Source organism: Euphorbia lathyris, chromosome 3 (assembly GCF_963576675.1).
Source record: "Euphorbia lathyris chromosome 3, ddEupLath1.1, whole genome shotgun sequence".
NCBI lineage: Eukaryota > Viridiplantae > Streptophyta > Magnoliopsida > Malpighiales > Euphorbiaceae > Euphorbia > Euphorbia lathyris.
In genome coordinates, this window is record NC_088912.1 from 49,690,336 (window position 1) to 49,762,424 (window position 72,089).

At 36.0% G+C, this 72,089-nt stretch overlaps 3 protein-coding genes and 1 non-coding gene across 17 annotated transcripts; 3 read left to right on the forward strand and 1 right to left on the reverse strand.

Moving 5' to 3' along the window:
- Positions 1–15,161: 15,161 nt before the first annotated feature.
- On the forward strand, positions 15,162–15,268 carry LOC136225209 (small nucleolar RNA R71). Its single transcript, XR_010686936.1, has one exon. It is a non-coding gene; the product is annotated as a small nucleolar RNA R71 (small nucleolar RNA).
- Positions 15,269–24,763: 9,495 nt separating this feature from the next.
- LOC136222111 (V-type proton ATPase subunit B 2) lies at positions 24,764–31,116 on the forward strand. 2 transcript variants are annotated; one of them, XM_066009601.1, is made up of 15 exons: positions 24,764–24,910; positions 25,280–25,344; positions 25,427–25,482; positions 25,621–25,719; positions 25,951–26,010; positions 27,949–28,060; positions 28,159–28,367; positions 28,746–28,874; positions 29,001–29,138; positions 29,406–29,556; positions 29,637–29,719; positions 30,004–30,051; positions 30,145–30,198; positions 30,281–30,364; positions 30,461–31,116. In XM_066009601.1, exons 2-15 carry the CDS (start codon positions 25,287–25,289, stop codon positions 30,644–30,646), a joined length of 1,467 nt encoding a protein of 488 aa, XP_065865673.1. In that variant the 5' UTR covers positions 24,764–24,910; positions 25,280–25,286; the 3' UTR covers positions 30,647–31,116. The 2 variants fall into 2 exon arrangements, with proteins under 2 accessions (XP_065865673.1, XP_065865672.1); XM_066009600.1 differs by having other exon boundaries at positions 24,825–25,051.
- A 3,913-nt stretch (positions 31,117–35,029) lies between these two features.
- On the reverse strand, positions 35,030–39,061 carry LOC136223635 (probable hexosyltransferase MUCI70). Of its 11 annotated transcripts, none has more exons than XM_066011749.1 (7): positions 38,928–39,060; positions 38,793–38,836; positions 38,379–38,487; positions 38,172–38,296; positions 37,904–38,083; positions 36,723–36,872; positions 35,986–36,421 (listed from the first exon to the last, which is right to left on the reverse strand). In XM_066011749.1, exons 4-7 carry the CDS (start codon positions 38,251–38,253, stop codon positions 36,153–36,155), a joined length of 681 nt encoding a protein of 226 aa, XP_065867821.1. In that variant the 5' UTR covers positions 38,254–38,296; positions 38,379–38,487; positions 38,793–38,836; positions 38,928–39,060; the 3' UTR covers positions 35,986–36,152. The 11 variants fall into 11 exon arrangements, 8 of the variants coding, with proteins under 8 accessions (XP_065867825.1, XP_065867821.1, XP_065867822.1 ...); XM_066011750.1 differs by having other exon boundaries at positions 38,769–38,836; XM_066011753.1 differs by adding an exon at positions 35,030–35,803 and having other exon boundaries at positions 36,345–36,421; positions 38,172–38,836; positions 38,928–39,059.
- A 5,923-nt stretch (positions 39,062–44,984) lies between these two features.
- Positions 44,985–49,733, forward strand: LOC136221643 (protein EIN6 ENHANCER). 3 transcript variants are annotated; one of them, XM_066009050.1, is made up of 5 exons: positions 44,985–45,239; positions 46,248–46,439; positions 46,643–46,710; positions 47,652–47,795; positions 49,523–49,733. In XM_066009050.1, the coding sequence occupies exons 2-4, from the start codon at positions 46,265–46,267 to the stop codon at positions 47,781–47,783; spliced, it is 375 nt and encodes a 124-aa protein (XP_065865122.1). In that variant the 5' UTR covers positions 44,985–45,239; positions 46,248–46,264; the 3' UTR covers positions 47,784–47,795; positions 49,523–49,733. The 3 variants fall into 3 exon arrangements, with proteins under 3 accessions (XP_065865122.1, XP_065865123.1, XP_065865121.1); XM_066009051.1 differs by lacking the exon at positions 49,523–49,733 and adding an exon at positions 47,898–48,064; XM_066009049.1 differs by lacking the exon at positions 49,523–49,733 and having other exon boundaries at positions 44,987–45,239; positions 47,652–48,064.
- The last annotated feature ends 22,356 nt before the right edge of the window (positions 49,734–72,089 follow it).

The following is a 72,089-nucleotide window of genomic DNA, read 5'->3' on the forward strand; positions in this document are numbered from 1 at the left end:
AACTAATATGTATAATTTAAAATGAATTAAAGAGAAAATCTATAAATCTACATATAACCTTATTAAGTCAAATTAATGAAAAACAATATATAAATATGTTGATTAAATAGATATTATATAATTGAAAATGATTTGAATGTATATATTACATAACTATAAACATATATGTATAAAGGACCAAAAGTCTAAAAGTTGAGAAAAAGGGACCAAAACAACATTTTTTACATTTCAGCAGCTTTACCGACGGAAAATCCGTCGTAAACAGCCTTTAGTGACAGAAAACGGAAAATTACAGAACTGCTCCAACAGTTTCCAGATTTGTTCAAATACTTTAAATTAGATCTATTCTATTGTTTTGGATTTCCGAACTACCCAAATAGGATCATAGTCTATGATGGAGAATCCTAAAACAATGTTTTATTTTAAAACGTTTATTTCGAAATATTTTCAAAACTTATAATTACAACGTTTTTTAATACCCGAACTACCTTTGGATCGGATCATGGTTCGTATTGGGATATTAAAACGAGGTTTTTATTTTAAAACAAAACCGAACGTTTATCTAATACGAGACGAAAATTAAATAAATACGAAAAATTAAATAAAACGTGATAAATAAATAAATAACTAAATAAATAAAATTATAACATAAAAATAAATAAATAAAGGAAATAAATTAAATAAAATAAAACGAGTCTAGTCCTCGGATAATACCTCAAGTTCGGTATTGACGGTTGAAGTCGGTTGATTCCACGAATCGTGCTTTTCCGGTGTTTTTTATATTTTTGGTAAAATTTTAACTTTTAGAAAATTCGGAATTTTTAGGAAAAAAAAATTTTTTTTCCCAAAAAAATAACTTTCTCTCTCTAAAAAATGTCTTAGAGTGAGAAGATCTCCAAAAAATCCTCTCCTTCTTGCATGGGGATCCGTGCCTTAAATAGGCAACGGGTCCCGGAAGTCTTTGGGCGTCGCCCAAAGCTGGTTGGGCGGATGCCCAACTTATGTTGGGCGCGCGCCCAACTGACGTTGGGCATTCGCCCAACGAGTGTTGGGCGTCCACCCAACGTTGCTGGGCGCTCGCCCAGCGGCTGCCGGGCGCACTCGCCCAGCGGCCGCCGGGCATGCGTCCCGCGCTGTCGGGCGCGCGCGCCCATCAGTCGTCGAGCGCGCGCTCCGCACTGCCGGGCGTGTGCGTCCAGCGGACGTCGAGCGTGCGCCCCGCGCTGCCAGGCGTTCGTGCCTAGCGGACGTCGAACGTGCGCCCCGCGCTGTCGGGCGTGCGTCCAACTGTCGTCGGACACGCGACGGCTGCCGCTAGGCGCTCGCACCACGTCGCTGAGCACTTGCGAGCCGTCCACTTGACAACCGCGACTCCCACTAATTTCTTCCCTTTTTATTATATATTTTTGCTTTAAAAACTTCCGGAACCAACCGCTTCAACCGTCTTGTTACAGGTTTTCGTCACAGGTCCTCCGACTCGGTGTCTACATCGCTTCCACGACATTTATCGGATCACAATCCTCTTCTATTTTCCTCTTTCTATGTGGGTTACTCATCCTCTTCTACATGGGGTAATTGCACAGCATTGGGCTAATGCATAAATCTTGTTACCTCCTGCGCAACTTCTATGCCATAAATTGCGTACTTTACGTCCCATTCTTAGAAATTGGAATCGTAATGTTTTCGGACTGCTTGATGAAAATATTCGTGTTGCAAGTGAGAAATTAGCTGCGGTTCAACATCAGCTTGAAGAAGTGGGATTCTAGACAGATCTTCATGAGCAAGAGCTTTTAGCTCACGCTAGCCTTGAATTAGAGCTTCAGAGGAAAGAATCTTTCTATAAAGAGCGGAGCAGGGTTAAATGGTTAAAATATGGGGATCGAAACACGTCTTTCTTCCACCATGTTGCTGCTATTAAAAAATTACGGGTTGGAATTAATGTTATGGAAATTAATGGAGAAATTACGAATTCAATGAAAGCCATTTCTTCATATGTGGTGAATTATTTCTCCCAACTTTTTACTAGTTGTAGCACTTCAGTGGATTTAGGAGTACTTGCGGATGTTATCCCCCAATCTGTCACAATAGAAGACAATATTGATTTGGCGAGATGTCCTTCAAATGAGGAAATTCGGATTTCAGTTTTTAGTATGGATAAAGACAGTGCACCTGGGCCTAATGGTTTCATAGGATTTTTTTTCCAAACTTTTTGGGACATTGTTGGTTTTGATGTCTGTAATATGGTTAAAAGTTTTTTTTAACAACGGTCATATTCTTCCTGGTATGAATTCTAATCTCATGGTTTTAATTCCTAAAGTCGAGGGTGCCAGCCGAGTAGATCGGTATCGACCAATTGTTATAAGTAATTTTAGTTTTAAAATTATTTCTAAAATTCTCGCAGACAGACTTGCAATTATTGCTTCTCGCATTATTTTTTGAAAACCAGTTCGGGTTCATAAAAAATCAAAGTATCCACCACTGTATTTCTGCAGCTTTAGAAGGGATTAATTCTTTGGACAAGCGTTGTTTTGGCGGTAATATGGCTTTGAAAATTGACATTCGAAAGGCGTTTGATACACTGGATTGGAGTTTTTTGCTTGCAGTCTTAGAGGCTTTCAGTTTTTCATTGCAGTTTAGAGACTGGATCCTTAATATCCTTTCTTCTTCTCGAGTCTTGATTCTTGTTGGGGGCTGTTCTCGGGGCTATTTTACTTGCTCACATGGGGTTCGTCAAAGAGCTCATTTATCTCCTATTTTATTTGGTCTTAATGAGGATTTCTTCAGTCGTTGGATCGCTAAATTAGAAGCAAGTTGAGAGTTTGATAATATGTTGTTTGCCTGTGGGGTTTGTTTTCCTTTACATGTGTTATATGCTGATGATATATTGCTTTTTGGCAAAGCTACCGTCCGGAATATGTGCACTATTAAAAAACTTTTTGAGTTTTACGGTCTTCTTTCAAGGTAGATTATTAATTGGGGAAAGTCAACTATGTATTTTGGGAAGCATACTTCAGCCTAACATGCTGCTTTTTTGGCGAATTTAATTGGCATTCAATTTCAGGGGTTGCCTTTCTCTTATCTTGGCATCCCACTTTTTATCGGAGTTCCTAGGCGTTGCCATTTACAGCCTCTTGCGGATAGGTTCCTGGCTAATTTTAGTAAATGGAAAGGAACTTCTCTTTCATTTGTGGGTCGGTTAACTTTGATCAAGTCAGTGTTGACAATGGCTTTTGTTCATTCCTTCATTATTTACAAGTGGCCAGTGGCGCTTTTGAAAAGGATGAATAATTGTATTAGAAATTTTCTATGGACTGGCTGTATTGACACAAGAAAACTTGTTACTGTTCCGTGGAAAGTCTGTTGTAGTCCAATTGAGAATGGCGGTCTAGGCATGAAAGATTTGCTTCGATTTAATAAGGCTCTTCTTGGCAAGATGGCGTGGAATTACTTATTGGGAGCTCTTTAGTTTCAATTCTTTTAAAATGGCGTTTTCTTATACGTTCTGAGCTCCCAAAAGCTGCAATTTCTAATTCTTCAATTTGGCCATCAATCCGAGAGGTCTACTATATTCTTAGGGATCAATCTCATTGGTGGATAGGTAATAATTCAAAGCTGAATTTCTAGAGTGAATTGTGGATTAAGTCCTCGGTGGGTGAACAATTAAATCTACCCCGTAATATCCAACGTACTCGATTTAATAGCGTTGAGGAATTTCTTGATGGAGATTCATGGATAAATCTGCATCAACTTCCACAGGTTTTGCAACAACATATTATGGAGATTAGGTGTGGCGGTGATGATGAGAATTTCTGCGTCTGGACATATTCTTCTTCAGGTATTTTTACTGTCAATGATTTCTATTTTTCATTAGGTAATAATGCAGCAAAGGTACAATGGTGCAAGTTTATCTGGCCTGAAGTCATTCCTCCTTCTCGTTCGATCGTTTGCTGGAGGGATTTATTGGGTTACATGCCCACGCATGACCAATTGCAGAAGCATGGCACGCCTACTGTTTCCCGTTGTATTTTATGCAAAGTGGCCTCGGAATCAATTGAACATATTCTGGTTCATTGTCCTTTTTTCTCATATTGCTTGGAGAGCGTTGAGCTCTCTTTTTGGGTAAAAATATTGTTGAGCGATTTCCGTAAGTGCACGGTATACGCTTGTAGTAATAAAAGATATCGAACCCACAGGGAACGCTTTTTAACTAAAACTTTATTTAATTCGGTTTAGTCACGTGTTTAGGTTTAACAAAAGAATATCGTTTAATTGATTGAATTGGTTTTGGTAAATTAGGATTAGATAGAAGGATTATATTGAGTTTAGAGAACAGTTCTGTCTTTGTGGTTTTGATTACAAGATAGATATTTCCGCAATTGGAATAAAATAGAACTTATTTTCATAAAGCAAAGAAAACAACTTTAACTTTGTAAGATTATGGACATGTAACAATATAGCGATTTATTCAATTAAATGGCTTCGAACCATAGAAATCCCCCTGATGTTGAGGTGATTACTACCTTAATCAAACTAGTATTTTATGTCTGATAAGCTGCGATCAGCGATCATGTCATCCATAAAAACTAAATCTGTCAAGTGTTCAACAAAGTTCTTATATGAATAAGATGGAATAGAACGTTTTAATAAAAACACCAATTTATCATTTTGAAAATCATTTCGTCAGAACAATATCAAAATAACAACAGTAAGAATGTATTGAATAAATAAGTATATCATTAATGAAATGTGAATTTTCACAAGTTAACAGAGAAGTAGAAACTTGGATAGCATTGTAACGAAAACTTTGAGATCCGGGTCGTCAATCTTTCTCTCAAACTCCGTAGGTTCGTCAAACCTCATGCGCTTCAGCCGTCAATTCTTCTCGCTGGATCTTCGGAATAGAGACCGATCTCGTCTACTACCAGAATGAAAACTAAACTAATACTGTTTATAACTAATCTAATAACAATTCGTGTACAGCACGATTGTTTACATAGAAATGAAATCTAAACTTTCTGATTCTTTTCTGAATTAGAAACTCAACATAATAACTTTCTTCTCTAATTTCTCTAACTTTTTCCAACCTTGATTTCTGAAATGGATCACTTATTTATAGTTGTTGAAGGGTTGTAAATGATGGGTCGTGTCCGCTGGTGAAGGGTTGCTTTTATCCGAACGAACAGACGCGTTTTTCCGATTTAAACATGTGTTTTGTGTGCAGAAGGGTTCGCTGTCGCGACTGAGATTCTGAAAATCTCAGTTGCGACAGGGGGTATAGGGACGAGTGAAAACTTCATTTTTCTCCCGAGCTGGCCTCCGCAAGTCGCGACTGAGATTCTCAAAATCTCAATCGCGACAGAGAGATGTTTCCCTGTCTCTCGACTGCTTTTCGTCCTCCTTGAGCATTCTTCTGACTGATATGCATTCTTGGTACGTTTTTTAGGTTTTTCCTCCATTTTAGCTTCGTTTTGGCTTCGTTTTCGCTCCTATTTGGATTTTACCAAATATTTAAGTACCTTGCATCAAAGAAGTAAATAAAGACGTAAAAGTATTCTAAATGAATATAATTAGCACGATTTCAATGTAAATTTAACGTATTTATATATGATATTTTAGGTATATTTTGGGCTTAACAAACTCCCACACTTAAGCTTTTGCTAAATAGAACATATATCCATATATTCCTCTTTAAATTAGTTAAACCGAAAGATAAACTTTTCATGGTATATTTATACGCAAAGTATCAAACTAGCTAGTGTAAAAGAGATATATTACTCGTCTTGTATTTCAATTTTTATATTGAAGTATTCGGGACGGTGTAAGCACGCATGTTTCCGAATCTTTCGTCTCAAGGCATTTCTAAGCACAAAATTTCCTTTCCCAAACCTAAACTATTACAAATATAGATTTATTAAGGACTTCAGGTTTAATATATTTGCTTAGTTACGCCCAAGATAAGGGTGGTCTCGATCGTAACTTTATACGCATTAATTTGCTTTCGTGTTCATTTAAGAGGTACCGACCATGCCATGGGTGGACGCAATCGTTACTTAAAACTTTAAACACGTTTAATTTTTGCTTTAATTTTGAACGTTCCTTTCATACCTCGACCGTGATAAGGGTGGTCGCAATCGTGGCCAAAAGTAAATGGTACTTAATGTTCTTCCCTTTCATACCTCGATTGTGATAAGGTTGGTCTCAATCGTGGCCAAAAGTTAAGAATACGACTACTTGATTTAATTAACATGAAAATAAAATTGGGAAAGAAAAAAATAGCACATTCATCCTATATTGACTTGAAATTCAACATGTATTATGGCTAAAGTTTCCTTTAAAACTTCAATTGGTTTTTAATGTAAGACGAAAAATAATATCGAGCTAAAAAGCTAAAGTTGTTAGTTTGATTTATGCCTATAAACCTAATTGAAAATTGAAAATAAGATTTATATTTATCATGATTTATGATATAAAATAGAGATTTGAAACTAAAGAAATTTTACTTATATACATTTACTCGAGACGTTTTGATAAAATCGTATCGGAGATTTGTAAAAAAATATTTGTAAAAATATAGCCCGTATAGAAATATTATTTCTATCAATAATGATAACCTTAAAATATGTTTAACATTATTTTGAAAGTTAACTTGTTTGAAAACATATGAAATCAAAAATATATGTTTATGAAAAATAGCTATTATTTTTGAAAAGTGTTGCACATTATATGAAAATGTTGCAATTGTTTTTGAAAAAAAAAATGTTGCATATTATACTTGAAAATTGAATAAAAATTGAATAACAATATGCATTTATACTTTAAATAAATAGAATTCATTCTCATTCATTGCATTCATTCGTACTTAAAAATAAAATGATATATGAAATATCTCCTCCCACACTTAATTTGGACCATGTCCTCATTGGTGCAAAAAGCGATAAAACACGAAAAATAGTACGAAATAAACCATATGAATTAGAATGGAAGATAATAGAGTACCATAACATTCAAACATAATAATAAAGATAATTGTACCAAACATAATTTTAAATAGTGTACCAAATTGAACAAGACATAATAATAATAACGAAAATGAGTTAAAGATGCAAAGGATAAAACCTATCAAGGTGAAGCTGGTGGAGAAGGCGTAGTCTCAACTCCTTGACGTCGGAAGAAAGATAGCAACCGGCGACGAGTAGATTTGTGCTCACGACTCAACGTAGTGATCCTTGAACTCATTTTGGCATTGTTGACAATGACTTCATCTAACCGCAAATTCATGTGACGGTTATGCTCGTTCATTTGTGTCAAAACACGTTGCCATCCAACTTGTTCTTCTTCATTTGGTTTCACATTCGCTTGCTCGTTGGTATTAACTTCAACATGCTCCTCCTCCTCCTCTTCTTCTTCATCAAATTCCTCTTCATCTTCCTCATCATCATCTTGGGCACCTAAACCTTGAGAACCCGAGGCTTCACTACTCATGGTAGCAAAAACACGTCTTGTGCGGTCCGCATAAGAGATAAAAGCGGGGGTCCCATTTTCTTCAATAAATTGGCTCTTTGAAGTGCCGTGAGATCCAATGAAGGTAAACCAACATGAGGCATATTTTGATAATCCGCTAATTCACCTCGAGCGCCCAAAATAATGCCGGTAATTAAATTACCCATAGGCACTTGCTTATTGCGGGACTTGGAAGCTCGAACTAAATTAGTAAATATCATCTCAATACTATCAATTGTCAAACCCTTAAAAATAGCCTCAAACACAACCAAATCACGAACTTGCACTTTTGAACTTTCAACCCGACCAAATAAGGAAAATGATAAAAACTTGTGAAAGAAGAAGATACAATCATCCTTAATTAGCTTACTAGATGTATTCTTTGGACTAAAAACATCTAAACCGGTTAAAGTATTCCAAACCGTGTGCGAATCAAAAGGCTTGGGCTTGGAATAAAAATTCCGAGTAGGAAAACCAAACCAACGGTTCATGGCCGCATACCCAACATCATAACGAACTCCATCACTATGAAAAGAGATAACTCCTTTCTTCTTGTCATAGGTTAGAGTAACCAAAAACTCAATAATATGCGATTTAAGACTAGGAAAACGCATACTAGCAAATCGTTTCCAACCAAGAACGGTAAGAAATTCATCAATACGCTCGGTAAAAGAAAGTGTGTTTACCGTGTCGGTGTCAAGAAAAAGCATGTCGACGAAATCTATTTGGACATTAGAAAATCGGCGATATTTGCGTCCTTCGGCTTCCGACGCAATATCAAACGGTGCTCCATATTGAACCCGTAATCTAGTGATCTCGGTTGCCTTAGCTTTGTTTGCAACGGTCTTTTGTCTAGGCATAGTGATTTGTTTGTGAAATTGGGTGAATGGAAAGAAGAAAATATGAAAGGATGAAAGTTATAATAAAAGATAATGGTGGTGAATTGAGGAAGAAGAAGATGAATAGGGTAAATATTTATGGGGAAGATGAGTGAATCTTGGTATTGGGAAGAGAAAAGATGATTGATTGGTGTAAAAAGAGGTGATTTAAATAGGTGTAAGTAATAGGTAGTGATTAGGATAGTTGAATAGGTAGTAAATAGAGTAGGAATAGGAAAAGAGAGTGAAATTTCGCCCAAATCCCGTCCCTGTAAGCTGCAAGTCGCGACTGAGATTTTGCTGAAAATTTTTTCCTCTGCTGTCTCAACTGAGAATTCGAAATCTCAACTGAGATTTTGAAAAATCTGGGTAAAACTGGGACTGTTTTTGATGATTTTAACACTTCAAAACCAATTCCTCCGTGAAGTAAGTGACATTAATGTGAATATTAATCCCTGAAACTGAGATAAACAAAACTGAAATATTAAATTAAAGGAAAACCAAAGGTTGTTCCTTAAATGAAAGAAATAAACTAAGGAATTAATGGACTTTTATTCACTATTATAAACAATACCATAATATATATTTACATAGAAACATTATAAAAACATAAATTACAATCAAACACTCATATATATATAAAAAAAACAACAGACAGAAACGCATAAAATATATCCCTAAGTAGATGACAGACGACGTGCATTGGCTCTGTTAATCTTCGCTTGAACGAAGACTTGCCTCTCTGGTGCAGAAAGGAATGTTGGACCAGAACGGAAAACTCGTTTGACAAGTCCCTCGTTCTCCAAGAACTCGTAGTCTAAAATAGGGAATGGTTCTGTATCAGTCCAATGAACAGAAATGGTTCCCTTGGCTCCCAATATGATTCCACAAATGATGTTGGCGAACCCAATCTTCCGTTTCTTCGAACGGAAAGCAGCAACTAACCCCTCCATTAGAATCTTCGAGGAGTTCACTGAGTTGCCTTGGAAAATGTCGCCCAACATATAAAGATCAGTATCTTTCACAACATTGCTACTGACTCGACCAAAAAGGCTATGACAGAGGAATTTGTGCAGATACAGCATGGAATTAGAATTAATGGATTTGTTGAAGGCAAAACGTGGATTGAATTGCTAAAAGCCTGTTAGCATCCTCCATATGTCTCTAGAAGTCATATCCCTTCCAGGATGGTGTTGAGTTGTGTCTCGGGGTGGAAATCCAAACCAATTATGTAGTTCTGGATATCCAAAAGTGAATACCTCCCCCTCACAATGAAAACTGAGACGAACACGTCTCTTGTTGACGAACCTAACGGTGGAGAAAAATTCCAGAACCCAATTTCCAATTATAGGAAATTTCATAGAAACAAATTTGGTCCAACCCAAATTAGTCAAATAGCGATCAATGTCTTCGCTTATCCCGAGTTCCTCGTTCAGAAACTCGTCCAGATACATCATGCCAAAGAACTGAGCATATCTGAATTGCATAAAGCGTTTCCCCTCGTCATGGTTATAAATGGGAAACCATGCACCATATCGATCGGAGATATCAACTTTCCCTTTTTGAGAAGAAGTGTGGTTTTGAACATGTTTCAGAGACTTAGTCATGTCTGTGAGAGAAAAGAAAATGAAGTCTGTAGGATTTGAGAATTTGAGAAAGAAATTCAGAAAGATGAAATAAAATGGAAGAAGTCTGATCCTACAGGAATATATAAATCCTATAAGTGAAAGGTTGTGTCTGTTAGAAAGAAAAAGGTGTCAAAGTGATACCTCTTTGATTCAACTGACAGAAATTTTAAAGAAGGAAGACTGTAATCCCTTACAGTTATTTCAATTGTAAAAAGACAGAAAATCTCAACTGAGATTTTCGGAATCTCAACTGAGATTTCCAAATCCTGGAATATGAAAAATCTCAACTGAGATTTCTGCATATGTAATTTCTCAAAAATACTTAATACTTAATGAAATCATTTTCAAAACATGACTAAATTAAAATTTTAATGTTAACAAAACTCATTTGTACACAAAAAATAAATATATAAAAATAAATAAAAATTAAAGTAACTAAAATTAAAAAAATAAATTAATTAAAATTACGAATAATAAAAAAAAACTATAAATTAAAACATGAAAACTAAAGAAATTAATTTTCATAAAATTTATCCACGGATTCAATTGCTTGAATTGGAGCTCCGTCGAAGTAAATCTTGCAACGATTACCATTGACCTGAAATCGTTCGCCATTAGACTTTTCTAGCTCCAATGTTCCGTAATCAAATGTTTTAACAACCAAAAATGGTCCAGCCCATCTAGATTTTAGCTTACCTGGAAATAATTTTAATCTCGAATTAAAAAGTAAGACCTTATCCCCAACATTAAAGTTTTTAATTTTGATTTTGGCATCATGCCACTTTTTAATTTTCTCCTTATAAATTCTTGCATTTTCGTAGGACAAATAGCGTAATTCATCCAACTCGTTTAAGTCAAACAAACGCTTTTTCCCTACGCTTTGCAAATCATAATTAAGGGTTTTTATAGCCCAATATGCTTTATGTTCTAATTCAACCGGCAAATGACAAGCTTTACCATAGACTAATCTATAAGGTGTCATCCCGATAGGCGTTTTAAATGCAGTACGGTATGCCCATAATGCATCGTTAAGTTTATGTGCCCAGTCTCTTCTAGAAGACGAAACTGTTTTCTCAAGTATCCATTTGAGTTCTCTATTTGAAATTTCTGCTTGACCATTCGTTTGAGGATGGTACGGTGTAGAGATACGATGGTGTACTCCGTATTTTCTCATAAGTGACTCAAAAGCTCTATTTACGAAATGGGTACCACCGTCGCTTACCATAACCCTAGGAACTCCAAATCGACAGAATATTGAAAAAACTTAACAACTACTTTAGAATCATTTGTCGGGGTTCCAATTGCTTCAACCCACTTTGAAACATAATCTACGGCTACTAATATGTAATTTTTGCCAAAAGAAGGAGGAAAAGGACCCATGAAATCAATTCCCCATACGTCGAAGATTTCAACTTCCAATATGTTCGTAAGAGGCATCTCATCTTTCCTTCCTATATTCCCTGTTCTTTGACACTTATCACAGCGGATAATAAATGAACGGACATCTTTAAACAGAGTAGGCCAAAAGAATCCGCATTCAAGTATTCTAGCTGCTGTTTTGCTTACGCTATTATGACATCCGTAAGCGCTAGCATGACATTCTAATATTATAGAGTCATATTCAAACTCACTAACACATCTCCTAAATATTCCATCGCCGCATGTTTTGTACAAGAATGGATCTTCCCAAAAATATTTCTTAACTTCTGAAAAGAATTTCTTCTTTTGCTGAGAAGTCAATCCATCTGGCACAACATGTGCGGCTAAGTAATTGGCTATATCCGCATACCATGGAGCTATGACACTTTGTACTTGCATGAGATGTTCATCGGGGAAATCATCTCGAATGCCTGATGTTTCACCGATGGGACCGTTTTCATCCTCAAGTCTTGATAGATGATCGGCGACCAGGTTTTCAACTCCCTTTTTGTCTTTAATCTCAATGTCAAATTCTTGCAATAGTAAAACCCATCTAATAAGACGTGGTTTCGCATCTTTCTTAGCAAATAAATATCGTAAAGCTGCATGATCAGTATAAATGATGACTTTAGATCCTAACAAATAAGATCGGAACTTATCACATGCAAAAACTACTGCTAACATTTCTTTTACAGTGGTGGTGTAATTTAGCTGTGCACCGGACAAAGTGTGACTCGCATAATATATAACATGAAGTTTCTTATCCTTCCTTTGACCTAATACACATCCTACAGCTAAGTCACTCGCATCACACATAATTTCGAAGGGTAGATTCCAATCGGGTTTCGATATTATAGGTGTACTGACTAAAGCCGTTTTCAAGGTATTGAAAGCTTGTAAACAATCCTTATTAAAATCAAAAGTTGAATCCTTCATAAGCAAATTAGTAAGTGGCTTGGAGATTACAGAAAAATTCTTTATAAACCTTCTGTAAAAACCTGCATGACCTAAAAATGATCTTACTCCCTTAACAGTGGTTGGTGGGGGTAATTTTTCTATAACTGAAGTCTTTGCTCTGTCCACTTCTAAACCTTTTTCAGAAATCTTGTGACCTAAAACAATTCCTTCGTCTACCATGAAATGACATTTTTCCCAATTTAATACTAAATTCATTTCCTCACATCTAGACAATACTTTATCTAAGTTCTATAAACATGCATCGAAAGAATCTCCATAAACTGAAAAATCATCCATGAAAACTTCCATTATGTCTTTAATGAAGTCATTAAAAATTGCTGTCATACATCGTTGAAATGTTGCTGGTGCATTACATAGACCAAAAGGCATTCTCCTATATGCAAATGTTCCGTAAGGACATGTGAAGGTTGTTTTATCTTGGTCATCTGGGTAAATGTAAATTTGAAAGAATCCGGAGTAACCGTCTAGGAAACAGTAAAATGCATGACCGGCTATCCTTTCGATCATTTGATCAATGAAAGGTAGAGAAAAATGATCTTTCCTAGTAGCTTTATTTAGGTTCCTATAGTCTATACAAACCCTCCAACCAGTGGTGGTTCGTGTAGGTATCATTTCACCTTCATCATTTCTTACAACAGTTATGCCTCCCTTTTTAGGTACACAATGGATTGGACTAACCCATTCACTATCCGAGATCGGATAAATGATTCCATTGTCTAAAAGTTTAGTAATCTCATTTTTGACTACTTCTTTCATGTTCGGATTTAAGCGTCTTTGCCTATCCGCTTTAGGTGGCTTATCCTCTTCTAAGTGAATTCTATGCATTACTATACTAGGACTAATTCCTTTTAGGTCTGAAATTTGCCATCCCATACTTCCTATCCTATTTCTAACAACTTCTTTCAATTTTTCTTCTTGATCGCTTGTTAATTTGTTAGAAATAATTATAGGTAGAGAATCGCCTTCGCCTAAGAAAGCGTACCTCAAATGACTGGGTAACTCTTTAAGTTCTAATTTAGGGGGTGTTACAATTGAAGGCGGAACTGGTCCATCTTCTCTAATCAAAGGCTCTGGGTCCTTATCATCTAATTCCTCATCTATTATAGGTTTAATCATTTCTTCACTTTGAATTACATCATTGACACATTCCTCGACTAAATCAAGTTTCATACAAGCGAATTCCTCCATAGGGTATTTCATCGCTTTGTTCATGTTAAACTCGACCTTATCTTCTCATATCCTTAAAACTACCTTCCCTTCTGACACATCTACTAGAGCGCGTCCCGTGTTCATAAACGGTCTACCGAAAATTAAAGGGCAATTTACATCATATGCAAAGTCTAATATAACAAAATCGGTAGGAAAAATAAATTTATCGACTTTGACTAAAACATCTTCAATTATACCATACGGCCTTTTAGTGGTTTGATCCGCTAATTGCAAAACCATATTGGTACGTTTGATATCTTCTTCTAAACCTAACTTGTTAAAAATAGACAATGGCATTAAGTTTATACTTGCTCCTAAATCACAAAGACAACTTGGGAATTCAATATCTCCCAACTTACACGGAATAGTAAAACATCCGGGATCCTTGAGTTTAGTGGGCAAATTACTTGATACTATTGAACTACAGTCTTCAGTTAACGAAATGGATGAAATTCCTTCCCAACTGATTTTCTTTGAAATCAAATCTTTTAAAAACTTACCGTAGTTAGGAATTTATGTGATTGCATCCATAAATGTGAAATTGATGTGCAAATTTTTAAGTTTATCCAAAAACGTTAGAAGTTGTTTATCATAGTCCTTATTTCGGACTTTGTGTGGAAAAGGTGGTTTGGGTACAAAAGTTTTGGTACCTGCGTCAGATGGTGAATTATTTGTGTTTAAGATATCTTCTTTGGACTTTGGTAAATCAATTCCCGGTAATGTTACATCTTCGGGCATTTCAGGCCCTTGATAATTTTTTCCTGAACGAAGAGTAATAGCCTTCACCTGCTTTTTCGGATTTTCTTCCGTATGGCTGGGAAGACTTCCCTCTTTTCGGGATGGAATTGATTTAGCAAGTTGACCAATTTGAATCTCCAAATTATGGATGCTAGATGAGTGGTTTTTAATAAGCTGATCGAATTTATTTTCGATCCGTTTAAAACCATCGTCGTGATTACTTATTTTTCCACTGATAGCATCTATAAACTTGTCGATTTTAGAAGATAAAGTGCTAATCGTATCTCTTGACTGATTTTGATAATTAGTGGTACGATTTTGATTAGCACTGGCATTATTGTTACTGTTATCTTTCCAGTTAAAGTTAGGATGATTCCTCCATCCAGCATTATAGGTATTAGAATAAGGATTATTAGTTTGGCTTTGCCCTTGGACAAAATTTACATGTTCGATCTCACTCATATTTTCGTAGTCCATATCCGTTTGGACTGGATTACCATTGGTATCGCGTGGTGCCATAAACTTGTCAATTTTGTGCGATAAAGCAGAAAATTGGGCTTGTAGCATTGCGACTGGATCAAGTTCAACTATACCTTTAACTGATGGTGTGGTGGAGGATGATGGTTTTGCTACCGGCATATGTCCACGTTCCGCGGGCCACATACTGCTGTTGATTGCCATTTCCTCCAAAAGTTCTCTCGCTTGGGCTGATGTTTTCTTCATAAATAGCCCTCCCGACATAGCATCTAATGAACCCCTAGTTGTAGGATTTAGTCCATTGTAAAATGTTTGCATTAAAAGTTCAGCGGGTAATTGGTGGTGTGGGCATAAACGTTGAAGTTCTTTAAAACGTTCCCAAGTTTCATAAAGAGTCTCATTGTCATTTTGAGAAAAAGATGTTAACTCCTTTATGACTCTTGCGGTTTTTGCTAAAGGAAAATATTTAGATAAAAACGTTTGGGCTAATTGTTCCCAAGTGGCAAAAGTTGCGGCTGGCATAGAAGTTAACCATTCTTTGGCTCTGTCCTTCAAGGTGAAGGGGAAAGAGGTGAAGTTTGATTGCTTCTGCAGTCACATCTGGAATTTTAAAAGTGTCACAAATTTCAAGGAAATGTGTTCAGTGGGTGTTAGGATTTTCGTTAGGTAACCCGTAAAATGTTACATTATTTTGCAACATATTAAGCAAAGCTGGCTTAATTTCAAATTGGTTTGCGGTGATTCTGGGTCTAACGATACTATTGGTTACACCGGTCACACCTGGCCTAGCGTATTCCATAAGTGTTGGTGGGTCTGCCATTTTTTCTGGCTCGGTATATGTTTTTACTGGGGTCTTATTTTTGTTTTTCTTATTTTTCTTGTTCTTCCTAATGGTTTTCTCAATTTTTGGGTCTATAGGGTCTGGTACAATGCCTGAACTTCGAGAACTACGCATGAACCTGAAATCTTGCACGAACCGAAACTACCTACAAAACAGAATTTTGAAAAATAAATAAATTAGTAAATGAAAACTATTAAATTATAAAAGTTAAAATAAGTATGTTTAAACCTAGATTCGAAATAAAACACGAAAAATTTAAAATTTTGTCAAAAATTTTGGCGATCCCCGACAACGGCGCCAAAAACTTGTTGAGCGATTTCCGCAAGTGCACGGTATACGCTTGTAGTAATAAAAGATATCGAACCCACAGGGAACGCTTTTTAACTAAAAGTTTATTTAATTCGGTTTAGTCACGTGTTTAGGTTTAACAAAAGAATATCGTTTAATTGATTGAATTGGTTTTGGTAAATTAGGATTAGATAGAAGGATTATATTGAGTTTAGAGAACAGTTCTGTCTTTGTGGTTTTGATTACAAGACAGATATTTCCGCAATTGGAATAAAATAGAACTTATTTTCATAAAGCAAAGAAAACAACTTTAACTTTGTAAGATTATGGACATGTAACAATATAGCGATTTATTCAATTAAATGGCTTCGAACCATAGAAATCCCCCTGATGTTGAGGTGATTCCTACCTTAATCAAACTAGTATTTTATGTATGATAAGCCGCGATCAGCGATCATGTCATCCATAAAAACTAAATCTGTCAAGTGTTCAACAAAGTTCTTATATGAATAAGATGGAATAGAACGTTTTAATAAAAACACCAATTTATCATTTTGAAAATCATTTCGTCAGAACAATATCAAAATAACAACAGTAAGAATGTATTGAATAAATAAGTATATCATTAATGAAATGTGAATTTTCACAAGTTAACAGAGAAGTAGAAACTTGGATAGCATTGTAACGAAAACTTTGAGATCCGGGTCGTCAATCTTTCTCTCAAACTCCGTAGGTTCGTCAAACCTCATGCGCTTCAGCCGTCAATTCTTCTCGCTGGATCTTCGGAATAGAGACTGATCTCGTCTACTACCAGAATGAAAACTAAACTAATACTGTTTATAACTAATCTAATAACAATTCGTGTACAGCACGATTGTTTACATAGAAATGAAATCTAAACTTTCTGATTCTTTTCTGAATTAGAAACTCAACATAATAACTTTCTTCTCTAATTTCTCTAACTTTTTCCAACCTTGATTTCTGAAATGGATCACTTATTTATAGTTGTTGAAGGGTTGTAAATGATGGGTCGTGTCCGCTGGTGAAGGGTTGCTTTTATCCGAACGAACAGACGCGTTTTTCCGATTTAAACATGTGTTTTGTGTGCAGAAGGGTTCGCTGTCGCGACTGAGATTCTGAAAATCTCAGTTGCGACAGGGGGTATAGGGACGAGTGAAAACTTCATTTTTCTCCCGAGCTGGCCTCCGCAAGTCGCGACTGAGATTCTCAAAATCTCAGTCGCGACAGAGAGATGTTTCCCTGTCTCTCGACTGCTTTTCGTCCTCCTTGAGCGTTCTTCTGACTGATATGCATTCTTGGTACGTTTTTTAGGTTTTTCCTCCATTTTAGCTCCGTTTTGGCTTCGTTTTCGCTCCTATTTGGATTTTACCAAATATTTAAGTACCTTGCATCAAAGAAGTAAATAAAGACGTAAAAGTATTCTAAATGAATATAATTAGCACGATTTCAATGTAAATTTAACGTATTTATATATGATATTTTAGGTATATTTTGGGCTTAACACATATCATATTGACGGATTCTCTAATTACTCTTATCTTGAATTGTTTAAATCATAGCTTCAGTTCTCAAGTGGGTTTGTTATGGTCAGTTGGAGTTGTTAGTTTGATTTGGATTTTGTGGTACACTAGAAATAATGTGATTTTTGAGAATGAAACACCATCAATTCATCTTGTGCTTCGTAGGCGTTGGATTATGATTCGTGAAGGCAGTATTGGTAATGAAGGTCATATGAAAAACAATGTTGATGAGCTTTGTGTTCTTAGGCAGTTACACATTCCCCTTAGACCCCCTCGAGCTCCTAATATAGTTAGTGTTACTTGGGTTCGTCCTCCACCGGGATGGCTCAAAGTTAACACAGATGGTTCTGCAAACATTAATACAGGAATAAGGGGCGCATGGGGGTGTTTCGCTCTATTCGAGGATTTGCTCGGGTTGTTTTGAATTTCGAGTGGATACCCCTTCTGCGCATATTTCCGAATTGAAAGCCGTTATTTTAGCTATTCAGATTGCTTGGGAAAAAGGATGGCACAAATTATGGGTGGAATGCAATTCTGTTTATGTGGTGAATTTGCTTAGGAAGCGCTCTCTAGTTGTTCAATGGGCGTTGCGACAGGATTGGATTGTTTGTCTTCGGTATTGTTCTTCTATGGATCTAAATGTTACTCATATTTTTCGCGAAGGAAATAGAACGGTTGATGCATTGGCTAAATTTGACGTCACAACAGATCATATTATTTGGTGGAATTCTGCACCAGCTTTTTGTAATAGATTTATTTCTGATGATATGTATTGTTTAGAACAATTTCGCTTCTCTTAATTTTTCTCATGTATTTTTTCCTCATTTTAATAAAATTCGGGTCTAGGTTTTTGATTGGTTTTGTGAAAATGCCAACCTAGTTTGGATCTTTGCATTCCGATCTTAGCCTGTAACCTAATATTTACTTAAAAAAACAGTAATGTTTTTAATAACAATTTATAATATTTTGAAATATTTATATTATAAATATATCACATGTAAAAAAAAAATACTAGCATAACTATATTGTTAACTTTTTTTTTTATGAAAATTATATTGTTAATAGTAATGTTCTTCAATATCAATCTATAATTTTAGTTTCGAAAACAATAATAATTTAAGCTTAAAATTAATCATGTTTCAACTGGTAAATCTTTATCTGGGTTCACGGGTCACTAGTTAAACCGTCTAAATTGAAGCATTATTTTTTATTGGATTTAGATAATTATAGTAGTTTATGTTTTTTTTTGGAACGGTTTATCCAATGGGTTAAACTTGATGGACTAGTCTGAGTTTATAAAATCGATCTTAACTAATCTAAGAATAAATCTAAATATAATTATTAAATAATTTATTAATATATAAATAATAAATAATTTAATATATATATATATAAATATAAAAGATACTATTAGATTGAGAGATATTAAATTAAAATTTTAAAATATTAACAACAAATTGATTGAAGTAATTGGTTACTTATTCTTTTTAATGGAAAGGTTTAAAAAAAAAATGTACCACCTAGAAGTCCCTTGGTAGGTTTAAAAAACTATTGGTTGACCATTTATTAGAAAATATATTGATACAATCGATACACATATCATAATTAACTAAATAAAATGTCACAAAAAAAAATCATTTCAATTAGAATGTTCCACTCAATTCGATATAGGTCCTACTTATATAAGTTTCCGTGCAAATTCATTTTCTTTCTTTTTAATCTAGTTTTGATACTATGAAAGATCTCAAAATCAATAATAGTGTTATCATTAATAAGCCTTCCAGGTACAAAGGCAAATTGGGTGTAATGAATAAGGCTGGTGTCACTAATTTACGTCTACTAATAATCACTTTCGAGATAATATTATAAATCATATTTCATAAAGCTGTAGACTTTAAGTCTTTCATAATAGAAACATTTTTAAGTACTCTTAGTATGAAGGAAATGCAAATATGGTTTAGGTTATCAGGCATAACCCCTAAATTAAGACAATTAAGCACAACTGACAAAATATCATCACCCATATTATTTGAACAACAATAAAGACTTTCTCTCTTTAGAATGCATACTGAAGCGTAACTTGTAAGTTCAAGGAGAAAGAAGTATCAACTACATGAACAAAATTCACAAATCCATTCGGCTCAGAACTAGTAAAAATCTCTTGAAAACAATTAAGGATCATTTGAGACATCCTATTCTCGCATTCGAACTAATTCCATTAGAATATTGTAATTCAACGAGATAATTTTTTATGTTGTCTAATTATAGATTTTGCATTAAAAAATGACATGTTTCTGCCTCTCTTTTTCAACCACTTGGCACGAGACCTTTGTTCCATATAATCTCCTATGACACGTGTAATTCATCAATTTCTTTCTGTAACTCTTACTCTATATTCTTCAATAGTGGATGTGCCAACACTTATAAATTGTTACTTTTGAACACATCTCTTTTTAACTTACATTTAACATGCACAAATTTATGGTAATTCCACTCCCTAATCGAACTTTATCTATGAACTTTATCCATTGAATTGAGGATAAATTACAGTCATGGCCATTGAACTTTATCCATTTTAACATTGTCACCACTGAACTTCAATTCTTAACGGTATGGTCACTGAACTTTATATTTTTTAACACCGATGGCCACTCAACTTTAACTAACTCCTCAAAATGACCATTAATTACCTCAAAATGAAAATATTCAAGAATTAAAGTTGTTTAGAATGACTTTTACCATAAAAGCACATTTTTTATTTTCTAAAACCACCTTTTTGGAGTTTTCTCTCTCTAAAAATCCACTCTCTCTTCTAACCAATGTTTTCAAAACCGGACCGAACATTGAACCGGTGAGATAACTGGTTCAAGGTTCAATATGTTCAACCGGTTGAACCAGACTGGTTCAACCGGATAATATATATATATATATATATATATATATATAAAATAAAATCATATTTCATTGAACATAAAATTAAAAATTTCATACCTATAATAAACAATTCTTAAGTTAACATATTAATTAAAAATAAAAAAAGCATACAGATAATATAAAAATTCACACATTATAACCAATCCTTAATTCAACACATTAATTAAAAATTCACACATTTAAAATCAAACCCATAGTTTAACACAATAAATTCAATTAAAATTAAATAGACTGTTCTATTGTCTAATTTTTTTAGTTTTTTCTTTAATTCAATATTTTTTTTCAAAAAATGATAAAAAAACCAGGTTCAATCCGGTTTACTGGTTCAACACCGGTTCGCGGTTCGATCCCGGTTTGATACGGTCTGATATAGTTAAACCTGTATAGTTAAAACCGGATCGGACACTTGACTGGTTCACGGTTCGACCGATTCGACCGGCCGGTCCGGTCCGGTTTTCAAAACATTGCTTCTAACCGAACAACACCTAAATGACCTCAAAATGAAAATTTTCAAAATTTAAAGTTCCTCAGAATATCATTAACTCTTCAATTTTTTATTTTGAGACCGTCAACGGTTGTTTTGAGGCATTAGGTGGCCACCGGTGTTAAAAAGTATAAAGTTTAGTGGTCACACCGTAAAATATTAACGTTCAGTGGCCATAATATTAAAATGGATAAAATTTAGTGGCCATTGATGTAATTTACCCATTGAATTGAGCATAGGCGCATTTTATTGATTGATTAAAAGATCATAAATCCTAATTTGTAGATGGAAATTTTAGATGATCTCTCAAATCCATGAAGACGTGCCAACACAATCACATTTCTCTCGAATAACCCCGACCTTTTGTAAAGAATCCTGTCATCTATGTGATTCTGAAATTCACATACAAATCGCTTGTTTCCCCCCTCGTCAATATTAAAATGTTGCATCCTCCATTGTCCACTCAAAGCTTTGGTTAATGCACATATATTCATAAGGTTTTTTAGGAGAGAACTCATCATGTCAAGCATCATATTTCTCTAACATTATCATCTTCAATGTTTTCTACGATTCCTCCTCCCTTTTATTAAGAGAGAAACGAATGAGGAGATGTTCCAGTGGTTGTGACATCGCCTCAATTATGAAACACAAAAAATCTATATAAGCTTCAATATCCAAGAAGCGATGAAAGAAACTATAACCCAATCCAAAAAGACCTAAATTTGGTAGTTATGGTGACCACAAAGACTCTATAGTGTTATTATTCTTTTAAGAGAAAAAGAAACTTTATTACGTAAAAAAAGATAGATGCTTACATAAAGTTTCCTCGAGCCAACTAGGAATTGAATAAGAAATAAAAAAAATTAGCATTGTATAAGACATGTCAAGCAACAACATGAGCCACCTTATTCACTAACCGGAAACAAAAACAACTTTAAAGTCTATATGTTGTTGAAGAAGACCACGACACTCTTAAAGAATACCGTCAAGCTCCAAAAGATCATTCTTGTACGAACTAAGCTTGTCCACTATCCCTTTTGCATCAACCTTAAATCAAACATTATGGAGATCAAACAAAATAATCCAATGTAAACTCTGTCCGAGAGCCATGACTTTAACGATGATCATGTTAAATAATCCTTCAATAAACCGAGATGCAACAAACAACAAAAGAGTCCTCACTATTACGCCCATCCGCTCCAAAACCACAATGATCCTCCTCTTTGAGTAAAGAACTATCCATATTGAATTTATATCAACCTTCCATCGGCCTCTCCCAATGCCCATTAGCTTTATGGATATGAACAGTAGGCTAGAAGGAAACACCCCTCTCACTCTAGCTTTAGGTGTCTCCCCCTCAGTGAACAACCTCCTAGCGCCTTCTATAATAGCGCGAGGATAGCACCTCGCTCCCTCCCAGACTTGATGATTTTATTGTGACCAGATTAGCCATAAAATCGTAGCCTTTTTCCACCTTACATGATCTTTTTGTGTCACAAATGCCCAAAAACCATTCGACCAATCTATTAAGAAAGCCAATTGGCCAAAAGATCCTCATACACTCCCAACAACTGGTTGCATACAAACAATCAATAAAAATGTGCCAGTCATGCTTAACATCTTCCAGACACATTGGACAATGAAAAGGAAGTTGAATGTGCTTATATCTAAGCAATCATTTAGTTGGGAGAATATTCGAACACAACTTCCATTAAAAACATTTCACCTTTGGCGGAACCTCCAAATCGGAAAGCTTCTTCCACCCATTCACCACCCCTCTATCACTACTTCTATCCTCAAGGAGTATATAACCTGATTTAATCGAATAAACTTCATCTTTAGAGTAATGCCACATCAAAAAATCTGGCCTAAAGATAAACATAATTTTTAAGGCAACAGTAGTAGCAACCTCCATTGAGAAAATAAAGCTCAATTTTTTCCAGTATCCCAAACCCGAGTTCTTTGGACAAAAAGATCATAGACCACTATATTCTCCCACTCTACAAAAATAGGATGAGAAATGTAAGACTCCCTTATCTCTATTAAGCCAATGGTCCTCCAGACCCTAATCTTCTCAGTATCACTAATCCTCCATCTAGTTATCGGAAAAAGAACATCTCGAAAACAGCACACACTCCTCCAAACGTAACCATGAATATTGCCTTATTTCCCGCAGATAATATTTAACTTTGAAAATTTTACTAAACAACATTTGAGGACTATTCAAAAACTTCCACCACTGTTTTCCTAAAAAAGATAGGTTATAATTGTGAAGATCACGAAACCCTAAGCCACCCTTCTTCTTCCTAAAACTCAACACTGACCAATTAAACCAGTGAATATTCTTTTTAACATTATCCTTCGTACCCCACCAAAACGAGTTTATCATCTGTTGCATTTCATCACAAATAGGTTTAGGAATTAAAAAGGCACTCATGCAAAAAGTAGGTAAAGCTTGAGAAAGCACACCTCAGAACACTTCTTTCCCGCATTAGATAGAAATTGAAAAATCCAACTATCATGACGTTTCCAAATTCTATCAATGAGAAGGCCTAGCTTTCTTAGAACGACCAATCAAGGAAGGCATGCCTAAGTACCAGCCTATATCTAGAGGGGAGTGAACCTGAAGCAAGTTACTAATAACGGTCCGAGTATTCTGAAAAACATTTGCACTAAAATAGATCCCGAAATTATGAAGATTGATTGCTTGCCTTAAAGCAGATTCATACTCAGCTAAAATATCTGAAATAGCCTGACTCTCTGTCATAGAAGCTTTGAAGAAAAGGAAGCTGTTATCAGCGAAGAGAAGGTGGGAAACACTAGGAGCCCCATGAGCAATTCGACAACCGTGAATAAGCCCTTCAACCTCAACCTTGTAGAGCAGACGAGAAAGAACTTTAAAACACATGATAAACAGATAAAGGAATAAAGGATCCCATTGTCCAAGACCCATCTGTAGATTGATAGGCCCAATGCAAGACCCATTCAAAGAAATAGAATAAGCAATAGTAGAAACACAAAACATGATCCACTTAATCCATCTTCCATTAAAACCCATATGAGACATAACATACTTAAAACAAAAAACCCCCCATTCAACTCAATAATATGCTTTAGTGATACCAATCTTTGAAGCAACATTACCGTTGAACCCTCTGTTATTCCTTTTCATGTAATGAAGAGACTTAAAGGCAATAAACACATCAACAATGTTTACATGGACCTTAATAACCAAATGAATTTGGTCATTTACAATTAGACCTAGACTTATTAAATCTAAGTCTTATGATACTTTGAATCTCAATCCTAGGATTCTAATAAGTTTTGATCTAACGATGAGTCACTAAATACTATATGGTCATTAAGGTCCATGTGATCAAAATCGATAAACACATTGTCCACTAAAGCCTGATCCGAGACTTTCAAAGATAACATTTGGAAGCACAATTTTGAAACGGTTTATTAGAACTTCTGCAATAATCTTGTACAACATATTACAATGAAACAATGAACTGGGCGCGAAGATCGGTCGTACATTCCGACAAACCACATTTAGGAATTACCATAATAATAATAATAATAGTATGGTTAAGATTTGTAGGAAATTCATTCCTGCTCAACCATACAAACATTAAACACTTTCAAACCAATCAAGCCAATAAGATCCCAAAAATGCTGGTAAAATTGAAAACTACATTACCATTTTATCATTAGAAAAATTTCAATTCTCAAAATGCCACGAAACCACAATCTTTTTTTTTTTTTTAACTTTATCTTTTCCATTTTGAAGTTGTAAAGGTTTAAATTTTATGAGAAAGAAAATAATTTTAAAGTTGTGTAAAAATAAAAGCAGTACTATAATTAAATTGAAATTGAATTTTATTTAGAGCATCGGATCTCTCTCAGTTTATTATCCCTCCTGTTACTGAAATATCTCCTCTCTCTCTCTCTCTCTCTCTCCCATTATTTCTGTTTTTTCTGATCACGAACAAGAGGTACCATTTTATCTTAGATCCAGATATTCTCTATTTCTCATTTACTTGATCGTGGAATAGATCCCGCCCAATCTATAACCTTTCTTCTTCTGCTCTACTTAATTCTCCTTCCTTAGACCTCAATTTCGTTTCAGCAGCCAGGTTTTATTTTCATTGATTTCCTAGATTCGAATAGGTTTTTCGATTTAGTTAACGATTCAATTATTTTTTTAGGGTTCAGTCCTTGGTTTTCAGTTTTTAATCTGTGATCCTCATTTTCAATTCGCTTACTGTTTGAATTGCAATTACAGTTGTTCAGTTAATCATTGCTTAGTTGGAGCTGATTGTTATTACTGATGTTATTTTTGTTTCTCATCTTTCTCAATGCAGCTTCGTAATGGGCGTAGCGCAAAACAATCACGATATGGAGGAAGGAACGCTGGAGATCGGCATGGGTATGATTAATATTTTCCATTAAAATATGTTTTAAAATATCTAGATTTTTAATCTGATTTGGAATCATCTCCTGAATTGCAGAGTACAGAACTGTCTCAGGAGTTGCTGGACCTCTTGTTATACTTGATAAGGTCAAGGTAGGTGACAATGTTTTTTGTTCAAATTAATTGTATATACACTTCTTTTTATGTTTCTGTAGATATTTATTCCAGTACTTATTGAATGCTAAATCTTTACTGAATAATGAGCGATACTTACCTGGTTCACCGTTTTAGGGGCCAAAATATCAAGAGATTGTTAATATTCGTTTAGGGGATGGATCAATGCGTCGTGGTCAGGTGCTTGAAGTTGATGGCGAAAGAGCTGTTGTTCAGGTTATTTTTGTTTTATGTTCTCCATTAGTTTGCATTGATAAGGACTTAGAGGATTTTGAGTAGTTGCTTGCTGTTAAGGCATTTTAATTGCTATCCTACATATGTATGAATTGGTGCTTGAGGCGAACTAACTTATTCTTGCTCCTTACTTCTGATCAATTCATGTGAAATTGGAAACTAGTATAAGTTTGATAGCAATATATGCTATTTATATGCTGTCTTGTTGGTCAGGTTTTTGAAGGAACATCTGGGATTGACAACAAATTCACCACTGTCCAATTTACTGGAGAGGTACGAAGTTGATGTCCCCACAAAACTGATGAGTATTATTTTGATTAAGTATCAATGGGCCTTCAATAATCAATACTGCAAATTGGAAATTCTTGGAACGAGTTATTAACTATTTGCCTCACATGTCTGCTTGCATTAGAGGAGCACAAAATATAAAATTAAATCCGTTGTTACTTGACAATGTAGTAGGTCACATGGTTTTGAACCAGTTGAAAATCAAATAGTCACCCATGGATTACAACTAAAATGATATGTAATGTAATAATATAATATTCCCCTAACGGTTATCTTATATTTAACCTTTTTCTTATTTTTTGGATGCTTGGGTACATAACTCTTTGGAGATATGAATTGCATGTGTTGGAGACATGTTTAACGAATTAAATTCAACTATCTACTGTTTTAGAATTGTGCCCTGCAATGGAGAAATTTATGTTTTGCAGAAATATTCTTTGCAAGTTGTAATGCTAAAAATCAGATGCCATTTAGGCTTTGATTGGATGATGGGTTTGGAGGGGTTAGGAAGGGAAAGGCTTGCAAGGTAAACTGGTTATCTTACAATCAAGCTGAAGTCTAGGAACGAATATCCCATTCTGAAGGGAATTACCTTAAATTGCTTACTTCGCACATAGCTAAACTTGGAAATAACTATTCTACGAATATAAGATATGTTTATCCTTTTGTCTATGTTGCATGGAAACTCCTTTTCAGAAGATTTTCCTTGTTTCGTGTCGTTTCGGAAACGGAAGCTCTTAGAAACCAGTACGACATGTTTCCGGTGCGTTTCCATAAATAATGAAACATGTTTCTGGTTTAGAAAACCGTTTCCGCCGGCAAACACAAGCCAATTCCAATTCCGACTATGATTCTAGCTAATTGAAACTTTCTCTTTAGCTAGAACTTCTTAATTGATGATAATTTCTTTTCCACAATTTCTAATTATTCCTATTTTCTGCTCACCATTGTAATCATCTGTAGAGGATAAATACTAATATTTTATTATTATACTTTTAATATTTATAGATATGTCTGTATATTTTTAGTATTTACACGTTTCCCCAAAGTTTCTGTTTCCTATGTTTTTTAGAAATAACATTTCCCGGTGTCCGTTTCCGAGTCCGTGTCCATTTCCAGACAGCATGCTTTTGATGGTCATATGTATGTATAGTGATTTCAAGTCCGTGCCTCAATTTGGGCATTCTACCATAAAACATTTTCGCATATGTTTCACCGATGTATCAATCAATGAAAAAGAAACTTTCTCATTCTCTTACTATAGGTTTTATTTCTTGAAAGCTTGGAGAACTAAATTTTTTGGGAAACATGGATTGACGCTAATGTTCCCATAACTAAACCATGACTTCATTTTTCCCCATGATAAGGTCAATATAACTTCCATGCACTTCCCCACCCCAACTGTTTGTGCTGTTGCTATTATTTTCACGTTGATAGCATTTATTTTAAGACTGAAGAAGAAAAGTTATTCTTCAAAGCTATCAGAGAAATCCTTGTGAAAAACCTAATTGGGCTCAAAGTAATGAAAAAGAAAAGGAGTTGTAAAGGGAAATACATAGAAAGTTTTTCATTCTTTCCAGTTGCGGCAACACTTGCGGCTTTCAATATTGAACACTGAATTTCACTTTGTATGCGTTTTAAAGAAGAGGAACTTCTGTTGCCTCTTTGTATTTTCCCAACAAAAATCGTTACATGAATTAAGTTCAAGAATGAGTTCCCCTTCTCTCCTCCCTTTTCAGCGGGATAGAGTGTGTTTCCAATTGGACCATTTCCTTCATGTCCCCAAAGGACTTGAAAAATGAACATCATAATCTTTGCACTATCTGGTCTTTTATACATTAAATCGGATAAGTACATTCCTTGGATCATATATTTATTCTCTTAACTCCTATATCTTACACTTATGATGTCTACTATTTGCAGGTTCTGAAGACTCCTGTCTCAATGGATATGCTTGGGCGTATTTTTAATGGTTCTGGGAAGCCTATTGATAATGGTCCTCCTATATTACCCGAGGCATACTTGGACATTTCTGGTGAATAATATTTAATGCAAGCCATCTTTTTTAATTAATTTGTGTTGCTTGTTATATAAAAATCACATGTCATCCAATGTATAAAATGTCTGTTGCAGGCAGTTCTATTAATCCGAGTGAGAGAACCTACCCTGAAGAGATGATACAGACTGGGATTTCAACAATTGATGTCATGAATTCTATTGCTAGAGGACAAAAGATTCCTCTGTTTTCTGCTGCTGGTCTACCCCATAATGAAATAGCTGCTCAGATTTGTCGCCAGGCAGGTTTGGTAAAGCGATTGGAGAAGTCAAAGAATCTCCTTGAGGTACTTTTAAATGCTTTAATTGATTGAGTAACCTGGATGATATTCAGTGATGTGGTAGCATCAATCAATATTCCACTATGAAATAGTATGACCTGATATATGCTTATATCTAAATGGAGATGAAAGCTACTTTTTTCAGTATGGAATTATTGAATCACATACTTATGAGTTATAATTCATTACTACTAGTCTTATAAACGGACATGTTATACTTCATTCTATTTGTAATCTAGAAATAAGTACTTTGGATTTTTTTTTTTTTTCCTTGAATCAAATTGTGATTTGTCAATTTAAATTGCTAGGGCTGTTAATTATTAATACATTTGCATTTGTTTATTTTTCTTTCTGAAGCTAAGTCTTAATTCTGTAATTTTTCAGGATGGAGAAGAAGACAATTTTGCTATTGTATTTGCAGCTATGGGTGTTAACATGGAGACAGCACAGTTTTTCAAACGTGATTTTGAAGAAAACGGATCAATGGAGAGAGTGACCCTTTTTCTGAACTTGGTACAGTTTACATGGGCATTTAATTGTTTTTTGCTGTAATGTCCAAAGAAGAGATTTCATAATTGTTATATTATATCCTGGATAGACGCTTGTTCCTGAAATTTGATTTTTTCATGATGTCTGCAGGCAAATGACCCTACAATTGAGCGCATCATTACACCTCGAATTGCTCTTACCACAGCAGAATATTTGGCATATGATTGTGGGAAGCATGTCCTTGTCATACTCACTGACATGAGTTCTTATGCTGATGCTCTTCGTGAGGTGAGGCAAAAATATGGGTCTTTTCTTTCCATGTCATGGATGTGTCGCATATTTACAAGCAGCTGGATCCTAATTTTGCATTTGTCATTGTTTATTATAATCTTTTGCATTGCTGCCTGCACGGGGTATCAAAGATCTCTGGAAAAGCTTGTAGGCTTACTAAATTTGTTTCACATTCAAACCTATAATTTAATTGAGTACTCTGAAGTTATTGAAGCATTGTCTTGAGACTGTATGCATAACTCATGATAGTGATTCCTGCTGCAGGTGTCTGCTGCTCGAGAAGAAGTGCCTGGAAGGCGTGGATATCCTGGATATATGTATACTGATTTGGCAACCATATATGAGAGGGCTGGACGGATTGAGGGGCGAAAAGGCTCCATTACCCAGATTCCAATTTTAACTATGCCAAATGATGGTAATTACAAAACACCATTCTTATCCTGTACAACATGCTTTGTAATAGATTGGTTTAACTTGATTTTCTTGTATTTTCAGATATAACGCATCCCACACCAGATCTTACAGGATATATCACAGAGGGACAAATTTACATTGACAGACAGCTTCACAACAGACAGGTAAAGTCGTATAAGCATTTCAGTTTGCTGTTGAGGAAAAAAAGAGTTTAGTTCGAAATGGCCCTAGCATTAACCCAATCCTTCGCTACTCTAAAGGCTTTATTAGTTGCTGTAACATGTGATACAGAATTACATAACATTTTTTATTGTCTCTTCTGAAATAATTATGCTAGAACACTGCATAACAAATATTGAACCTCAGGTAGTATGATCTTTAATTTCAATATTGGTTTGTGTTGAAGATTGTTATTTGATTGAATTATCAATTTATTTTAATCGGGCAGATATATCCTCCAATCAATGTGCTTCCATCTTTATCTCGTCTGATGAAGGTAAAAATAAAATTCTTATGTAAATTTGTAGTTATTAAATCGATGCTATCTTGACGCATATGATAAACCGTGTCCTTTTTTTTCTTGTTGCAGAGTGCCATTGGTGAGGGAATGACTCGCAAGGACCATTCTGATGTGTCCAATCAGGTCTGGTTTGTTAGTTGTAGTTGGATGCTTTCAGTTTATTGTCTCTTTTTCTTTTCTGTAACCCTTTACATTTGATTTGCAGCTATATGCAAATTATGCAATTGGGAAGGATGTTCAGGCAATGAAAGCTGTGGTTGGAGAAGAAGCACTTTCTTCTGAAGACCTGGTCCGTCTGACTTTCTTTTGCATAATTATCATTATCATAGCGAATAATCTGTTTTAAAACAAAACTGATGGGTTTTTTTTTTTTAACTAATGACAGTTATATTTGGAGTTCTTGGACAAATTTGAGCGGAAATTTGTGGCCCAAGGAGCTTACGATACTCGCAACATCTTTCAATCACTTGATTTAGCTTGGACCCTTCTCCGCATCTTCCCCCGTGAGCTACTCCACCGTATCCCAGCAAAGACTCTTGATCAGTTCTATAGCAGAGATTCAGCTAATTGAGAAAGAGGGTTCTAGAGTATTGGTTTAAATTGTTTTGGAAGAGCTGCAAGTTGATTATTTTCCTGTTGTGGATTGCATCTCTCCTGGAATAATAAACGCTTTCCATTTTAGGTATAAAATTTGGAAGTTGTTGATTTAGTCATATCTACAGATGTATTTTTTTTTCCAGTGAGTAGTGCTGCAGTCTTGTAATTTATTTATGAGTTGGTTGGTGATACCCAGTTCTGAGAGGTTTATCTAGTCAAATAAGTAAAATATACAATTCAAGCCTGGGTGTGATTTTCTTCTTGACTCGTATTGCCTCATTTGTCCTGTAACATGACCTTCCAGGAATATTTCATTTTTTGAGTTTGTTTTTCCTGTTTAATAGAAGATAAAAACAGATAAATAAAGTTGTTCTTATTGCTAATACTTTTGGACGCAGGAGGATTGTATTGCTGATAATAAAGTTGTTTTCTTTAATCCTGCCATTGACGTGTTTGTAATGTAATGGGGTTGAGATGCTTATGCTTATTGTGAACATTTTGTAAATTGTTTCTAGGTGGGATATTATTAGTATATTAATATTGTTGATTGGCCACTCGACAACATGTGGGTGACTGGCACGTGTGTACATGGAATAATTTAGGCTCTCAGGTATCTTCTTACCCTTCTTGTTGGTCAGCAATATTGTTTCATATTATTTCTTTTTACCTAATAGGAGTATTTCTTAAAATTTAGCTTCTTAAATGTTAAATAGTATTTCATTTAGATATTTTAAACACAATGGTCTGTAAGAAGTTAAATTTAACATTTTGGAATTTTTTATAAAATATCTACCACGATCAATTAAGATTTAAAACCGCATAAACATATTTTTGTCATATCCTCCATTAGACCTAACAATGCAGCCAAAATGAAATTCAAAGAAAAAATATGTAGAAAGACATGTTGATATAGTAAAACAAATATTCTTCTCCTGGACATGAAACATGCCGACAAAAGGAATGATCAAATCACCAGATGGGTGGATCAATATGATGTTAGGGGGAAATGACTAGATCTCCAAGAATAAGAATATGATGCAAGGAAGGAGGTTGTTAATCTAATCAGAAGTACCAAATTTCTCAATTAAGAGAAGAAAATACACTCAAGATTCCGAACAACAACAATTTGGGCTACATCCAAATGCCACCCAATGGTACACTTTTCAAACTCACATTAACTAACGTGCAAGTTTTTCCTTAGGGAAGGGGAGAAAGCCTTCGACATGTATAAGAGGTCCTCAGAATAATACTGTAAGAGACATGTATTATTATAATTCAATAAACCTACATATGAACCATATGATTATGAGTTGGTTAAGAGGCAATCACCGGATGATTACGAGGCAATTGACCCAACAAAAATATCTCTATTTTTTCTAAAAAGATTCAACTCAATAAACAAAATCAGCACAAATGATAGGTTTATAATATTTAGAACAACATTTATACCTATCGTGCACCACAAGATAAGAGAAGAGAGAGGTTGAGAGAAACCCGAGATTTATATATGTAATACAAAGAACAAATATTTATATATATTATGATGAATACAAGAATACCGTGAAATTAGATAATGCCAACTGGAATTCTAACTCTTCATAAATAAAATAAATGGATTATTATACCCAGCCCCAATTTCCCACCATCGGTCCCGAAAAAAGACGATACCGCCTCTTAGCAAAAATTTCAAAACCCTAAACTCTCTCAAACTCTCCCAAACTCATTTCTTTCCGAAATCAGAGATTACACGTATAATGGCGAGCAATCCGTTATCCCCAGAAAGAGACGAGAACGACCAAGCCGCTGAAGTCGAGATATTTTTCCGTTTGAGCATATCTGTTTTCTGTTGAATTTTTGCAAAAATTCGGACTGGCGGACTGTCGGGCGTGTGGCTATCACGCCCCACCACAAGGTGGGGCGTGATGTTCATACGCCCCACCACATGGTGGGACGTGATAGCCACACGCCCCATCTTGTGGTGGGGCATGATATACACACGCCCAGTAGTCTGGAAATTGAATTTTAGGGGTTTATGCCCCGAAAAATTGACGAAATTGATCATAATGGAGTCTTATGTTCGTTAGTTATCATTTGCAGGTTCCGTATAAGACTTCAGAGGTAACGGTGTCGATTACAGTAGGGAATTTTATCCTGTACAGACGTTTGAAACATACCAGGAAGCTGTTAACTGGGCAAAACAGACGGCGATTCGGCTTGGCTTCGAGTTAACTATAGCTTCTCACAAGACAGGGGGTAAGTTAAAATGGATATTGGTTAAATGTGCCTGTGGTATAAATAATACTCAAAGGACTAGGGATATGGATATGGAGGAAGTAGTACGGAGGAATACGAAAACAATCATAAGTTCATGTTAAAGTAAATATATTATCACTGACGAACTTCGTATGTTCATATTTGCAGCCGGATTTGATGCGGATATCAGTTGATACCAACATTTACATAGGGTCCATGGACTAATCGTACCATATATTACTAGATACCTAGATGTGGTATCAGATGGTAACTGTGGATTTCGTGTTTTAGCTGACGCCATCACAAATAACCAGGCGGAGTGGAAGCTGTTGAGATTGCTTATAGAAAATGAGGTGCGAGCTCACCGTGATCTGTATGAGCTAGTGTTCTGGAACCGAGTAGATGATATCCTCACGCGTATTAGATGGACATGAGCGGGGTGTAGTCAATCTCACTGGATGGTGAGTTCGGATGACTTATATGTTGTTGCATCTGTGTTGGATGCAGTGATATTCCTTTTTACTGCGCCACAGTTAGGATGTTGTACTATACTGCCGATGCGTTCGGACGATGGAAGACCACTGGAGCGAGAGATTGTCATTTGTCATTTGGGGAGTTATGAACACTACATACGTCTTTATTTAAGACCTGGATTTCCAGTACCTCCCATTGCCAGCCAATGGCATAGATTTCGTGATCCGAGTGTTCGTCACTTGGACAATATTTATACTGACAAGAGAGCGGCTTGGACTAGATTACATTGATGTATACGAATTTATATGTTTTAATTGATAATATTTATTCATTAACTTATATTATTGTTACAGGGTTTAATTAAAATTATATGGTATTTGCAGGTTTTAATTAAAATTATGTAGTGTTTACAGGTATTTACAAGTTTAATTGAATAACGGGTTAAATTTTTTTTCCTCCCCGACACGCGGGCATGTGACAATGAGAATTAGTGGCTGGTATAACAACATCCTAAAATAATGATGAATTCAACATTATATTTTTGCATATTTTAGAATTAATTAAAAAAAATAGTTTAAATAGGATATTGATCATTATATTTTGGTATTATTTATATCATATCTTACCATTAATTTAAAAAGTACTTTATATAGAGTTGAATATTGATCATAGAGTTGGATATTAATCATCATATTCCATTGGTCATGTTAAATCTATTTTCATATATATATATATATAGAGGTGAGATCTGGTGTGACAATGGCTTATGGTGTGACAAATAGCTTATAATGTAACATAATAAAATTACATAGTTTTGGTAAGGAATCTCAACACAAAAACACGCTAACCTAAAACGCGATTCTAATAGAAACATGCCTCCTTCCTCCCTCAGACAAAAAACGCGATTCAAACCTTCCTTCTTCACCATTATCGATCGATTTTCTTCTCCTCAGCTCACACAGATCACCGATTATTTATATTCAAACAAACAGTGATTACTATTTCATTTGATTTTCTATTTTACAGAATGAAGCCTCAAAAGCAAACTGATTTCAAGAGAATATTTTATCATTTCGAATTACTGATCCCTTGTTCCAAAAAAAAGCATGTATTGTTCCAACTAGAATTTCATATTGTTCCAAGCAAAATACTTAAATTCTTTAATATAACATGTTTTTAAAAAAAATCATCTTGTTCCAACATAATCCTTACATTGAAAAGAATACTTATATTGTTCTCATACATATTCTTATGCCACATTAGACATGTATAAATAGCATTAACTTTTATTTTCTTTGTATTTATATAAAAACAAGAATTTTTTTAATTACTGCTCCTCTTGTTCCAACAGAATACTTATGTTCTTCAAAAAGGAATCTTATATTGTTTTAACAAAAACACTAATATTATTTTCTGTTCCAACATTATTCTTATATTGTACAATCCAACAAAATACATTCATTGTTCCAACGGAATATATTCATTGTTCCAACATGATACATACATTGTTCCACTAGGAAACTTATACTAAAAACCGAGAAATGAAAATGCTACATAAAACCGGTTTCAGAGGGATATTTATACAAGCTCATGAAATTACCATGATGTCGTACGTTTTTTTAGAATTTCCATTTATTTATGAAATTGCCACAACCTCCATTTCTTATCACACCATAAGGCTTGTCACACCTGATCTCTTTTATATATAGAGGAAAATCAGAGAGCTTTATTGATGAAATGTATAATCCTTACAAAAAGCACTTTCTAGCCAATTCGGGAAATTAAAAGAAACAAAAGAGCTAGCATTGGAAAGAGCTTTCTGAACAATAGCGTGCGTAACCCCATTCGCTAGCCTTGAAGCAAAAGACACAGTAAACTCTGGTCTAGTAACTAATATCTCTCAACAGTCTTTGATAATTAGGCCATACTCCAAGCAATTCGTAGCACTAGAAGTAAGCTATTCACGATGGCCTGAGCATCGGTTTCGTATACAACACGAGTATAATTCATCGTTTTTACCCATGTCAGACACTGCCACAACACGAGTATACAACGGAAACGCTTCAGCCAGGCGTGCGTCCACCACACCTTCATAAACACAACTGTGTAACGCTATAAAATCCCCTCCATGATTCCGTAGTACAGCCCCATAGTCACACTTCTCCTCCTCTCTGAAAATCGATGCATTCAGATTGCATTTAATTTGATTGACAGCAGGTGAACTCCATCTCACCTGAACTCGCACAGGTCTTGTAATCCCAGGAAGCTGCTGGTTTGCTGTTACCTCCTGCGCCTGAAGGAATGCTAGTGCCAAGTTCATTGCGACAGAAGGCTGTGAAGTTGTTCCATGCCAAAGTAGATTATTCCGTTGTTGCCAAATTCAATGCCGAAGTAGATTATTCCTCTATTGCCAAATTCAATATATTTTTTTAATGTTAACAACAATTAAAGAAAAAAGATAAATATGTTTTTAATCAACAAAAATCGAGGAGTTGACACATCAGCTTTATCGTTACTAATTTTATATTATATATATAGATTATAGTCAAATTTGTATCTTTATCTCTAAAAAAATTAAAGTAATGATATGAAATTAAAATTGCTAACGCTAAGTTAGCACAAAGCAATATATTTCGTAGGGATCATGATGCTGTCTTTTCAAAAACCATTTCGAATCAAAATGGAATGATTTTTCTTTTTTAGAAAAAAAAAAGGTGCCTAGTTGAGTTGAGTTCAGCCTGCTTTTGAAGTTCTTACAACTTTCCACCTCTGTTCTCTTCAACTCGCTTAAACTTTTTACCCATTCTACTTTTGATGAATGCTCTCTCCTGTGAAAAGCGAGTTGCGCTCACAATTCGGGAGAACATAAACGACTTGAATGCAACTCCTAATCTGAACACAACACACCCAATACTCAATTGGTCTCTTGGAGTGAAAATATCTACCTCATTGAACCACAAGCAAATGAACAAGTTATTAATAGCTGTATGCCCCCCTATGATAACAGCTCCCTCAGGCACATCTGCATTTAAATACAACCAACCTCATTAACAAAATAATCCCACAAAACAAAAAACCCTCCCTTCATCTCATGGATAAGAGGTTGCACATCCAGAATGTCAAATTGAGTCGGTTAAATTGCCATGAATGCAATTCCTCATGTGGCATACAAAAAGGAAGGATTATGCCAAGGTCAAGGGCCTTTGAGACGAAAGAAGTATTCGACTCCAGTCCTTCTGGTTTGATCAGAGTTTACAAATCCATGTGATATGGCTGGGAAGCTTTAAAGCCATACACCCAAAAAGATAAACCCTCCTTCTTACCACTAACGGTGCTTTTCTTCACACTCCATGGCTCCAATCCCTCGTAACCATAAATTTTCATATGGAGGTCAATGAGGGGCCGTGCATATCCTTTTCTCCGCTTATTTGCATCTGCCTCCTCGTATATGTTGCGATGATGTTTATGCTGAGCTGTGGCAAATGTGGATGCAGAATAAATTCCATGCACATTAGTTTTTTTTTATTATTATGCACGAATCCTTATAGATGATGAATTTTCAAAATTTGTTCACATCCATCTTTCACAAAAGAACATAAATATATAAAGACTAAACTGAAAAATCTAAAAGTTCATATGGTAGTACCTTTCTAGAATTAAAAATGGACCAACTATCAGCTCCATCTTACCAACATAAGGCGGATACTTCAGCAGAACAAGTTATGAATGCTAAGATATGAATGCTCCCACTCACCTTGCCAAAGAAACCCATCAATTCAAAAGTTTACATAAATAGATAAGGTTACAAGAACATTTGTTATTATATTTAACATAATCTGCACGTGAATGTCCCTTGAACTTGAAGGTGTATAACAACAAGCTCACTCTACCTTGTGATAAAATTTCATCAATAATTGAAATTACCAATATTCGGACTCTAGACTTCTTGCTCTAAGAGACACCGATATCATGTAAAGAAAAAACCCTCAACTCAAAACCTAAGGTTCAAAATTATAGTTTTTTTTATCATCTCTAACAACCCTAAAGGAATTGAAAACATATTTAGCATTTATCATAATGAAATAAAAACTCTACCATACTGACAGATTTGACAAGAAGACATACTCCCTCTTAAGCCAGTCACCATTTTGAATTGTTTACTGATCTTTCAAATATCAAAATAGGTATCTAGCAAATGAAGAATACTCATGAAAGAAAGGCAGATGAAGTTCATAAAAACAGTGATGATCGAAATGTCATATGGCAAGAAGGGATAATAAGTATGTTTAATAAAAAGTAGCAGAATCAATTGAAGCAAAAGCTTTGTAAACCAAAACTTTGTCAGATCTTCTGGACAATAAAATTGCTTCATGAACTAAGCAGGGATTGAGCTAATCAACATTTAATCCAAACAGAACGCATACAAACAAGTAATTCAAACTTAAGCAAACCATAACTTTACAAAGAAACAAGTTTTGAGGATTGACAAACAGAAAAAACACACCTGAAAAAAATGAATTAGAAGATTGACATGACCAAACGTGAAACAATAGTACAATAAAGAAGAGCACCATCCAGACAATGCCATCTACAAGAACCAACCGAATGAACCCTCCCTTCCAAATTATTTTCATGGGACAATCACTGGGCAACTTCCCAGAAGAAAAGAAGCCACTTTCAGCATCTGGGTCGCCATATAAACAAAGATAATCAGCCCCCACAAACCAACATAAACTTAAAAACCCATAACCCAGAAGAAAAATAATAATTACTTTTAGAATGTGAAGAATGAGAACTCCGGTCTGCTCTCCGGCTTAACCGCATGGATATAGAAAGTTGGATCTCCCTCTCCATTGTAAACTTACAGTCTTAGCCTCTGCTCGCCGGTTGCAGAATACTAAAATAATAATAATTGGTTATTGAATAGGAAGGCAGATCTGAGGATTGAGAATTGAGAATCTAATCTAATCTAATCTAACCAGGTGAGAGATCAGTCTCAGACTTCGAAGGCGCCACCCTTCTCCTCCTTTGAGTGTGGTGTTGATTCAACTCAAATTTCCAACATTGGCCCCCCAATTGGAAATTTGTCTAAAATTTAATGATTTTTAGAATATTGAACTAAATTTTGTTACTCATAAATATACATTCATCTGTAATTATGATGAACAAGTAAAAACCACCGAAACAAATGTTCGAGCGATGCCAAAATGAGATGTAGGGACGACTGTAGCCTACTTCTTTTCTCAGTAGAAGAGACTGTTCATCATCCAATTGCTGTAGGACACACAGAATTTTACAAATACAAAGCTCCTATTTGTATAACTCACTTTATGTCCAGAGTTTAAAAAAAAAAAATCAAATAAATGTACCATAATCGTTCAAGAATTTCTTACGCCGATCATAGGCGTTGAGGCCTCGAATGTGAGCTTGGTATTGCCTGAAACCACATGATTCTATCAACAAAATTCATGAAGGAAGAGGTGGAAATGCTAATTAACGTAGAGAAAGAGGAAAGGTTGAGAAATTACAGCTCTCTCTTCTCTGTCGTCGATAACAGATTTCAGAAATCCAAAAGAAGCCATTTTCATTTTTCGGTTTCTAAATGCAAATAGCACGATCAACCCTAGACTGAAGTTTTTCACAAAAAAAAAAAAAAAAAAAGACCCCTAGACTGAAGTGTCTCCCTTGGAAGTTTGTATTTGGCAAAAAAAACCATTAGGCTACTGGTATTTTATTTTTTTTTGTTGATTAAACTCGGATCTTTTATTTGGATATATTTAGTTCTTAATCATTTATTTGTTATCTCATTAAACCATAGATGATAAAAAAAATAATAATAAATGACGAGGGACTTAATATATCCAAATAAAAAATTAAGGGTTTGATGAACCAAAAAATGAAAGATCATGGATCTAATGATGTTTTTTTTGTATTTCGGTTTCTAAATACATTTTTTTTTACCTTGCAAATTATATTCGATAAACTCCAAACCAAAATTGACTTTTAAGTGTCTTCCCTGATTAATCATATCATAGGAATATAAACTCGTTGACATGATATTTATGAAATTCGGACCATCATCTGGGAAAAAGAACGTGTGGAGTCACTATAGCAAAACTACTCAATACAATCACGTTTTGAAGGTCTTGGCTCGGGAAGTCCTAGCGACCTTGTCAAGGATCCACTTATAAAAATCACGTTTGGTCCCGTAAATCATGGATCTAGTAGTTTTAAGGGATATCAAGCTCGGATATACGACACACGTTCACCTATCAATAGGTAACACACAATACATCCGGCTCCTAAACTTATAACAGTCTTCTACAACTCAATCACAGTATAAATAAAGTAAGTACAACTCAAGATACACTACTCCATTCATTCATTAAGCTTACATTATACCTTTTATTTACTATTGTATTCATCCTCAATCCTCCCTTCAAAACTGACTTAGGCATCGGGGTGAGTTAGCCGGACTCCCCCTTCCCTTTGACCTTATCTCTATCCAATTGCAAGTTTACAAGTGAACTTACACCATTCAACCACATCAAATTGGTGTGGTGAAGATGGAACAAACATAGTAATAACTCACTTAAGCAGTTACATCCAACTCTCATCCTCTAGTGCACTCCCTGCGTCTAGAGTCTAGAGAGCGGCGAAAGAAGAAGCGCACCGACAGTTTCAGGTCAGTCATTACGTAGCTCTGGAAACGACGAAGGATACTGAAGCCTTAAAGCCGTAACAACAAAGGCTCTTAAGCGCTATCTCTCCACGACTAGCAGAAAACCTCGGATCTGCCCATGATTTTGTCAGCATAATGCGACAAGAACACGCCATCCAAATAGAATAAGTTAAGGAGAAGCTGAAGATATAAAAAGAAACCATCATATATATGAAAAAATCTAATAATACAGTATGCTCTACCAGACACCACACCGTCCGAAACTACTGTCATCATCGAGACGAATCACCAAGAAATCGACTAAAGGGATCTAGCGCCCACTCAAGGGGAAGAGAACACTCTCCAATAAGGTATCACAAATCTAGAACTCCCTCAGTGTGAAACGCAAGGAATGGCAATGAGCAATCCCTCGAGAGATCGACCCTTATAAGAGAAGAAATATTACCCTCCCCAAATATGAGGACCCGAGACTCAAACCACATAAGGACCCAACACAGATCTGTCAAGTACTGACATTCAGTTAGGAAAAGGTAGTCGAGCCTAAAGCTCAGGATCGATGGGCTGCCTAAGGAAAGGAACCTACTGTGGAAGGGCAAGGATTTCGAGGCTAAGTTCGATACGATCCAAAAAGAATTGGATAAGCTCAAAAACAGAATCGATGAAGTAGGGACTGACTCAAGAATCCTGACATAACAAAGGTAGAAACATCATTATGTAAGAAGATTATGACCGAACCCATGTCGAGAGGGCTCAAATATCCGCTGCTGAAAGAGTACAACGGACATGGGACCCTACTACTCATATACAAAACTTAAGGCGTGCTATGGATACTACCACAACAAGTGATGTTATGATGTGCCGCCTTTTTCTGTCCACCTTAAAGGATGTTACCTCCTACTAGTACACGCATCTCGATATATGAACTATCAGAAGCTTTAAGCATATGTCCGGACTCTTCACGGACCACTTTGTGACGTCTATCCCTGATAGCAACACAATGTAGGATCTCAACTATCTAGTCCAACATGAAAATGAAACTCTAAAGGACTACGTGGAGTGATTCCAGCAGGAATCCATTCAGGTCAATATATTGAATATGGAGGGAATAATTGGCATCATGGTCACCAACTGCCTCAATAAAGAGATGTAATTAGAGTTGTCCACCAACAGGCCCCGAACCTTCAAGGACCTTATGACTCGGGTAAGGGATTTCTACAAATGGGAGGCCCTTTGGCTAAATCCTCTACTAAAAGATAAGACCGTCTCCACCACTGTATAAGGGCAGCACAGAAATGACAGGGATCGAGATCGGAAAAGCAATAAGAGCACTCGGAGAGATCAACAATCTTCTCCTTGAACGCTCCTAAAAAGGAAGTCCTATAATGGGTAAAGAGAAACATGGTATACATCACCTACGCTCCAAAGATGAAGAAATCGCCTTTGCGCAGCAATAGGTCATACTGCAACTTTCATAAAAACGAATGACATGGCATTGAAGATTACATGAATCTTATTACCGAGCTAAAGAAGTCAGCTGCCCAAAGAAAGCTAGACCATATATTTAAGAAGATTGGGCGGGGCTCGACATCATAGTAGAAAGAGAGCGTGAGGCAATGATAAAGCCCTCTAAGGCATCATCCACGTCATCACAATAGGACCCGATCCAGGGCAAGCATCCAAGGTCCATCGAGAATAAGAGGCATGAGACGCTGAGGTTAGACTTCTCATTCGACAAAACGAGCAATACCCCTTAGATAACGCATGATGATGCGCTAGTGATAAAAGTTCAGATCGAGGACTTTAAAGTTTGTAGGGTATTAGTAGATATGGGAAGCTCGACCAACATCATCACAAAGAAAGCCTACAAGGCACTTCGCCTTGAACCAAACAAGTTTAGCCCCACAAAAGCTCCCTTAATAGGAATTGGTATCGACACACACTCCCCCTATTGGGCAGTGTTGTTATGAAGGTCAAGAGCAGGGACGACCACCCCACTTGGCAGTCGGAAGCGGATCTCCTAGTTATATATGTCGGTCTACCATACAACGTGATAATAGGACTACCTCTGTTGTCTGGCCCGAGAGGCGCTTTGTCCATCTAGCACCTGGCATGGAAGATTCCCACATCTGAAGGAATGACCATTGCCTTGGGAAATCAAAAAGTTGCCCAATAAACATACATGGCTACACTGCAAATGAAGCCATCAGAAGCCAAGCCCACTAAGAAAGAAACTGAAAGGGTAAAACCAGTAAGGGGCATATAATCGATCTGGCTGGTAGTAGGCAAGTCAGTGCAAATCCCAGCAGAAATTCCTTCTCCCATAAAGGAATAGATAGTCCAAATGATAAAGGACAACATTGTTGTTTTCGCCTAGTACCCAGCAGACGTGGTCGAGATATCGCCCGAGGTAATGACCCATTCTTTGAATATTGACCTAGAAGCTCGGACTTGAGCTTAGGTCGCCCGAGTTTTAGATTCAGCCACCCGAGTATCAGCTTTAGCTGCCCGTGCTTCAACTTCTCGAGCCTCAGCCTTCCTTAATTCCTCAGCGAGATTAACACTCGCATGGGATTGGCTCAACTCTCTTTCCAACCCCTCACAAAGAGGGTAGAAGCTGCATGATCTTGATGTGTCCTCTCTAGCCTTATCTCAAGCCTTACATACTCTTAATCTAAGAAGTTGTATTTTTGACTCACCTCCTCCGTCAATGCCAAAGCCTAAACAAAAGTGAAAGTTTATGACCGCTCAACATATGGGAATAAGTTAATCAAATGACAACTTACCTTGACAATGTGGGTAACATACACATCAGTCACATAGCAAACTTCCATCTTGTAAAAAACCTTACCCTCGACATGTATGAGAGTAAGTCGATCGAGATTGTGGTAAATCTGTGGACCACTCAGAGAAACATGATCCCCCCATAGCATCGGGCCCAAATCTAAAAGAAGTATGAGGTTATTAAAATCCCAAAGAATACAGAATGAATGCATAAAAAGTAAAAGCACTTACCCGAGAAATATCAAAATGCTGAACCAGGCCTCTTCCTTCGTAGTTAGAGGCCCATCCTTCGGGCTCACCTCTGTTTCCCCCTCGTGGGGCGCCTTGGAAGAATGAGCTTTCTTCCTTATAGGACCGGAGGAAGCATCCTCCGAGGTAAGCGCTTTCCTCTTGTGGCGCCTACGAGTAACCTTAAGCTCTCGGGCATGGGTCAAAACATGAGCCTCAACCTCATTAGGAGACGGCCCCTCTGAGGTCGCCCTCTCATCCTCTACCTGAGGAACTTGAACCTCAAGCACACCCTCCGAACGAGCCCCATCAAGAATGGTTCTCTCATCTTCCCTCAAAGGAGCTTGAGAGCAGGCACATTCCCCTATAGAACCTCTTCAGCATCATCATCCTACGCAATGTCTGAATCAGACATCACAATTATAAGGATTTCTTTGGTGGCCACCCCACCTTCTTAAGTTGAAGCTTTAATACTTGGCTCCACAATAATGAGTAATGATCAGAAAGCATTAACTGTTCCTGGCACGCCCATTCAAAGAATGAGAACTGCAACACTGGCGAATAGAGACGCAAAAACGCATAAAAATGCACTCTGACAACTGTATTTAAGAGCAAACCAATCGATGGAAAAATCAACCGCCAAAAGCTCGCATAACTTTCTTATTAGCCCCTCATTTCTTAAAAAAAAAACCCAAAAATATCAAGATCAATTCCCCTCTTTCAACTTATCAGGAATCAACAAGCACAACGCTTTGCGAGGCTGATGCCTTCTCATCCTAAAAAACGATAAATTAGACCTTGAGGAGCATCTGATATCAGACGAGGATAAACTCACATATGTGGCAATTATGAAGCTCGAGCCATCACCCGAGAAATAAAAGAGTGGAGTCACTATATCAAAGATGCTCGATACAATCTTATCTTGGAAGTCTTGGCTCGGGAAGTTCCAACGACCCCATGAAGGATCCACCCGTTATAACAAGCACGTCCGATCCCGTAAATCACGGACATACTGGGCTTAAAGGATATTAAGTTGTATACGGGTACACATAGCATGTCCCGCTCCTAAACTTATAATCGTCTTCTACAACTCGATCATAGTATAAATACAGTAAGCATAGCTCAATGTACACTACTTTATTCATTTATTAAACTTACATTATAGCTTTGATTTACTGTTGTGTTCATCCTTAAGTCTTTCTTCAGAACCGATCCAGGCATCGGAGTAGGTTAGTCAGACTTCTATCCCTCTTTAACCTTGTTTTGTCCAATTGCAGGTTTATGAATGGACTTGCAGGATTCAACCACATCAATTAATTACTTTATTTTATATTATCATCGTCAGATTTATTTCATATCAATGATTTAATGATAAAAAATACAAAGTAATGGTTACAAACAGAGTAACTATAGAATCCACCTAACTATTATGCTTGGTTAAGAGTAAATTGTTGAACCTGAGAAGAGGGATCAAGAATGCCTCGGAGATATAGTAAAACCTCTATATAGGAATACACTTGGTACCAGACTATTTGTATAACAATTGTGATGTTATTACTAAGTAGAGTTTGGTAATAGAGGTTATTATCAAGTTGGTATCGAGTATTTTTATAACAAAATAGAGGTTATTACCAAGTTGGTATCGAGTAAATTGTTGAACCTGAGAAGAGGAATCAAGAATGTCTCGGAGATATAGTAAAACCTCTATATAGGAATACACTTGGCACCGGACTATTTGTATAACAATTGGGATGTTATTACTAAGTAGAGTTTGGTAATAGAGATTATTACCAAGTTGGTACCGAGTATTTTTATAATAAAATAGAGGTTATTCTTATATAGAAGATATTAGTATGCACACTGTTAGTCGCAGGTAATAGAGACGATAATAAGCTACGCCCACCCAAGTCTGAACTGAATAGCCAACCCAATTCCCATAATTCCCAGTCTTAAATTCGAATATTACTCTCTCTCCTCCTTTCCTTTTCTCACCATCTTCAGCTTTCAGTAAACCTAACCTAAACATCCCTCCTTTCCTTCTTTGTCCCTTGATTCCTTCTCAAATCAATCTCCAATTTCCATCTCGCCGTCGTCGATCATCACCACCACCAACAGGCAACAGGCTGCAAGCAGACGGCTAAGCTCTAAGGTCCGATATCGATATGAATTCTTCTTCTTCTGATTCCTCTTATTCTGAGTTGTTTCAGTCCTCTTGCATGGAAAAGGATTACTATATATAAACATGAAATATGAAACAGAGCAATGACACCTCAGGTTCAATGAAACCAATAGACTGCAATTTTCATTAGTACGGGTTAGGTTAAGACAAATTATGCTATCTAATCTACTCAAAGCATCAGTTGATTCAGGACTTACCTGCATGATCTTTCGGACTAATGTAAGAGAGTAGCCTGCTTTAATTAGGGAATCCAAAGCAGCTCCTGCGACATAACCAGAGTTCAGGACTGCCATTTTGATTGCTTTGATCTTTGCTATTTTGGTTTATTTTTCAGTATGGCTGGAATTTTTTTTTCCTTTATTCCTTGTGTTTGCTTTGATCTTTGCTGGAAATTTATGTAATGTCAGTAGCTTTATGACTAAACAACTTTGCTGATTTTGATATTGTTTGTAATTAATTTAACATGCTTTCCTAAATTGTTGGCTATTAAAGCTAATCACCAACTTTTAGGTTAATTATCCATATGCCATTGCAAACTATGAAGTATGATTAAAGATAAAGAACCTTTTTTTTTTTTAAGTTTTTGATATTGTCTGTGAACTTGTACCTTATAGACTATTTGGTGGTGCTCTACAACTAATTCAGGTTGGTTTCTTTGTTTGTAAGTGAAGGCCTCAAATTTTGTAAATTAAAGATTTTGAATTGGAGTTTTAGTGTATGTAGTAAATTTTGAAAATTGGATGCAGCAGCAATTATTATATTAGAAGATTCTCTTAATTTGTATCTGAGTTTTAAAGTTAGCTTAATAATTTTAATTAAGCTAATGGGGCGGGTTTGGTTTTTGGAACTCTATAGCTGACATCACCTATGATTTAAGTTATGTGTCCTCTGCAGTTCAGTTCGGTTTCAAAAATAGAGTGTTTTTAGGTTCAGTTCATTCTCACCCTAATAATTGATGGGTAGTTTGTTTTCAACCAGTTCAATAAGGAGAAGAAATGGAACCAGAGGTGATTAAAGCGGAGCTAGTGCTGCCAACTCATTTGAGCTTCAAGAGGATACAAATGTATGAGAAATACCCAAAAGGCCAAGCCAGGGGTCGACACTGGAAACACCTCAAGCAGATCCTTCAGGCTGAGAATTTCCAGAACTATCCTATTGATGAACCCAATTGTAATAATATCAAAAACCTAACCATCTCACCTTTTTTTTATATAATTTTTTGCCATAAGCTTTCAGAGAAGCTAAGAAGAAGACATTTGACTTTGCGCAGTCAAAAAGGCTTATATATGTGAATAATTTCTAAGTCTTCTATTGATATTGAATTCACTTCAGCTGAGTTATTGTTTTTTGTTTTGTATCTACCTACTGTGCAGATATCAATATTGAGTCACCACCCTCAATGCATCCATGCAAGAGGATCTGTGACATAACTGGATTTGAGGTATGGGTGTCTCAACTCCTGACACGTCTTCATTTGAGAAGCTGTGCTAAATGTTAGACTGATTCAAGGATAATTTCTTATTGAGTAATGCTATGCATCCCAAAAAATTTCATTCCATCACTTTTCCACCTTATGGCGCACTCCTGACTGAGATTTGTCACATCATGTGGGAAACTTGTTAGGATAAAACCTTTGTAGTATGCATAAAATGATTGTTTCTTACTCATTTATGATACTTCAAACCACCAAACTAAGTTTTTCGATTCTTAGGACGCTTTTCATGGGTCAATAGAGTTCAGACAGTGACTTAATTAGAACAATTCAGAAGTATCCTTAATTAGAAATTTAGTTGGTGGTTATTGGAAGAGCACTTGACATGTTCTTCTTCATGCTGTACAACCTGTTTGGTCGATGGTTGTCTACTACTTAAATGGCTTTTGTCCATTAGGTTAGTGACTCATTTGTGGTATGATAAGTAATGTGGAAAGTGAGTAACAATGTCATTAAGGAGTGCCTGAGTTACGAACTAGATAATACCTAGTATGAGAAAAGAAATGAAGGGGTCTGTCTGTATGACCTAATTTGATTTTCCAAAGTCCTTGAAGACTGTCACATCTATCCTAGGACTTATTGTTTCACTTGTAAATTTTCTTATGTTTAACAGACTTGTTTAATATTGAGCTTCAATTACATGAAATCGATCTCAGCAACTGGGTGTTAAGGTTGTTCAGTTTGCTACAGTTAACCAAATTGATGTCTTTAACTCTAGTCTTCTTTGCTAACATAAATTTTATGCTTGACTTTGTTAGAGTGGTTTGTTTAGAATGAAATGACAAATTATCATAGTTGTTGTAAATAGTATCACAATTCCTATGTATTTTTTTTTTTTGTTACTCATGTTAACTCAATGATGTATATTAATTATATATTTTGTTTTTCAGGCACCTTATTCTGACCCAAGGACCAACCTCCGATATGCCAGTACTGACGTCTTCAAGCTTGTAAGATCACTTCCAAATGAGTATGTGCAGAGGTATCTGGCACTGAGAAATGCAGCTGTTGTTCTGAAATGAAGTATGCCCAGGGTAAGATCGATGGTTATATTTCTATTTTGTTATTATATGATATAATATAAAAGGAAATACGGGAGTGAGTTGGTTCTGTGCCCTTCAAATATCCACCCACAGGTGAAAATTTGTATTATGAATGGAACAAAGGAGCCGAGCAGTGTAAATTGATAGTAGTTTGATTTGAGATGCAAACTAATCTCATCTAGTATCCTCATTGTGTTGCTGTTAATAGAATCTCTTGATCAACTTCTTCTTCAGTTAACATGTCATTTCACATTGTGTTTTTAGAGGATAATATTGCTCGGTTCCTCCTCAAATAATTGCAAATCTCTAAATGCCCTCTCAATGACATTGCGTAATGCAGACTAGATTGCTGCTACAACATTTTGGTTCGAATAATCTTATCTTCCTTGAAATCTAGGCCCATCACTTATGGGCACTTCCACTCGAATATGCGTACAAAAGACTAAGCAGTTATGGAAAGAGATTGGGTTGTCCTTTTTAGAAAGGGCAACTAGGAACTAATTTGTAACAGCTAATGAGAAATGTTGCGAACTAGCTGTTAAACAGTTTTAGTTTGCAGCTCAGCTCCTCCCTCTTCTCAAGTTGAATGTGTGTGGTGAAAATAACATTCCAAACTTGGACAAAAAAACTTCTTATCTGTGATCATGTTTGTAATAACCTGACAGGACCGGTCGGTTCCGGTTGGAGTTAAATAACCACAACTTTGAAAACCGTTCAAAACAGTCGGTTTGCGAAACCACTTGAACAGGTCCCCATTGAACGGTCTATTCGAGTCACCTTTCACCGCTCATATTTAATTAAAAAATAAAAAATATTGCGCACCCAGGAGGCATCGAAGCCTTGAATGCTAACTACAAGTATTGTATAGTTAACTAGAATGACAATGTTATATTGTATATTAAAATACCATTTAGTATTAATTTTTAATTATTTTATATTTTGATAAATATTATACAAAATTATATATTTTTAATATTAATACAGTTTAATTAGTATATAAAAATTTAAATATTACATAAAATAAATTTTAAAAAGTTTAATGAATTACATAATTTAAGTTTCTTTTTAAAGAATGACATAATTTAAGTGAATTATATAATATATACCTTATTATTTTATTATATTTACATACTAATAATATTTTAATGATAATGAATATTCATTTTAAAAAGTATATATTTGACATATTTCATTTTTTTTGTATATCAAATTTTATTAAATTTTAATTTATTATATTGAACTTATGAATTTGATATCTCTAATAATTATAAATTTATACGAAAAACTTAATTTTATTAGCATAATTTCTATTAAAATTGTCAATATTTTACTATGTTACGAGGTTGAATATGAATAAGAGTATTATTTTTCACAAGATGATTTGAATCCCGATCGAATTCTGGTTGAACTTTTAACCCTTGACCCTTTGTCTTTTCTAGTTCTTTCATTGGTCCAGTTTTGATAACCATGTTTGTGATGTAGGCCGAGATTTTGTAAAGATATCTGCAAGTTGTTGATGAGAAAGAAAATAAAGTGTGGAAATAAAACCTTTAACAACATGTTCTCTTACCACGTGACAATCGATGTCAATTGTTTGGTTAACAAAACATGAGTATATAAAGCTTTATTGGAATTAGAAAGCTCGTAAGCAAATAACTCAATCATTAAAGTACTCAGACTAATGTTGCCATTGATCTGTATTCTGCTATGAAGCACAGACTCTTCCCTGGGGTCGTCGTGGCCGTGTCGGACTAGGGGACTCGGCGGGACTCGACAGTGACGCGGCGGGGACACAGCGGTGACATGGGACACGGATGAGACTCGGCAGGGATACAGATGGGTCTCGATAGTGACACGGTAGGGACTCGGAGGGACTCGGCTAATGGTGAAAATATGTAAAAGTTTAGGGTTTTTTTAAAATCTTTTAAAACCTATGGTTCCATTACAAAATTTGACAAAAAAAAAATCTAAACTACATCTAATTCTCACCTGTGTATCGCGATTATATTCTCTTCCTTCTTCGATTTGTTTTGTGATTTAACAAGTTTTTTTATACATTTTATATCAAATATATATATAGAATTAATTATATAGAATTTGTCGTGTCCCACCGCACCCGTGTCTCATATTTTCTAAAAATGTCGTTTGCCATGTCCGCAACCGTGTCCGCACCCGAGTCAGTGCTTCATATGTATTCTGCATTAGCTTATGAATACCTTACTATCGATTGTTTTTGTATATGGTAGGACTAGTATGATACTGTTGAGACATGTAATATCTTTCCCATTTTTGAATATGCAGCTGATCTCACGAGTTGTAGATATAAAGATATCTAAACAGTTACATAGATAGATATGAAAAAGTTCATATACATTAAAAATCCAACATGAAATCTCAAATGGATAATCAATCCATTGGTAGATATCGAAGGTGATAATAGATGTAAGTAATTCTCAGACTTAAATAATCATCATTGTGATTCTAGATTGTGAATCATAATGCTTTGACATTGTTTCTTTTACACTTGAGAAAGTAGTATATCGGGAGATGATTGTATCTTACATGAAGTAATCGCAAGGTAATTGGATGATAGATTAAAATTCATCGTCCTTGGATGATGAGAGATATATCTTAACCACTTGTGATAGACTTACTCTAAATCCTTGCAGGATGATAGATTAAAGGTTGAAATGAAATTTCATGAACCAATCTAGTCTGAGCAACTCGACTTTGACAACTAACAAATGAACTATATATGTGATTTGACACATTCCATGGTCACAATTCATTTGGATATAGTTGATGAAAGATTGAATTACACCGAACTAGTCACTAAAAGGAAAAATGTCAAAATCAACTTGACTTCTTATGGTTTTATATGAGTATTAAATTTCTTTCTTAAGATGATGAACTTACTGTTAATTGAAATAATTTTGGATAAATTAATAGATAAAATTAGAGAGTTAATTTTATCTAATTCTAAGTTACAAAAGAATTGCAATAAACATATACAACTAGTTCGAATAAGATCCTAATGTTATACATCGATGACATTCTTTTTATAGGAAATGATGTTGCATTTATGCAATCAGGGAAGGTTTGGTTGTCCAGTGTCTTCTCTATGAAAGACTTCGGAGGGGCACCTTATATTTTTAGAATTAAGATATATAAAGATAGATCGAATAGGTTGTTAGGACTCTTCCAGTCTACATGTATTGAGAAAGTGCTAAAGCGTTTGCACTAGACTTGATGTCGCCTTTGCACTTAGCATGTCAAGTCGATTTTAGGCCAATCTGAATGAGTGCCACTGGATTGCTATCAAGAATATTCTTAAGTAGTTGAGAATGACTAAAGATATGTTCCTAGTATATGAAGGTGGAAATCTGAAAGTTGAAAGCCTTTTCAGATGCTAGTTTTCAGACAGATTAAGATGATTAGAAATCTCAAACATGATATTCTGAATGAGGATGCGGTTAGCTGGAAAAGTTTCAAGTAAGGGATCATAGCTGACTATACGGTCAAATTAGAGTATATAGCAACTTCAGAAGCAGTTAACAGGCAATTTGGGATAAAAGTTCATTACTAAACTAGTAGTGGTGTCTAACATTGTTAATGGGATTAACAGTGAAGCTATTCCATAAGCTAAGGACCCACGGTCTTATAATGCATCCAAACACTACTCTATACACTACCATCTCATCAGGGAGATAATAGCTAGAGTAGATATGAGAATTGAACGAGTACCAACTGAGGACAACATAGAAGATCCTTTGATGAATGCCTTATCTCGGAAGGTTCACGATCGTCATGCGAACTCTTATAGGATTAACTTCAGGAATGAATGACTTTAGTACAAGTGGGAGAATGTTGGTGTTGTGTCCTAAAGGCAATGGTTTTGAAAACTTAGATAAATGAATTATTCATTTGAGTTATTTGATTTATTCAAAATAGCAGTTGAATATATGAAAGACATTTTATCTTTTATTCCATAATTAATGAGATAGAAGAAATCCATGGTTTATATTCAGAACATAAAGTGTTCATACAAGATGAAGCAAGACTATATTTTATGACTTTAATTAAATGACAATAAACTTAAACATTTAAAGTCAAACACTATGTTATATGATTGATGTAATGCTGATGAGACTTGCATGTAATAGTGTCTCATGTTTTTGAAATAGGTAGTTGATCTCACGAGCTTTAGATATGAAGATATTTAGACAGTTACATGGATGTGTATGAATGATTCATATGAATTGGAGGTTCAACATGAGATAACAGGATGGATTAATATGTCTAATGTCACATGTCTTATCTCATTTGTGATAATAGGTATAACTAATCTCCAGACTCAAAGAATCATCAAAAGTATTATAGGTTATGTGATGTGGTGTTTTAGTTCTGGTATTATGCACGATCTATTTGGGCGTGTCTTAGGCTTTGTTTGAGTATCTCATGAATTAACCGCAGGGTAGTTGTATGATAGATTGAGAATTCATCACTCTCGATAGATGAGAGTTATATCCTAGGCCACTTGCAGTAGAATTACTCTAAACCTTTGCGAGGTGGTGGGTTAAGAGTGGAAATTGAGATTTCATTTAACCTATCTGTTTTGAGTGAATTCAATCTGAGTAAGTAAGCAAATGTCTATATATGTGACTTGACAATTTTCATAGTCACGGTTCGTTATGTTAACGAAGGATCGTATTATCCTGCATCTAGTCACAAACGATAAAAGGTGAAAATCAATTTGATTTCTATGGCTTATAGGGGAGTGATAGACTTCTTAACTTTAAGTCGGGGCGCTCATTCTGTTATACGTTTAGTCGGATTAATTCTGATAGAATTAATAGATAAAAATTACGAAGTTAATTTGCTAGTCGATTCAGCGTTAAATGAATTGAAATAAACATATACGACTAGTTGTGGTAAGAGCATAATGACTCATACACTATGAATTGAGAACCAATGATAAAATTGTAATTTTGGAATAGTTCCAATATGAGAGAAAATAGAGATGGCCGAAATTACTACATATTACATGTCTTTTTAGAGAGTTTAATAGAAATTAAGAATATTAAAAAAAAATTGCTACCACTTATTTATTGATTCCACTATTTATTTATTTTATAATAAATCCATTATTCTAATTACTTTTCATAAACTCAAGTTTTATAGCAGAAAGAAAGCGACTTAATGTGTATTGATCATATGAAAATGATATGTATTATAAAGCAAAAACAAATTTTTAGAAAGACATGTAATGTGAAATGAAAGAGTAATTATTTATAAATTAATTAAGTCAATTATAATCCAAATAGGAAATATACATACTATTAGTATTTATATTAGGAACTAACTTCTAATTATATATATATATATATATATATATATATGAAGTTTCTTAGAATAATGTTTTATATTTTCTGGAATTGTTTGAGAATTTTCTGGGCACTTTTTTTCTCGCCAGAAAACGTCCACCCGAATTTCGTTCACCGGATTTTTTTTTACTTGAGTTTCAAAGATCTTAAAATGACCGTCTAATTTAGACGAGTCTAATAGTATAAAAATTTTCGAAAAACGAGGTTAGAAATGTTGGAAAAATGTATTTTAAAAAAAAGAAATAAAACATTTTTCTGTTTGAACAATATAAGTATTATGTTGGAACAAATAGTACAGTAATTTGGAACAAATGGTATACTGATTTGGAACAATGTAAGTAGGACAAAAAAACGTGCCCAGAAAATTATCAAAAAATTCCAAAACATGTAAAACATCATTTTAAGAAACATTAATTATTGGCTCAAAGCGAGATTTCTTATAGTTTTGATCCAATAAATTGTTGAAGCATGTAAAATGGATAAAATTAAGGAACAAGTTTTATTGGGATTAAACCATAAGAAATCCCACTTTGACCCAAGAGTTAAAATTTCTTAGAATAATATTTTACATTTTCTGGAATTTTTTGAGAATTTTTTGGGCACTTTTTTTCTCGTCAAAAAACGCCCACCCGGATTCCGTTCACCGGAATTTTTTTTACTTGAACTTCGGGGATCTTAAAATGACCATCTAATTTAGACGAGTCTAATAGTATAAAATTTTTCGAAAAACGAGATTAGAAATTTCGGAAAAATGTATTTTAAAAAAAAGAAATAAAACAATTTTCTGTTGTAACAATATAAGTATTATGTTGGAACAAATGATACACTGATTTGGAACAATGTAAGTAGGATAAAAAAATGTATCCAGAAAATTATTAAAAAATTCTAAAACATTTAAAACATTATTTTAAGAAACTTTAATTCTTGGCTCAAAGCGAGATTCCTTACAGTTTTGACCCAACAAATTGTTGAAACATGTAAAATGGATAAAATTAAGGAAAAAGTTTTATTGGGACTAAACCGTAAGAAATCCCGCTTCGACCCAAGAATTAAAATTTCTTAGAATAATGTTTTACATTTTCTGAATTTTTTTGAGAATTTTCTGGGCACTTTGTTTCTCGCTGAAAAACGTCCACTCGGATTCCGTTCACCGGAAATTTTTTTACTTGAGCTTTAGGGATCTTAAAATGACCGTCTATTTTAGACGAGTCTAATAGTATAAAAAATTTCGAAAAACGATGTTAGAGATGTCGAGAAAATGTATTTTAAAGAAAAGAAATAAAATAATTTTCTATATCCTCTCTTTCCTTTTATTTACAAATTTGTCACATTGCCCTTTTCAATTATCATCAAAACTAAATAGTTTTGTTATGTCACACAATAAACTCCTTGTCACACCCTAACCCCTTGTCACACTGGATCTCACCCCTATATATATGGGTAAATTACATACGTGGTGTACAACTTTTACCTCAAATCACACTTTGGTGTACAACCAAAATTTTGTCACACTAAACCGTACGAACTTCAGGTGACCTCCCACTAAAGTGTACAGCCGGTTTTTGTGACCGGTCAACGCTGGTCAACTATGTCACGTCAGCATTTTTCATTGTAGAATTAAAAAAGTGGGACCCACTCTTTATGGAATGACTAATATAACATTATTCTTTATAAATTTACTAAATTGCCCTCATCTTCTTCCTTCAACCTCTCTCTCATATTTCTCTCTCTACATCTTCTCTCTCTACTATTTCTCTCTCAACCTCTTCAACCATCTCTCTACCAATTAGAATAAAAATCAGATTTCTCTCTCCTTTTCTTTCTCTCATAAATATCTCTTAAAAGAAAAACATTAATTTATGTGCAGTGCTAGGACAAAGAAGGATTGCTATCGATATAAGATTTTGGGTTTGCCTTCAAATAAAAGAGATGAAGTTCTAAAGATTAGCAAAGGAATGAAACTATTTTTGTTTGATGTTGATTTGAAACTGTTGTATGGGATATATAAAGCTGCAGGACCTGGGGGTTATAACATTGAACCAAAGGCATTCAAGTCTGCATTTCCTTCTCAGGTTAGTGAGCATGTACATGAATGCTGAGGATTAGGTCTTAGTTTTTCTTCAGTCAAAAATTGTCTCTAAGGATCCAGAGTTTCCCCTTCATTCCATCATGCCAAATGATGATTAAATATATGATGCTCGATTTTATGGTTTAGTTATTGTAAGCTGATTATGGAATGCGCTTGATTTTATGATTTAGTTATTGTAAGCTGATTATAGTAGCTAATCAATTTCTAGCTTTTTAGATTTATGTTCTAGCTGATTATGGAATTCTTATTTTGACCCAAAGTGTTTTAAGAGATATTTATGAGAGAGAAAGAAAAAGAGAGAGAAATTTGATTTTTATTCTAATTCTTAATGGTAGAGAAAGGGTTGAAGAGGTTTAGAGAGAAATGGTAGAAAGAGGAGTAAGAGAGAAGATGTAGAGAGAAAAATAGGAGAGAGAGGTTAAAAGAAGAAGATGAGGGTATTTTAGTAAATTTATAAAAAAAATAAGGTTACATTAGTCATTCCATAAAGAGTGGGTCCCACTTTTTTTAATTCTACAATGAAAAATGTTGATGTGGCATAGTTGACCAGCGTTGACCGGTCACAAAAACCGGCTGCACACTTTAGTGGGAGGTCACCTGAAGTTCGTATGGTTTAGTGTGACAAAATTTTAGTTGTACACCAAAATGTGATTTGGGGTAAAGGTTGTACACCACGTATGTAATTTATCCCTATATATATATATATAAACTCCCTAAAGTGAAACAAGTACAAATAGTAGTGTTATTTATCAAAGTAGTTCTCTTTAAAGTCACTTTGGAAAGTCAACATTAATTATCATTAGTGTGAGAATTAATTTGATAGATACATACACAAATTAAGCATAATATTCAACATTAAAATAGAGAAGTAAGTGACATATCAATATTTTTAATTTAATCTACAACTCTTGGCTAAATATACATGTATGTAAATACTTAATAGTATTACTTCAAAGATATACAAAAAATATACTACTTAGTTCTTTGTGTTTGAGTTAATATTATAAAATGTATTTTGAAATGATAACATGTATATATGTCCATGTATATGAAAGTAATTAAATTATGGACACAAATTTTTTAATAAAGATTCATACATGTACGATTATTTTTTAGTGAAAAATATTATAACCTTTGTTAATAAACTAAGAAACAATTTATTTATTATAAGACTTTTAATAAGATATATTCATGAAGTAATTATTATATAAGGCTTAATTTGATTAATTAAGATATAATAACATGCCTTAAAATTTAATCGTCTAATTATCAAAACCGGGTATTTAACAGCCACAAAATATTCAATTGATGTTTTCTTGTTGAGCATCCACATAGTGAATTGGCTATCGACCGTAGTCCAATCCGCAGGTAAATCAGATTCGGCAGACTGGCGCCTCAATAGCCAAAAAAACGCATCGATGTGTTGGTTCAATCAAAACAATATACAATCAATCGCAACAACATATAATCAATCATAACAACATATAAGATAATACGATCAATCACAACATCTAATGTTATATGTACTTTCCTTTACTTCATAATAAGTGCCAAATCTTTCAAGTGCCCTAAACCAGTTTAAGTCTGGATTTAGATATGATAACTCTCCCACAAATTTAATAGTATTTTCGTTAGATTTAGTTTTCCAGGTCTCGTAGACCTCATATTGTCTACATCAGGCCGATCAATCCATTATCGCGGTTTATAAGCATACTCTTTTAGATCTTCTTCACATGTGAAAGAGTGAAATGTCACACTCGACCCTAAACTTTTAATTTTCACCTAAAAATATTAAATTAAACCCAATAATATATGTATAATATCCAATTAATAAATACTCTGTATATTATATTCTATACCGGAATATAAAGATTGAAACTTACGGACATGGTCATGACAATTCTACCCACCTTAAAGAATTTCGTCCTCGAAATTCATCTCGATTTTCTTCGATTTTCTTTTTAACTTACTATCGAACTATATAACCTTAAATATTTCTATCCTCGAATATTCATATTTAAATCACAATCCACGCTAGGTTCGAAGGATATAACCTAGAGCTCTGATACCAAAATGTCACACCCGACCCTAAACTTTTAATTTTCACCTAAAAATATTAAATTAAACCCAATAATATATTTATAATATCCAATTAATGAATACTCTGTATATTATATTCTATACCGGAATATAAAGATTGAAACTTACGGACACGGTTGTGACATGAAATGTGAAAACACGTAATGTGAAGGTTTCTTTTCTCGGGCCCCTTCAATAATATCACATATTATAGCCTTGCCACCTCCTCCCCGTACATGGAAATGTTCAATCTCATCTTGTCAAAACAGAATCAACCAAAACTTACTTATGTGATAAAATTTTAACATAATTAATATAAGTATATTGAACAATTATGGATTTTGTTTCATCAGCACTACTCAGATTCTTTTGTTGCTCCGAGGTATCATCCTATCAAAATATAATTGACGAAAACAGTTCAAGGAATAAATTGTTAACATAACTAATATTCAACTAACAAAATGCCATAAACCTATAAGTAAAGTATATATACCTGAACAACTATGGATTTTGTAGCATCAGCACTACTCGGATTCTTTTATTGCCCCGAGGTATCATCCTGTCAAAACATAATTAACGAAAACAGTGTTGAAACACCTTTCCACATGATTTTGATTTGATAAAATTATTTAAGTTAATCCATGATTAAGGCAATTAAATTTAAATGCTTTGATTTAATTGTACTAATGTGTTTGTTCAATGTTGAGTATAATTATAAGTGAACAGAAATAAAAAGTACGACAGAATGAAGTCAGCATGAGGCACAAAAGCTGAGTAGAAAACGACTCAGCATAGTAGAAGAAAGTCTTCTTCAGAACAAACGCTTGAAGACGAAGCTGACTGAAGAAGCTGAGTAGAACATGACTCAGCCTCGCTAGAGACAAAGATCGAAGGCAACGTCTATTAGAGTCAAGCTGAGTGTTCATCAGGACAGCGCCAATGATCCATTTGCTAAAACACAAGATCCGATAGAGATCTGTGCCAATTCAGAAGCTTTGGAATTACGCAAAGAGACAGTTTCGAGATGCATGGGTCAACTGGCCATTGGCTAAAAGACGAAACTGGCGCTAGAAGACGAACCTGACGGAAGAAGACAAGCCTGATGCCTGCTAAATTCAGACGACAGGATTGGCCTGCAATATCTGTATGCTGGCCAGTGAATGACGCAAGGAGCCGTTTGAATTCAACGGATACATCCGAATTCAAATGATTGAGGCATCAGAAATTCACTATAAAAGGACAAGTCCAACTCTTGGATCCTTTGCCGAAATACAAAAGAAAAAGAGCATACATACAAAGCACATTCAAACAAGAAAAGAAAATCTTACACCAAATTCTTATCTCTGTGTAAAAGTCTAGATTGAATTTGTATTCATCTAAAGTGTTCTTCATCTAGAAAGAACAGATTTGTATCAATTGTAAAAGTTGAGAGAGTGGTGCTGAGTACTCGGTTTTAGTACTCAGCGGTAGAGAAAATCTAAGTGTTGGGTTATAGAGCTTAGTAGAGTTGAGTAGACAAATAGAGGACGGTACTCTTGCATACTCAACTTCTTTGTAAACGGTTTGTGCTCTACCTTTAAAGAGCTCAGTATTGGATTGAAAAAGCCCAGAAGGACTCTGGGGACTGGACGTAGGCGGTGAGGCCGAACCAGGATAAATCTGTTGAGTAATTTCTAACCCTTTCTCTCAATATATATGTATGTGCTGTTTGCTTAAATTACCCAGGATATAAATTGTATAAGATGACATTGAGTAATCAGAGTGTTGAGTTGGAAGCTGACCTTAAGTGTTAATTCCCAACTCATAAGTAAAACGGTTCTAGTCAGCCTCTGACTAAAGCTGTTTTACATCTCTCTCGGCCGTGCTGACCAAAACTGAGTTAAGTAATTTAAAGAATTGATTAAGTCAGCATAATTAAGCGAAAAAATTATATTAGTTCCTAACCCCCCCCCCCCTTGGAACTAATCACACGGGACCAATAAGTGGTATCAGAGCTCAGTAGCTCACTACTCAAAGATATAACTATCTTGAGCTGATCCCTATAAATGGCTGAGAACAGCACTCGTTTCCTTCCCAGAAATCAAACAACACAGATTCTCCCTGAGGGATTATCAATTAGTCGGCCTCCCTTGTTCTTCGGATCAAACTATACATTTTGGAAGAACAGGATGAAATTTTTTATTCAAGCTATAAACATGAGTGCGTGGCTTACAATAGTTCAAGGCCCATTTGTGCCTACAAAATGGTTAACAACGAGAAAGTTGTTAAAAGTGAAACTGAGTGGTCAGAAGATGACCTTAGAAAACTACAAAATAATGCTTCGGCTATCAATATGCTTCACTGTGCGTTAGATGCTGCAGAGTACAATAAAATTTCAGGTTGTGAGTTAGCACAGGAAATATGGAAGAACCTGGAAGTGACCTATGAAGGTACTAGGAAGGTCAAGGAATCAAAGGTGAACCAACATATGAGACTATATGAGCTGTTCGAGATGAATGATAAATGAAGACATCTCCGAAATGAACGCTAGATTCACCAACATCATAAATGAGCTGAAAAGACTTGGCAAGAACTTCACAGAAGAAGAGCATGTGAAGAAAATCTTGAGAAGTCTACCCAAAAGCTAGCAAGCCAAGAAGACAGTCGTGGAAGAGGCTCAGGACTTGACCATACATAAATATGACGAGCTGATCGGATCTCTACTGACCCACGAGATCTCAATGAAGAACTTTGAAGCTAAAGAAAAGTTAGAGGACAAGAAGCAAAAATCACTTGTCATGAAATCTGACTCAACAGAAGCTGACTCATCAGATGATGAGGATATGGCCATGTTTACCAGGAAAATGAAGAAGTTGTTCAGAAAGAATGACAAGAACAGCAAAAGGCCATTCAGACAAAGCGATAAATACAAAGCTGAGTCAAGTGACAGCAGATACAAAAAGGACAGCTCCAAGCCTGTCACATGCTTTGAATGCCATCAAACTGAGCACATTAAATCAAGCTGCCCCACACTGAAGAAAGATAAGAAAGGTAGCAGAAAAGCTATGGTGGCAACGTGGAGAGATAGTGATGAGTCAACCTCATCAGAAGCTGATGCCACTGAGTCGGCGAACATATGTTTCATGGCTAACGAAGCTGCTGACCTATGCCAATCTGAGCAAGCTGACCCCTCAGATGGTTCTGACCAAGAGGAACACTCCAACAAGGTAACATGTCTTCTCTTGCTTAGAAATGAAATGGTTAACGCCCTGAGTGATCTATATACACTGACTAAAAAGTGTAACAAGAAAATTAAGGCACTCAGCAGGCGATGTGATGAGATTGAAGAGGTCAAACTGAGTGACCTCCGACATCTTCTCCAAGACAACACCAGGCAAGATGAAAACCTAAAAATCTTGCATCGGTTTGTCTCGGAAGTCCAATCAGACTCTAAGAAGCTGAGAAAGGACATCACAACCATACAGAACCAGCTGAGTACATCGGCTAAGAAAAGGTTCTATCCCAATGTTGAGTATCAAGGTACTGGTCAGCATAAATAGTACACTCAGCAGAACAGCCAGTGTGACTGTTGTGGGAAAAGAGGGCACACCATTGATGTGTGTTGGTATACTCGGCGGAATGTCCAATGCGACTTCTACGGAAAGAAAGGCCATACCACTAAGGTATGCTGGCAAGCTCAGCACAATCGTGCTGACCAAAAACAAAATCACCCTCAAAGGGTAACCTATTGTGACTTCTATGGTAAAGCTGGCCACACCATGAATATATGCCGTCACAAAATAAAATATGATGCGTCACCTGTTTATGCTAACCTACGAGGACCCAAAAAGAATTGGGTACTGACGCGGCCTCACGCGGTTGTGGAGTGAGGCCGATCTTAGGGATAAGTGTACCCCGTCGTTATCAAGTAATAAATCTGGAAAGTCCAGGTATCGAATCCACAGGACTTATTTACCACAAGTATCGAATTACTAGGTCTCAGGTGTTATCTAGGCTTTGTGGGTTTTGAGTTTGTTTTCTTAAGTTAATCTACTCCTAGGTTGAATTACGCTACTCCTAGCTGAGTTATACTAGTTCTAACTAAGTTATTCTACGCCTAATTAAGTTAAACTACTCCTAATTAAGTTAAACTACTCCTAATTGATCTTTCACTAATGCAATTACCCGAAGGAACATGGTATGAACGATAATAATGAAGTTAGGTTATTAGGTCTATTGGTTAAAAACCTAATCTAAGTCACTTGTATTCAAGGCGATTAACACTACTTACCCTCCTGAAGTTCCTAGTGCATGATTCCTTTGTAAGGCCGAAACTAGGTCTAAGGCTCAACAATTTGGGCTTAATCAACTAAGAGGTCGTCAATCTCCTAGGCTCTGACTAGGTCAGATTCAGCTCACAATATGTGCCTACTCGATTTTGGGGCTTTTGAATGAGTTAAACCAATTGAATAAAGCGTTAGACAAAGATTAAACAATTAAACATAGAACAAAATAAGAGCTAAAAATATTATTAAAGATGGATGATAATGTCACAAGATACAATTAGCCTAGGATTCATAGACTGTATCAAAAAGTACAAACAAGGAAAGATAAAAGGAGATACGAAAATCCCTTTCAAGGAACCTATCTACTCTGCAATCGGCTTCCTAGGTCTTAAGGATGGACCTTGAATATTCCTCGAGAACAGCTTTGAAGGAGCTTCAATGGATGTCGAAGAAGATGGAGGAGATGGAGAGGAAATTCAAGGGGAAAGCTAAAGTAATTTACAAATAATGAAAGATGCCTAATTACATTGGAAAAATCCTATTTATAGGCGTGGCTCGGGCCCTTTTGATGACCTAATTCGTGTCCTTATGCAGGTAGGAAGTCGTGGGGTCCATCGTGGCATCGTGGGGGCAGAATTGGTCTTTTTGACCAATTCCCGCAGGTCTGCTCGCCGAGCAGGGCGAGCTGCTCGGCGAGCAGGCACTGCTCGTCACGAGCAGGCACTGCCTGCTCGGCGAGCAGGCCTCTGGGGGCCTGCTCGGCGAGCAGGCACAGTGCCTGGGCAGTGCCTGGGTGGTGCCTCGGCGCAGTGCCTGGGCAGCTCGTCGAGCAGCGCCCGGGCTGCTCACCGAGCAGCGCCTGGGCTGCTCACCGATGCTCAATTCGTCGAGCGACTTCCGGGGGTCCCCGAGACACGATTTTTGCCTGAAATTGATCATGTTTTAACCTGCACATGCACATAAACTCCAAACAACATTAGTCCAAAGGCTAAATTGACCCGCCAATCGCTTATTTTGAGCAAACGCTTCGTTTGGTGCGACTTTTGACGGATCAAGTAGCTTCAAAAGATAACGGAATTATAATATGCATGCCATTTTGGCCGTATTTTCCTAAATTGATCATAAAACGAGCCTGAACAACGAAAAGTAAATAAAACATTTCCAATTTCTAACTAACTCACACAAAAGCATTTAAATGCAAGAATTGCTCGCTTATTAACTAAATAATGCTAAAAACCGTTCTAAAACCGTACCCAAAGATAGGGGTTTTTGACCCCTATCAAACCTCCTCGCACTTAAAACTTTACTTGTCCCCAAGTAAACTAAAAAACTAAACCCGCAATCACAAGCAAGCTAGAAAACCTCCCGGTTTGACTAGGTGCTTGACACAATTTCGAGCATCTGTAATTACATGCATTCGGAAATACAAAGTAGAGACACGATATCCAAAAGCCGCATTTCAATTATCATAGGTCATATGTTTTAAGAAAAAGGACACATGTTCAATTAAACGAGCTTGAGGGGATCGCTAAGTAAAACACCTCACCATAGGTAGTTCACTCATTTCACACAATTTTCGGTGGCTAAAGTGTTTACTCTCGGCTTATGTTCTTGCTTAGGATTACGTTGATTTTGCACGTTCATCCGAGTTCCTCTACTATGCTATATGACTCCGATGATATAAAAAACAGCCTCGAATTGGGGTTGTAATGTGGTTAGAGGGTTAAAGGTACAACAAGGGTTAATAGTTCTAGCGCTAGAAAAACAAAGTTCAAATGGCTTTAGCAAATATGAAGTGACTGAGCTTTTTATTCATTCATTACTCTCTTGTTAGGATGTTTTCTTGAGACGTTTTGATTTTAAGAACTGGGGAATGAAGTTCTTCCCTTTTTGTTCGTCTCTCTTCTTTTCTTTTCTTTTTCTGTTTTTCTCTTTTCCCTTTTTTTTTTCTTTTTTTTTTGGGATAGTGATGCTCATTCACTTCTTAGCCTTTTGGCTTGCTACTATGATGCCATAAACAAAGACAAAGCGCTAGAATTGACAAAGGCTCGATGTGAGCTTTGCAAAAACTTTGGGTTAAGTAGCAAACCAAGTGATGGTTTGCAAAAATTGGGTTAGAATGAAAGAAAAATCTATAAACTACAAAAATATAGGCTCAAAGGGGCTTCCTAGAGTGGATGAAAAAGAGAAAATAAGGTAAAGAAAAGGGTTAACTCTAATGAGGCTGATTCATCGTTTATCATCTCAAATCATTGCATGTAGGTTCAACACAGTATTAGGTGCAAAATCTGTAATCTTTCCACAAGTCAAAGCATTCACACAAAAATGTCAAGAAAAAGAGCTTTTTGATGTTCGCTCTTGGGCTCAAATTCAACTCACAATTCTTTGGGTTTCAATTTTGTGTTTACTAGTTCTCCCCAAACTCAAGTTTAACATCACATGCCTTCAATTCTTAAGTTATCTACCTAAGTAATGATTTTAGCATTTTTTCAAAAGTAGGGTCTAAATGCAAACTTTAGCTCATGCTTTTACAGATACAAGGATTATGTTCTACACCTAAACTAGTTGTCATGCAATCTTAGATTCGGTTCTCAGCCCTCAAGGACAAATAACGAAGTTTAGATTCGAAGGAGGTTCACGGTTTTAGGTCCTAAGCATGCAAAACATAAATAAAACCCGAAAACGCAAAACTAAACTAGACACGACGCAACAAAAATTTAAAAATTATACAATTTTTGTAAGTTTGTCTACCCCTCCTCCTCACACTAAAAATATGCAATAAGTTCCAACATTGCATCACAAACCATAAAGTACAAGTGCAAAAAGTTAGGGTGGAGAAGACAACTTACTGATTTTATCGTAATCGTCAAAAATTTGATGATTTTCGGTGCCAAATTTTTTATTATTATTATTATTATTTATTTATTTATTTCAGCTCCGTTCGGGAAAAAATCCCGAACCGTTGCTTATCTCGGCCGAGTAGCGGGTTGGGCGGCAGTGCCCAGCTCGCGGCGAGCTGGGCCCTACTCGCCGAGCTGGGCGGCAGTGCCCAGCTCGCCCGAGCTGGGCCTCCTGGGACCAAAATTTTTTTTATTTTATTTTTTTATTTTTTTAAACGATCACTTTAAAAAAAACGTAAAAGAAAACTAAAAAGACTAAACTAAAAGATCAATGTATAATATAAATAAAATAAACCTGAAAAGTTTTATTAAAACTTGGGTTGCCTCCCAAGAAGCGCTACGTTATAGTCGGTAAGCTCGACATAGAATTCCCGCCTAGGTGTATGCTGACATTCGCGTTAGGAATTCAAATTCCTGAATAAATAATCCGTACCTGCAAAACGGATTATCAGTTTCAAAGAATTTTAATAAAAACAAAGGATAAAATTTAAAAAAGTTATGAAAAAATTTAGTTTGCTCCCTTTTTGATTCCCTTGGTAAATCAAAGAGAATGAAAATTTCTGGACTTGGAGCAAAACCGAACTCTTCTATTTTTGGATTCTTCTCTAGAGGCTCAATTTCAACTGATTCCTCAATTAATATTGAAACTTTTGGTTTCTCATAATTAGGGATCAGTTCTTCATTGTAAATGGGAAAAGATATTACCTTATCAACCTGACCTACCAAATTGGGTTCTTTAATTGATTCGTCCGCGGTTGAATCAACTAGGATCCCTTTTTGTATGCATAAATTTTTAATTGAGGCATACAAATCGTCAATTTGATCTTCGTGAGTAGATAGAAAGTTAAGCAAATGCGTAATAGACTCCTTATTTCCATTGTTTCTAGCCATTTTCTCAAAAAAGAAGAATCATTAGAAATAACAATAAAAATTAAAAATAAATATTCACAAAAAGAAAAGTATAAAGGATTATATATAAACAAGTATAAACGATTATAAACAAATGATAATAACAAGGAATGCCTAAACTAACAAATCGACCTTTGGTTCGATATTGCAGAAGAAATAAATCCCCGGCAACGGCGCCAAAAACTTGACGCGGCCTCACACGGTTGTGGAGTGAGGCCGATCTTAGGGATAAGTGTACCCCGTCGTTATCAAGTAATAAATCTGGAAAGTCCAGGTATCGAATCCACATGACTTATTTACCACAAGTATCGAATTACTAGGTCTCAGGTGTTATCTAGGCTTTGTGGGTTTTGAGTTTGTTTTCTTAAGTTAATCTACTCCTAGGTTGAATTACGCTACTCCTAGCTGAGTTATACTAGTTCTAACTAAGTTATTCTACGCCTAATTAAGTTAAACTACTCCTAATTAAGTTAAACTACTCCTAATTGATCTTTCACTAATGCAATTACCCGAAGGAACATGGTATGAACGATAATAATGAAGTTAGGTTATTAGGTCTATTGGTTAAAAACCTAATCTAAGTCACTTGTATTCAAGGCGATTAACACTACTTACCCTCCTGAAGTTCCTAGTGCGTGATTCCCTTGTAAGGCCGAAACTAGGTCTAAGGCTCAGCAATTTGGGCTTAATCAACTAAGAGGTCGTCAATCTCCTAGGCTCTGACTAGGTCAGATTCAGCTCACAATATGTGCCTACTCGATTTTGGGGCTTTTGAATGAGTTAAACCAATTGAATAAAGCGTAAGACAAAGATTAAACAATTAAACATAGAACAAAATAAGAGCTAAAAACATTATTAAAGATGAATGATAATGTCACAGGATACAATTAGCCTAGGATTCATAGACTGTATCAAAGAGTACAAACAAGGAAAGGTAAAAGGAGATACGAAAATCCCTTTCAAGGAACCTGTCTACTCTGCAATCGGCTTCCTAGGTCTTAAGGACGGACCTTGAATATTCCTCGAGAACAGCTTTGAAGGAGCTTCAATGGATGTCGAAGAAGATGGAGGAGATGGAGAGGAAATTCAAGGGGAAAGCTAAAGTAATTTACAAATAATGAAAGATGCCTAATTACATTGGAAAAATCCTATTTATAGACGTGGCTCGGGCCCTTTTGATGACCTAATTCGTGTCCTTATGCAGGTAGGAAGTCGTGGGGTCCATCGTGGCGTCGTGGGGGCGGAATTGGTCATTTTGACCAATTCCCGCAGGTCTGCTCGCCGAGCAGGGCGAGCTGCTCGGCGAGCAGGCACTGCTCATCGCGAGCAGGCACTGCCTGCTCGGCGAGCAGGCCTCTGGGGGCCTGCTCGGCGAGCAGGCACAGTGCCTGGGCGGTGCCTGGGCAGCTCGCCGAGCAGCGCCCGGGCTGCGCGCCGTTGCTCAATTCGCCGAACGACTGCCGGGGGTCCCCGAGACACGATTTTTGCCTGAAATTGATCATGTTTTAACCTGCACACGCACATAAACTCCAAACAACATTAGTCCAAAGGCTAAATTGACCCGCCAATCGCTTATTTTGAGCAAACGCTTCGTTTGGTGCGACTTTTGACGGATCAAGTAGCTTCAAAAGATAACGGAATTATAATATGCATGCCATTTTGGCCGTATTTGCCTAAATTGATCATAAAACGAGCCTGAACAACGAAAAGTAAATAAAACATTTCCAATTTCTAACTAACTCACACAAAAGCATTTAAATGCGAGAATTGCTCGCTTATTAACTAAATAACGCTAAAAACCGTTCTAAAACCGTACCCAAAGATAGGGGTTTTTGACCCCTATCAGGTACCTAAAGATGAATAGTTTAAAATGCAGGTGAGCCTGAGGTGCGCGGAGAAGTCAAAGCTTTAGTATATTGACAGCGCATGCTCGAGGCATATGACTGGTGATGAAACTCAATTCATCACACTTGAGCGTAAACGAGGTGGAAGTGTAAGTTTACTATTGAGTCAGTCTCCTTAGTCAGGGGTCTCAAATATAACCTATTGAGCGTGGCTCAGCTGTGTGACAACGGTAGGAAGGTTGTATTTGATGCCACTGAGTGTCGGATACTTGAGGGGAAAACAAACGATTTGATTTTAACTGACCCTCGTGTTGACAATGTCTACATGTTGAGTTTAGAAAAGAATTTTTCGAAAAACATATGCTTAGTGCCAAAGGAGGATAACTCCTGGCTATGGCATACGAGACTTGGTCATGTAAGCATGGACCTCCTTGCCAAATTAGCAAGAAAGCAATTAGTTGAGGGTTTGCCCAAACTTAGATTTAAGAAAGATCAATTATGTAATGCTTGTCAGCAATGTAAACAAACCAAAAAGTCTTTTCAAAGTAAAAATATTGTCTCAACTAAACGTCCATTGGAATTACTACACTTGGATCTTTTCGGACCTGTCCAACCACTCAGCTTGGGCGGTAAGAGATTTTCCTTGGTCATTGTGGATGATTTCTCTCGGTACACTTGGGTCCTCTTGCTGAGTAGCAAGGATGAAGCTTTTGAGACGTTCTCAACACTGATCAAAAAACTTGAAAATGACAAAGATTTAAAATTAGCTCACATCCGTAGTGATAATGGCGGAGAATTCAAAAACCAATAGTTTGATGAATTCTGTGAAGTCAGCGGCATTGGCCATAATTTTTCTACTCCTAGAACTCCTCAACAAAATGGGGTTGTTGAAAGGAAGAACAGAACACTAGTTGAAATAGCTAGGACAATGCTGAGTGAGAATAGGCTTCCAAAGTATTTCTGGGGAGAAGTTGTCAACACAGCATGCTATATACTCAATAGGGCTTTAGTTAGACCTATTCTTAAGAAAACCCCCATATGAACTTTGGAAAGGACGAAACCCCAATATTGGATACTTTCGCGCTTTTGGTTGTAAATGCTTTATACTCAATACGAAAGACAACCTTGCCAAATTTGATTCTAAAGCTGACGAAGCGATCTTTCTAGGGTACTCAACTAACAGTAAAGCATGTAGGGTGTTCAATAAATGAACTCAAGTCGTAGAAGAGTCTGTCCATATCGAGTTCGATGAAACTGACCCTACAGGTAAGTCAAGTCAGTCTCACGAAGATGACCCAAGCTCAGCTTCCGCTGACCAAAATGGAGTCGCTGAGTCATTACCACACGGGCTGACCAAAGAGATCAAAATTCCAAGAGGACACTCGGAGAAGTCCATTCTTGATGCTACTGAGAACAACCTGATGACAAGAAATCAACTCAGGAGATATCTTAGCAATGTTGCGTTCGTCTCAGTCCATGAACCAAAGAATTTCACTGAAGCTGAGCACGACGAATTCTGGATCAATGCTATGCAAGAAGAGCTTGATCAATTCAAGAGAAATGAGGTATGTGATTTAGTACCGAAACCTAGGAACCAAAAGACCATAGGAACTAAGTGGGTCTTTAGAAACAAACTAGATGAGCAAGGCAATGTAGTCAGGAACAAAGCCCGACTTATAGCCCAAGGCTATAGTCAGCAAGAGGGCATTGACTATGGTGAGACCTTTGCTCCCATTGCTAGGTTAGAGGCTATACGAATATTATATGCATATGCTAGTTTCATGAACTTCAAACTATATCAAATGGATGTCAAAAGTGCTTTTCTTAATGGATTTATAAACGAAGAGGTATATGTTAGTCAGCCTCCAGGGTTTGAAGACCCAAAATTTCCAAACCACGTTTATAAACTCAAGAAGGCCATGTACGGCCTAAAACAAGCACCACGTGCTTGGTACGAGAGGTTAACCAGTTTCCTGCTGACCAGGAACTATGTCAGAGGCAAAGCTGACACAACTTTATTCATTAAGAAAAATGGTAATACCCTGTTGGCACAAATTTACGTAGATGATATAATCTTTGGTGCTACTGATGAATCTATGTGCAAAGAATTTAGTAAACAGATGCAAACTGAGTTCGAGATGTCAATGATGGGGGAACTCAACTTCTTCCTTGGACTACAAATTAAGCAAGGGAAGAACGACATTTTCATCAGTCAGTCTAAGTATGCCAAAGAAATGTTAAAGAAATTCGATATGGAAGAATGTAAGCCCATATCTACCCCAATAGGTACTGACACTGTCCTTTGCACTGACGAGAAAGGTAAGTCAGTAGACAGTAAGTTATATCGAGGTATGATTGGCTCTCTACTTTATCTTACTACTAGTAGGCCTGACATTCAGTACTCAGTATGTTATTGCACAAGATACCAAGCTGACCCCAGGGAATCTCACCTTATAGCTGTAAAAAGAATTTTCAGATATTTGCAGAGCTCAGTTAATGCAGGTTTATGGTATCCAAATACAAATGACTTCACACTCATTGGATACACTGACGCTGACTATGGACGAGATAAGCTAGAGCGTAAGAGTACTTCAGGAGGGTGTCACTTCCTTAGAAGCTGTCTAGTATCTTGGTTCAGCAAAAAGCAATCGTCAGTGGCCCTGTCAACAACTGAAGCTGAGTACGTTGCTGATGGAAGCTTTGTGGCACAAGTCTTATGGATTAAGCAACAGCTGGAGGATTATGGTGTAAAAACTGAAACAATTGAAGTCAAATGCGACAACAAGAGTGCCATTGACTTATCCAAGAACCTAATCCAACATAGCAGGATGAAGCATGTCAGCATTCGACATCACTTCATTAGAGACCATGTACTCAAAGGAGAGATCAAGCTGACCTACGTACCAACCGATGAACAACTTGCGGATATCTTTACGAAGCCTCTGGCTCGTGAGCAATTTAATATACTAAGGGAAGCTATCGGTATGTCTAATCCTCTTCAATAAAATTCTATGTCTAATTGAACGTTGAGTGATTATCATGCTGAGTGATTTGTGCTTGATCAGTAACTATTGCATGCTGAGCTAAATATGAATTATATAAAATCACCTTATGCTGAGTAGACATACGTATTGAGTGATTATCATAAGCTGAGTTACTAAGCATACAAATACTTCTTCTACGTAAAACTAGGCACTCAGAATTGCAAAAACGTTTAGTATTCTAGATACTGAGTAAAAGCCAGTGAAAACAATAAATGCTAGAACGCACATTAAATAGCCACCTAGGATGATGTAAGCGCAATAATTAGAAAACACATGCGCCGAATGTGTCATAAATGTCAGGGATAACTGTCGATTGATCATCTCGATGTCAAACCGTCATTCCGACCTATCAAATCAACTCGGCACCTCTATAAATAGTGGACGAATTCCCACTTCTTTACATCTGAAATCTTTGGCATTTAATCTCTCTCTTTCTTAAAACCCAAAATCCTCTCAAAATCTTTCAAAAGAATCATGTCCGACGATTCTTAAAACATCTCCGGTGCCGGTTACGATGACAATCGCTCCGATGAAAATCCTCCTTCCCCTGCTCAGCAGGACTATGAAGAGACTTCAAGTGAGTCTCAAGGGGATGGTCAGCATGACCAATCTAATGTCAACACTCCGAGCAAAAACCCTAAAGCTGGCCAAGCAACACCTTCGAAAAAGAAGAAGGAAAAGAAGAACAAGCCACCTAAGGGAAGGTATTCCTCCCTGTATACAACATCGTTAAGGGTTGTGAGGTACTCCGCTGTCGTTGGTTCTCTAAAGGGTTCGTAGAGGCTGAGAAACCCTTCTGTGAATGGATCTCCAAAAATAGTTGGTCTGAACTTTTCTCTCTCCCCGGTAACACCTATCCACAGCTGGTAAGGGAGTTCTACACAAACCTCTGTGTTGATGAGGACAACGCTGACCACTTAGTAACCAGGGTCAAAGACAAAGTCATCACGATCACTCCATCCTATCTCGCAACAATGTTAAAGTTGTCGGCCAAGGGTACAGAATTCAGGACTACGAACGACCACTCTAAAATTGACTATCCTATTGAGTTCTGTAAGCCGAAGGACCACAAAGGAGAAATATCCAGCATGTGTATGGGTCAGTCTCAGAAAATGGCTCATTACATCCTGACCAACTTCCTATTCCCAAAGGTCAATTCCTCCTCATCGGCCTCAAACTTTGAGCAATGTTTCATTTGGCATATGCTGACCTACCAACCACTCAATATGCCCGTCTTTCTTGTCGGCGCATTCCAGCGAAGTACCGGGAAACTCAGGATGGGTTCCCTTATCACGAAAATTCTTCAGGACCACCAAGTAAGCACGGTCGAAGAAGTTGAGACTTGGGGTATAGAAATTACAGTGACACTGCTATTTGGATTAGCCTATAACCAACCCATCAAGTCCAAGAAGGGAAAAAGGGCTGATGAAGAAGGGGATAATACGGTTGAAGCAGCACAGGATGTGCCAACCAAGAAAGGAAAGAAGGTAATGGTTGAACCCGCTGACCGAACAAGGCAAGATAAGAAGCGGAAAGCTGACCAATCCGCAAGAGATATTAACACAGTGCCGAAAAAGATTCGGATTGTTTCTAGTGCCAAGAAAGCCGCTGAGCAAGCACAAGAGGAACCTAAGTCAGCAGAGAAATGTTGGAGTTTAGTGTCCTAAAGACAATTGTTTTAGGATATTAATATTAATGAATAAATTGTTTATTTGATCATTTGTTTAATCAGATATATAGCATTAAAATGTAACTATATATAAAGGCACAA

Coding starts and splice junctions, on each gene's coding strand:
- LOC136222111 (XM_066009601.1), top strand. CDS start 25,287: ATGGGCGTAGCGCAAAACAATCACGATATGGAGGAAGGAACGCTGGAG. Junction 28,061..28,158: donor GGCATACTTGGACATTTCTG/GTGAATAATATT, acceptor TGTCTGTTGCAG/GCAGTTCTATTAATCCGAGT. Junction 30,052..30,144: donor CTTTATCTCGTCTGATGAAG/GTAAAAATAAAA, acceptor TTCTTGTTGCAG/AGTGCCATTGGTGAGGGAAT.
- LOC136223635 (XM_066011752.1), bottom strand. CDS start 38,253: ATGGAGAGGGAGATCCAACTTTCTATATCCATGCGGTTAAGCCGGAGA. Junction 38,084..38,171: donor TCATTCTTCACATTCTAAAA/GTAATTATTATT, acceptor ATGGCGACCCAG/ATGCTGAAAGTGGCTTCTTT. Junction 36,422..36,722: donor GAAGAAAAGCACCGTTAGTG/GTAAGAAGGAGG, acceptor ATTTAAATGCAG/ATGTGCCTGAGGGAGCTGTT.
- LOC136221643 (XM_066009050.1), top strand. CDS start 46,265: ATGGAACCAGAGGTGATTAAAGCGGAGCTAGTGCTGCCAACTCATTTG. Junction 46,440..46,642: donor TCCTATTGATGAACCCAATT/GTAATAATATCA, acceptor CCTACTGTGCAG/ATATCAATATTGAGTCACCA. Junction 46,711..47,651: donor GTGACATAACTGGATTTGAG/GTATGGGTGTCT, acceptor TTTGTTTTTCAG/GCACCTTATTCTGACCCAAG.